This window comes from Lolium rigidum, chromosome 7 (genome assembly GCF_022539505.1).
Source record: "Lolium rigidum isolate FL_2022 chromosome 7, APGP_CSIRO_Lrig_0.1, whole genome shotgun sequence".
NCBI classification, from domain to species: Eukaryota; Viridiplantae; Streptophyta; class Magnoliopsida; order Poales; family Poaceae; genus Lolium; species Lolium rigidum.
Window position 1 is genome coordinate 296,258,707 of NC_061514.1, and position 70,894 is coordinate 296,329,600.

A 70,894-nucleotide genomic window follows, 5' to 3' on the forward strand; every position below is an offset into this window, starting at 1 on the left:
TTGCCGTGTGCCACACCGTGAGAAGAGCACGGCGAAGAAACGGCAGGGCGCACCCCTTTCCCTGCTTTGCCGTGTGCCACCGACGAGGGAACACGGCAAAGGTCCTCCCTCTTTGCCGTGTGCCACCAAACTAGGGAGCACGGCAAAGTCCGTTTGGCCTGACCAAATGGTCGCCCCTGGTGCACAGGCTGCTGCCACGTGTGCTCTTTGCCGTGTGCATGCACACGGCAAAAGGGCACACCCAGTTTTTTTGTTATTGTTTCCTTTTAATCCCTGCATAGAAAGCAATAAATATACATATAACAGTTTAAAACTCACAAATATCATCATATATCACCATATATTCCCATATCATCATAGCCGGTGTCATCATATCATTATAACCACATAAATAACAACAAAATAGATCATCAAATGTCCATAGAAGTCACATAGTTCATCAAATGTTCATACAAGTCACATAGTTCATCAAATGTCCATACAAGTCACATAGTCCATCAAATCCATCAAATGTTCAAAGAAGTCATATAGTCCATAGTGGTTACATATCCATAGTGCAAAGTACATAAACACCATTAGATAAGGCAAAGCTAGCCACATGTCCACCGCAAACACATAAAAACCTTGATGATCAAGGGCTTTACATGTTGGCCACGCCGGTGATGATCAAGGGGCATCATGTTGCGCATCGTACAAGTTTCAAATCAAGAGGGCATTGTGAGATTGGCACATCATATATTTTTTACAAGTTGCAAATTTGACAAGTTTGGACAATAAAGTGAGATTGACAAGTCATATATGTTTGAGAAGTTGCAATTTTGATGAGTTTGAAGACTACAGCGAGTGAGGCTAAACTTAGAAGCGTGTGAGTCACCAATTTAGGAGAACTAATCTGGAACAACACGCGTTGGTTCCCAATGTTCGTGCTTTGCTGAGCTGACGTACGAGGCATCGGCGTGATTTCCAATTCACCTTGAGCCGCATGGTCGGAGCCGCCAACCGAACTCTGTGACTACAACAACAAATGGTGAGCATTATTTAACAATATACGCAAAGACAGCAAAATGGCATAAAATGGCATATGTACTGACTACTTACCCAAGGGAAGGTGAAAGGAGGAGGAGGAGGAGGAGGAGGAGCATGAGGACCAGTCCCGCCAGTCGGCATCAAGGACCTAGGCACGAGAGGTGGAAAGGCCTTACCATCAAGTTCTAGTAGTTGGCATTGTGCTGAATCCTGAACTGGTTGATACTAGTGCGCTTCTGTAAACTGCACCACTCCGCAGGTCTACCGTGTAGTCTAGTCACTAGACGATTGTGCTCCTAGCAAACAAAGAAAAAAACTAGAGTCCTGTAATGATACACTGACATTTAGAAACATTTTGGAAAAGGTACTGGTATGAACCTACAAGCTTTTTTCGAGAATGCAACCTAGAAGCTTCGATATCCAGAAATACTCTGCTTACTTTTGGAATAGAAATCAAATTAGCTATCAGTTGGCAATTTCACTAATTTGGTAGTGTCCTATTGCTGTCACTGGCCATTCGAGATTCAACTCGTGAACCTCTGAGATTACTTGTGCATCTGACTAGCACAACAAGGAGGAGGAGCACGTGATGGAGCATTGAGCATACCTCAAGATTGCGAGGATCCGACTAAGTTCTGACCGCAGAACATGGCCGTCGTGGGAGAGCGAGGCATCAGGTTATCCGGTGGGCAGAAGCAGAGGGTCGCCGGAGCAGCAGCAGCGCGCAGCCAGAGCAGCACCACGGAGCAGCAGCACCGGCCGGGCGGCGGGCTCGCAGCAGCAGCTCCGGGCGGAGGCCTCGCAGAAGGCAGCGGGCTCGCAGCAGCAGCTCCGGGCGATTTGCAATATCAAAAGTAGTGTGCTCATTCAAATCATGATCACTAATGTATGTAAAGGGCATAGGAAGATCATTGTATTCAGATTCATTATCATAATAATCATTAGGAGCAACATACTTACGGTTACCTAGCGTTATCTCATTCACGCGGGGATATGCCGTTACCTCTTTCTTTTTATTCCCCTTCTTCTTCTTCTTCTTTTTCTTCTTCGTTCCCTTCTTCTTCTTCTTCTTCTTCTCTTCCTTCTCCTCGTTCCCTTCTTTAGGAGGAAGAGGCTTGAAGGGTGGCTTGTCCGCATAACCTGATTTACTTTCAGAAACAATAGAAGAAACTTGGGAGGATTCCTCCTTTTCATAAATTAGTTCAAAACACAACATCGGTCCTATCATATTTTGGCAAGGTGTCATCTTCTAAAATATTTTGTATGTAAGTATTTGTATGACTATTATCAATGCAATAAGAAAAACACCCATGCAGGACATCATCAATATCAAGATCATTAATATCTAACAAAGAAATTTTCCTTGATAACTCTTCACACCACAAAAATAAAGTGAGTTCATCATGCTGATTAGGAGTAATTTCATCATCACAATACAAATTTGCAGCACTCATTGGGTTCAAATTATCATTGGAGGAGCATTGAAAATTAAAATGACCCACTTCATGGCAAACTTCACAAATAAAAGGATAGAGGGCACAAACTTTTTTACCAAGATCATCTAGAGTCCTAGCCCACTTTCTAGTTTTTTCATTAATATGATGGATACAATATTCATTTTTGATTTGATTAATTTCACAAGGTCTATGCATTCCACAAAAATTAACATGCTTATAGGAAATAGCATTCTTAGGAGTTTGAGCATGCTTATTGCAATAATTAACAACAATTTCATTCTTCATGCAAGCCTCTTTAAAAGGTTCATGATACTTATCAAAATTCATCTTAGGCAATTCAAAATGAGAAGCAAAGGCTTTATAAAGATTTGCAGCAACTTGAGAGTCAAGACCATAAGTAGCACTCATATTTCGAAATTTATCAGTATCCATAAAAACTTCAATGCATTCATAATCATAATTTATACCTGACTCTTCACCTTTGTTGTTCTCCCATCCTTCAACGTTCTCCTCAATCCGATCAAGAAGATCCCACCTAGCTTCAACCTCCTTGCTTGTGAAAGATCCCCCCGAACAGGCATCCAGATAGTCCTTGTGTTGTCCTGAAAGCCTCGCATAAAAATTGTTAACAATAACATTACGGGGGAGCTCATGAATGGGACATTTGAGCAATAGTGACTTCAATCTCCCCCATGCTTGAGAAATACTCTCTCCATCACGAGGATAAAAGTTATAAATATAATTCCTATCAATATGCACTTCATGAGGAGGATAAAATTTAGAATAAAAGAGAGGTACAATTTCCTCCCAACCAAGAGAATGACTATTCTTCAATAATTTATACCAATACGCCGCTTTACCAGACAGCGAAACAGAGAATAGCTTCTTCCTCACTTCATCCATAGAGATACATGCACACTTGAATAACCCGCATAATTCATGCAAAAACAGTAAATGATCTCCAGGATGGACAGTTCCATCCCCTTCATAGCGGTTATCCATAACACGTTCAATAATTTTCATAGGTATTTTATACGGAATACTTTCAGCAAGTGGATTTAAAATATCAGAAGCATCATTAGAGTTATCACATATGGGAGATAAAGCATTATCGGAGCAAAATATTTCTTCCAAAGCTCGAAGAGCAAAAAAGATTATTTTTATATAAACTAGCTTCCCCAAGCTTAGACTTATCCATAGCATTAGCAGTGATTGCGTTCATACTAATAACATTGCTACTAGCATGCAATTGAGGCTCCATAGGTTCTTTAATTTTCGCATCACACAATTCATGTCTTAACTTAGGAAATAAAATAAGAAGCTCATTGTTTTCCATTATGCCAAACTAGTGTAAACAAGAAACAAAAAGATGCAATTGTAGGATCTAAAGGAAATAGCTTCGAGCACACACACAATGGCGCCAGAAAAGTACTGTTACCTCGAACCGGAGTATGAGTGCCTTTTACCTTTCCTCCCCGGCAACGGCGCCAGAAAAGTGCTTGATGTCTACGGGAGCTTCTATTCTTGTAGACAGTGTTGGGCCTCCAAGAGCGAGAGGGTTGTAGAACAGCAGCAAGTTTCCCTTAAGTGGATCACCCAAGGTTTATCGATCTCAGGGAGGAAGAGGTCAAAGATATCCCTCTCAAGCAACCCTGCGATCACAATGCAAGAAGTCTCTTGTGTCCCCAACACACCTAATACACTTATCAGATGTATATGTGCACTAGTTCGGCGAAGAGATAGTGAGATGCAAGTAATATGGATGAGTATGAGTGGTAATAGCAATCTGAATAAAATATGGCAGCGAGTAAACATGCAACAAAACAGTAAACAAACGGAGATTCGATGCTTGGAAGCAAGGCCTAGGGATCCTGCTTTCACTAGTGGACACTCTCAACAATGATCACATAATAGGACTACTCTACACCCTCTTGTTGGATGATGAACACCACTAATTGTGTAGGATTACACGAACCCTCAATGTCGGAGTTAACAAGCTCCACAATATTCAATGTTCATATTTAAATAACCTTAGAGTGCAAGATAGATCAACACAACCAAACCAAGTACTATCATAGCATGCACACTACTACCATCACACTATGAAAGGAGGAATATATCACATCAATACCATCATAGTAATAGTTAACTTCATAATCCACAAGAGATCACAATCATAGCATATACCAAGTACTTCATGATGCACACACTGCCAACATTACATCATGGAGGAGAAATAGACTACTTTAATAACATCACTAGAGTAGCACATAGATGATATTCAACTAGATCACATAAAGAGAGAGATGAACCGCATAGCTACAGCGGAGCCCTCAGCCTCGGGGGGGGGGGGGGGATTACTCCCTCCTCATCATGGAGACAGCGATGGCGGTGAAGATGGCGGTGGAGACGGCGGTGGAGATGACTCCGGGGGCAATTCCACGTCCCGGCAGGGTGCCAGAACAGAGACTTCTGTCCCCCGAATTGGAGTTTCGCGATGGCGGCGGCGTCCCTGGAGTCTTTCTGGAGTTTCGTCAATCGGTGTCGAAGTTTTAGGTCACGACGGCTTAAATAGGCGAAGAGTCGGAGTCGGAAGAGTCCTGAGGGGCCCACCTCATAGGGTGGGGTGACCACCCTCCAGGCCGCGCCGGCCTATTGGGAGGAGGCCCTGGGCCTCCCCCTGGCTTGCCCTTCTGGCTCCGTGAGTCTTCCGACGAAATAGAATTTCTGTAATTTTTCTGGATTTTTCCGAGCACTTTGGTTTTTGGGCCTTTTCTGCAATAAACAGATATAATAAACAGAAACTGGCACTGTGGCATCTTGTTAATAGGTTAGTCCAATAAATGCCATGATATGATATAAATTGCAAGCAAAACATGTAGGTATTGTCATAAAACAAGCATGGAACATCAGAAATTATAGATACGTTGGAGACGTATCAGCATCCCCAAGCTTAGTTCCTACTCGTCCTCGAGTAGGTAAACGATAAAAGATAATTTCTGAAGTGACATGCTACCAACATAATCTTGATCATACTATTGTAAAGCATCGCGAAGGGCGAGGAGAGTCTGATGGCGGAAGCAAAAGGTCGGATCGGCCCCCTCGCAGGTCTCCCTCGCCACCACCTAGCGGTGGAGGCGGAGGTGGAGGCGGAGGCGGTGGCCGGAGATCTCGCTCACGCTCAAAATCCCCCCGCAACGGCTCGCGTGATGCGCGGGAACGCCTCAACGAATACAGAATAGACTACATCGGCCCAAAGTGCTTTGGCAGGATGATTCGAGAGGAACCAAAGCCAAGGATGAACCTCAAGCTACCCGGAATTCTGAAGCATTATGATGGCACGGAAAGGCCGGATACCTGGATCGAAGATTACTACAATGCAGTGACCTTTGCCGTAGGAACCCCTAACATCGCCTGCCGCATGCTTCAGCTGTACCTTGTAGGTCCAGCCCGGATCTGGCTCAGCGACCTCAAGAGGAACCAAAGCACCGCCCATGCGGCAAAGGCGGCACACGCATGTGCCGAATCTGGGATTGTTCCGACAAACTATGCGTGTTCGGAGGGCAATACCTAACTCTTTTGCCCTAAAAGGCATATAACTCCGGACATGATAGCTCATTTTGTGAAGGGTTTTTCAGAAGAACATCTGTATCCCACATCCGTTTTTTGTTCTCGCTACTAGGTCACATAAAACGATGCCCCGCAACGTCTCGCATATTTCTGACTTTGTTCCGATACGTTTCTACCCAAAATGGGACCCACATGAAATGACGAACCGCTAGAACCGCCGGTCGGGGTTCACCAGGTTGGGAACGCGCGAAACCGAGGTTACCTTTACACATAAAAAAAGTGTCCCGGTTGTAAAAATGATTTTTCCAAAAATTTTGGGGCGACAGAAAGTGGACGCTTAATTCAAATCCGGATCGTTTCCAGCGGAATCGGCAGGACACCGCACAGAGCCGCATGTCTACCTAGAAAGCTAGCCCGCGCGGTAGGCATGTGATCTGTGGTATATATGCGTTCCTCTATCAACGTGCAGAGGTGCTACTGAATTATTGAATGCGCCATCTATAGCTGCTTTACAAAAATAGCCTGCTTCGACACTCGGGAAATGATAAACGGGTTTTTCGTTGCACCGAAAGGGAAAAACTGCATACGGTGTTGCTTCCCGTCCCAAGGCACACGCACTTGCCCGATCTGGGCTCGTTCCGACAAACTATGCATGTCCGAAGGGCAATACCTAGCTCTTTTGCCCTAAAAGCCATATAACTCCGGACATGATAGCTCATTTCGTGGAGGGTTTGGGGGAGAATTGGTTGCCGGTGCTAGAGAGGAGAAGTGTTGGTGGGTGTGGAGGAGAAATGCCCGAGACATGCGTATATATAGGGAGGGCGAGTGCAGAAATGGCGGGAAAGAAGAGAGAAATGGCGGAAAAGAAGAGAGAAATGGCGGGGAAGAAGAGGGAAGTTGACCTTTGCCGTGTGCCTTTTACAATTAAACACGGCAAAGCCATCTTTGCCGTGTTCTTTTTGTTCTGGCACACGGCAAAGCCATCTTTGTCGTGTTCTTTTTGTTCTGGCACACGGCAAAAACACCTTTGCCGTGTTCCTTCCTCTTTTGCACACGGCGAAGGGTTCGTGCTAAAATGCTGCCAACATACTACTTCGCGCGGGAAAAGTTGGCGGGAAGGGAGGGGTGTGCGTGGGAGAAGGACCTTTGCCGTGTTCTTTTTTATCTGACACACGGCAAAGCCACGTCGTTATGACGGCGCCGTCTTGAGAACTCCCTCAGGACACGTGGCGCAACCTTTGCCGTGCCGCAGACCTTTGCCGTGTGTCCTGGCCGAAGTTCGCCGTGTTCAACTCTTTGCCGTGTTCTTTTTCGGACCTTTGCCGTGGTTGTTTGTTTGCCGTGTTCTTTTTCCAGATGTTGCCGTGTTTTAAATCTTTGCCGTGTTCTTTTTCCGTGGAACACGGCAAAGCTAGTAATTGCCGTGTTCCGAGGCGCTTGACACACGGCAAAGGTTGGGCAACACGGCAACTATAATTTTTCCCGTAGTGCTAGTTGGCTTTTTTTTTCTTTGCATTTATGTACTCGTTTTTGCGTGGATACTGGATTCATAAACGGTTGTGCGCATCTTAGCTATGCAGAGACTGTGTGTAATGATTGATTCTTCGAGTAATAAAGCATCCTTTATCGAATTTTTTTCCATTTGAAACTTGGCTTGCAACTGAAAAATCCCAGTTGTAACGGAAAAATCTGAGTTGTAACTTCATTTACAACTGAAAACTTAGTTGTAACTCCACTTGCAATCCAATCACTATGCAAATCTTTTGGTTGTGAATTTGACTAAGCAGTAAGTTAATTTTCAGCTTTCGAATTAGCCATTCCGGTCTTATATAGAAATCTATGATACAAACCGTTTGATTGCACCACACGACTTTCCTCTACGACATTATTAGGTTGCATAGCACAGTTGTGATAGAAATAGAAACAACATGCAGGAGTTAACATCCATCAACTAGTGCTAGCTAGAAAGATCCGGTTGCAAATTAGCTAGTGATGGTAGGAGCCAGAATCGCTTACAAAGATGACGGCGCTGATGATCGCCGGCGTCAGAGAGAAACTGAGGGCGTCTTCCTTGTGCAGCCTCAGGAGCACGTCCAGCAGGTCCTCGTCGTCTCTAGCAGCAGTAGCAGCAGAGTCGGCGTTTGGTTTCTTCTCCTGTCTCTCTCGGATGATGTCTCCCAGGATGCGCTGCACCCGGGCATGGCTCCTCCTGACGTTGCCGGCGGCGCTGCTCAGCCACCGCACCAGCCGCGACGACGGGAAGAGGTCAACGAGGCTGAACCCTCCCACCAGCGTCGACATCCTGGCGAGCTCCCGGAGGTACGCTTCCTGCTGCCGGCACTCCCCGCCGAACGCCGCCCTGGCAATGACGTTGTTGGTCAGCCTGGCCAGCCGCTCGCCGACGTCGACGGAGGCGGCTGGCGAGGCAGCCGACGCGGCGGCGACCGACTCCAAGAGGCGCGCGACCTCGTCTTGCTTGATGGACTCGATGCGCCGCACCTGTCTTGCGCTGAGGACCTCCACGACGCAGACCTTGCGCATCTGCCGCCAGTGCTCGCCGTAGGGCGCGAAGACGAGGCCTCTGCCGCCGCTGCTGACGATGTCCATCGTGGGGCCGCTAGGGCGGGTCGCGAAGGTGAGGTCGTTGGTCTTGAGCACCTCCATCGCCGCCTCCGGGCTGGACACGATGACTTTGGGCACCTCGCCGAGCCTGACCAGCATGAGCGGGCCGTGCCGGCGCGACAGGCGGAGCAACGCACGGTGCGGCGGCAGCCTCGTGCCGATGACGAGGTGGTGGAGGCTGCCGATGATGGGTAAGTTCCATGGGCCTGGAGGATGCTTGGCTCCTGTGTCCTTACCTCCGCCGAGAGCCTGCCTCAGAACAAACCATAAGAGAATCGTGGTGGCTACGGCCAACGAAAACAAGCTTCCGGGAGAGAGTTGATCCATCTCCATGTCCGCGCGTGGCCACTACTGGAGCTGCCAATCGAGCTTAATTGGTCTCCAGTCCAATTACCATCTGGATCGACGTTGGCAAGCCATTTAGTTAATACGTACTGAGGGGATTTACGGTGTACTGCAGATCGATGGAAAGTCATGCAAGAAAACAAAAATGACAACAATGTTTCCTTGTCCTACTTACAGATTTTTATCGCATGCTAGGCTGGTGTGGAATTTTAAGTCGTTTTCAAGCGTGTGTTAGATATGGAATACACGTGTCAAAGCGTGACAAGTGCAGGTTATTTTTATCTCCCAAAATATACACTCTCACCGTCCTAGCGAAAGTGTCTCAATTTTGACAAAATTTAGATGTATCTGTAGGTACATCCAAATTTTAACAAAAGATGAGACACTTTTGGTGGGTCCAAGGGAGTGTAATATAGACACACAAACATTTACATACAGGGAAAGACTTGGGTAGGATCACCTTTTAGATAGGATCTATGGAAACAATTTTTTTAAAGAGACAAAACATGTTTAAATATTACGAAAAAATGGCAACGCGCATCTATGTTACATATGCAAAACCAAGTTTTTGCAGCTTCAAATTCGACATATACTTAGAGAACCAAACAAGATAAATTTAGGGGTGAATAGTGTGAACTACTATTCAATCAGATCAGACACTATTAATAGTTGGATTTGTCTTTTTTGTTACTTCAAGTGTAGATTAAATTTTGAGCTTAATTTTTTTTGAGTTGTAGATACAATCTATAGGTATGTTGTATATTATTTTCAGATTTTTTTGCATGATAAAAATATGTTTTATGTGAGTTGATCCTATGATTTTACCTAATAGATGGATCCTATATAAGTCTCTCCCTTCACATACATGCACAATCTATACTTCTTATAAAACAAAACCCCACTAAGTGCAATTAATATTTGTCTATCTCAACATGTAAGCTATCCACATCACATATTCCATTAGCCAATCATTTGTCCACCTCATCCCACTAATAGTCCTTATTTATTATCTATATATCTCCACATGCAAGATATTTATATTACCTATTTTTAACCATTAAACTAGCAATGCCATCTTTTTTTTCGGTTGATTGGTAATATCGCACCCTCCTGATATATCATTACATAGTTAAGTTATGTGCAACTTGAACACCGAAATAATTTGACAACCAAATGAACTCTTTGCGAATTAAAATCAATGTTAATTATGTGCTCTTATATGTAGCCACATATGACATTTTTAAAAACATGCGGCAATGTGCATGCATTTTTCATGCAAGCCATCAATATCATTTGATTCTTTACATTATCTAAATCAATCACGCCCATCTTTAAATTTTCGAATACCTATCCATTTCATGGCTATGGCCAACTAAATATTGCATATTCTATAAACCAAGTTTTATGTGTTTTATTAGATTTCTTAAAGAGATATCCGTTGCAACGCGCGGGGTATCGTTCTAGTTAAACATACACTAATGACAAAAAGTAGGAAAGATTTTGCATGCATCAAGTTATTTTACATGGTACTCACTCGTTTCATATGTGATCGACTATGGACGACAACACGCGATTCTATAGGCTGTGACCACTTGGAGACGGTAGGTTAGACTTATTTCAAACAATATGGTTGGCGGTCCAATAATAGGACTGATATCACATGAGTTGTAACGATAATTCTATTGCATATTTGATTAGCTTCATTATGTATATGATAACTGCAAGAACACAGATCAATTGTAGCTAGTTTCAAAATAAGAGTATCGAACCACGAGGAGCTACTGGTTAGGATCTTAATGCCTCTTGCTTATTATCTAGGGGGTACTTGTAAGTTATTCTAATTCCAAGATAAAGTGTATAAAAGTTGTTTGTGTTGATAGCTAAAGTAAATAAGAACAAAGAAATAAACTAATGTAAACAAGAGCTAGAGAGTGTTGAAAGTGTGCTTGTGGTATGGTTGAGGGGTTCTCAAGGAGTGTAGGTTCCACCACTAGTATTGCTATTACTTATGATTAGAATGAACTACATCTTTGCCAGGCTATGTGTGGGAAGAGCTCCATAATAAGATGCGTCCAGAAAGCCGTCGGTCGTCGCATCTCTAAATAACCACATCAGCTAGTCTTCTGCAAGCCACATATTGACTATTGCTATTAAGGGTTTTACCACATGGTTATCGATAAGAGCTTAGTGAATCACTCCGTATCCCCCTCATCCAGGTGTTAGAGCGCCGATACGGTAATGTCACTTCCCTCCGTTCACTCTACCACACTTCAAAGAGTAGTTCCCTCTTTGTCCATTAAGCAAATATTATGTGGTGCACTTCACATAACATATGAAGAAGAGAACTGACACACATTCATAGATCAAAGGTATAAAACATTTTTATTTCACATCATAATATTACGAGGGTTTCTCCATATCTGCCCAATAACAACCGAACTACTCATACATGAAGGGGATCAACATCATGGCAATATGAATATGAATGTACAATTGCATACAAGTGTAAATCCTAATAGAGTTCAGATCACAACCAAGTAGACAAAGGGGATCGGTGATGGAGACGTTGATGATGATGATGATGATGATGGAAATCGATGTGTTGCCCTTCAAGATCCTAGCGTCATCCTCCTCTTTTGTGTTGGTGGAGATGGTGATGGAAGCGGAGGCTATGGAAACGGCGGATGATGACGTGGTGCCTCTCCTTGCCCCTCCCCTCTTTATATAGGCATTGGATGTCGGTTTTTCACAAACCGGGGGAGCCTGGGGCCAAATATGCCCATAGGACCTTCACAAATATTGTTCCATTTGAAGAAACGGACCCAACGGAGTCCGGTAAGGGCGGACGGTACGGGCGGGGTTTGCCCGTACCGATGGTCGTTAAACTTGGAGATGCTTTCGTATTTTGCTCGCCATTTCTTCATCCGGACTCCGATTGAGGTGTTATTCGGCTCGTTGAACTCGTATGGACGAGGGCTACAACACCATGGCCTTACAACTTAAATATAAGATGCTGGAAAAAATCACTTTTCCTACACCTTATATGGCTAAGTCTGGTGCCTGTAATTCTCCCATCTTGTACCCTCTTGGTCCTTTTTTCTCCCTTTTTCCATGATCACCAATAACCCCTAAACACATATCAAAGACAAGGGAAACAGAATAAAATCCTACTAAAACTACTAAATATGTGAAGTTCATATGAAAATAAATAAGAACTCGTAAGTATGCAAAATAGGTATAGGTGTATCTAGTTGGAGCATGAAATGAGTGACAATATGAGTAATAGTATACTTAAAAATCTCAGTAAAATAGTGCTAAATTTCGAGCTATCAGTATACAATTATTTTTCTTCTTGTACTGAACTAGACTTTGCAATAAAACATAGGCAGCATTCATCAACCGTTTCGGGGACCGGAATTTCCCTTTCTAAAAATTCATGGCTTTTTCAAAAAGTAAAATAATAACTGGTTATTCCCCTTCACTGCGGAGGGGAAAGTTGAAATATCCCGTCTCTTTTTCCAGAGATGAAACAATCAATCATTGTCTAACTTGGTGGTGTTATACCAAGGGGATTTATGGGATGTAGCATAGGTAGAAGTCAAGTCATGCAAGAAAACATTTTTTAACAGAGAAAGGCCTCTCGAGGCCTAGAAGCTGCAATAATAAGCGGCAGGGGAAAAGTTACAAAGAGGCCCACTAACTTTTCTTTCCCTGAGAAACCTAGAATTTGAAGATAAGGCCTCTAACTTTACAAAACCCTAGCATAGAAAAATTTGAAGCAATCGGGTGCTTGGGGTTCTTCTCCGCCGCACGTCGGCAACCTCCAGGCGCTAGCCACGCCGAGATCCGAGAGGAAGGAGCTCGTAGTTTTCTCCTTGCCGACGCCAAGCCAAGATCGCTGGCCATCTCCACACCTAGCGGGACGAGCCACTTGGAAGTGCAGCGACAACAATCTCCGGCGATTGACCAATAAAGGCCTCTAGATGGAGGTTGAACTCCTGGATGAGAGCCGCCATTTGTCCATGATATGCAGGGGCAAGGCATCAAGGCCAACATCAGTCCCTGGTAAGGAACTCTCCAGAGAGTAGCCGCAGCCGCATTTCTCCATCATCTTCCTGCTCCAGAGAGAGAGACACCAGAACGCCTCTCCCCTCGCCACCAAGGTCCAAGGCCGGCCATATGAAGCCATCCCGCGCCTGAGCTCCACATAAGGACATGGCACTAGACCACGACTTTATTGAAAAGAGTGGTGTCCATCACTTCATCCTGCAGCTTCAACCAGAGAAGCAATGAGGCAAGAAGAATGAACCCTAAGAACCAGGACAAGATCTAGCCGAACAGATCGAGCGCTCCGATCCAAACTAATGTCATAATGCCAGTATCCACTTGGGTAAACAACCTACGACTACTACTATGCACCGAACGAGGCCAGTTGTAGTGTAGATGGATGATAAGTCATGCAAGAAAGCAAAATTGACAACAATGTTTCCTTGTCCAACTAACAGACTTTGACCACATGACTAGCTAGGCTGGAGTGTGGAATTTTAAGTCTTCTACAACCATGTGTTGATATATATGGAATCAACATGCCAGACCGCGCTGAGTGCACGTACACCTTCAAAAGCACGCACAATTGCACTTTTTTTTTGATATGGGAGATCCCCGGCGTCTGCATCAATAGATGCACACAACTGTTTTATTTATTGCATAGTTCAAAATATTCAAATCAATCACAATCATGTATCAGCTAAAGTTGAGACAAATATCAACCAAAGAAAAATTGGAAAGATTTTGCATTCACCAAGTTCTCTACATGGTTACTCACTCTGGTCCATATGCCGCACAGTGGATGAGGATGAGGAGCAGCCCCTACCCAACACGTATTTGATCCCACCTGGAACCGTCCCGATTATACTTACAATTTTTCTTAAGTTACATGACGTCGTCCGAGCACTAAGGATGCGTTTGGTTGGATGGCTATCCCTCAAGTGGCTATGGGTAGTCATCTTTTATGTGGCTAGCACCTGTTTGGTTAGTGGTGTAGGGTGGTTGAGGGTAGCCAAATTTTCCTCAAAAGCTGATTGAGGCCAACCACCAGAAAAGTGGTGGTTGAGGCACCCTTGGGCGAGCCACTGGAGTAACCCGCGAGACGTTTTCTCCTCCCTCACCTCCCCCTACCATGGAGTTCTTCGCGGCGGTGACCAGATCGAACTCAATCCCAACGTGCGAGATGAGTTTTGAGAACTTCGGTGGCCAGTGAAGACCTGACCGAGGTAATCTGACACCCTCCCTTTTCTGGCGGTCCTCCTCGTCTCTATCGTCGTGCTCGTGGTGGTTGCAGGGCATGGGGTTGCAGATCGCGCGCAGCTCCAGGAGGATGGGCACGCGCGGCAATTCGCAAGCGGCGCCGGGCGGCAAGGCACGCGGCGGCAGGTCGTAAGCGGTCGTGAGCGGCAGGGCGCGTGGGGGCAGGCGGCGGTCGTCGACAAGGGGCTAATCGATTGGTACACACAGAGCTAGCTAGGCACTCATACTCGTTGTTGTGCAGTGCTGGTCAGATGCTAATCGATTGGTTACACACCGAGCTAGCTAGCTAGATTATGTACCTAATCTTGTACTACATACAAATCTGCTAGTTGTTGTTATGATTAGAAGTTATATATTGTGTAATTTTGCATTGTAGATGGAAAAAACAAGACAAAGTTTTAAATTTATACTGTAAACATGGAAATGAGTGTAATTGCCTATGTCTTGTTTGACTCATGGTTATGATGTCAACCAAAACATTGAACTCACCATCTTAAATAAGAGATGATCATATCACCCCAGCCATGTTTCACACCCGAAACCAAACACAAATGTGGTTATGGTTAACCACTTCTCCAACCAACTCAACCAAACATAAAAAGTGGTTAACCCTAGCCATGTGGTTGGGGTACCCATAGCCACTTTTTCATGCCCACAAACCAAACACACCCTAAGTTACGGACCTTTGGAGAACTTACAGGGTTCTTTCAGAATATTTATTTTAAACTTGTCATTTTTCCATAGTTTACATATTCTCGATTTCGGTTTGTACTTTAGCATACACATACACACGTACGTCTTCTACGTGCAAACATTTTTTTTCAGATTTCTGGAGACACAAAAAAATACCCTGCAGTGGAACGGGATCAGGAGTACACCTACGCCCCTACCCAACACGCATTTGCGGATATGTGATCGGTCCTTACTAGACTTTGCGGCAGCATGCAGCATGTGACCTCTTGGAAACAGTAAATCAGGTTTATTTCAACCAATCTGGTTAGCGGCCTAATAATAGAACTGGTATCGCGTAAATTGTAATGATAATTCTATTGCATATTTGGTGGTCTTCATCCTGTATACGAATATTTTTCTTCTTGTACTGAACTGGACTATGCGATAAAACATACGAAGCATTCATAAACGATTAGGAGAATGGCCGGAGTTCACATTTCCAAAAAAAAAACCTTTTAAAACAACATGGTTTTCCGAAAAAGTAACGTAATAACTGGTTATTCTCCTTCGCGGCGGAGGGGAAAGTGGAAAATCCTGCCTCTTTTTCCAAAGGTGGAACAATCAATTATCGTGTTTTCTCCGGTCGAACATGGTGTTGTTGTACTATACCAAGGGGATTTATGGGATGTAGGTAGAAGTCAAGTCATGGAAGAAAACGTAATTGATAACAACGTACAAGAAGGGACTCAAATAATCCTTTATTCTTGTCAAGGGGACCTAAATATTCCAACCAACAGAACAGATTTGCAACCACGTGACAAGGCTGGTTTCTTTCTTCAAGCGTTAAATTGATATGAAATAAATATGTCCGTATAGCGCGGCAGGTGCAGATTATTTTTCTAGGAGGAGTACAATATATATAGACACACAACCTAGCATACACGCAATTACACATAGAGCGCACCAATGACCAAAAGAATTGAAATTGTTTGCACGCCATGTTATCTAGATGGCTACCCACTTGATCCATACGTGGTCGATCGGTCGGTCCTTACGGGAAGACCGGCTGCCGCAGTTTCCGCCCGGCCGCCCGAGCAGGTTCGATCGTGGGAGAGAGAACCGGTGGACAGAGAAAATTTAATTAGAGAGATGAGAGTATGCGGAGATCAGAGGCTGATCTGTGGGACCATGGGCTGCCACTGTAGAAATTGTTGTGTCCGGAGCCCCACCGCATTCCTTAGAGCATCCCCACTCGTCTCCCCGACTTGGCCCCCGAGCGCCGTTTTTCTCATCCGGACGGCGAATTTCGGTCCAGTCGCGCCCCTGATTCCTCGTTTTTCTCCGAATTTGGGCCTAAATACATCCGGCGATCCCACACCATCCCCGGTCCCCCGAGGCGCGCTCGGGGACTCCGGACGAAGCGAAAGCGCGCGAAACGCCGAGATTTCTCTCCCGCGCTTTCGCTTCGGCTTCCGCGCGAGAGATGGACCCGGCCGGTCAGCGACAGACGCATCGTCTTCCGCGCGCAGTAACGCCGGTCAGCTCGCCGCGGGCGCGCAGCATCCACGCGGCATTAAATCTCCGGCTCCAGCCCCGCCTAAATACCCCGCTCGCCGCGACGCGTCGCACCACCCTTCCTCTTCCTCTTCCTCTTCCTTCCCTCGACTCTCGACGAGATCCATGGCGTTCAACGACGAAGACGGCGCGGCCAACAACGGCTTCCCCCGCCGGTCGCTCCACGCGTGGGAGGGGCACCTCCTCCACCAGGGGGGGTACCCCTGCCCGCCGGACACGAGGCCTCCCGGCGGCGGGTGGCGGCTAAGTGCGGGCGGCGTGCCAATCCCGCCGCCGCCCCAGGGACGCGCCCTCGAAGCCGCCATCGAGGAGGTCCGACTAACATTGTCGGACCAGGACCGCGCCGAGCCACGCTACCACCCCGACAACCTGACGGCGTGGAACTCCTACTTCCTTCGCCGGTGGGAGCAGGAGCTCGCCGCGTACGACGGCCCGCCGCCTCCGCCTCCGCGCAACAACACCGCCGGACGCAAGCGGTGGTGGAGCGTGCCGGGCCGGACGCTCGAGGCCGTCCTCGAGCACATCGAGGGCGGCAACTTCCCCCTTCTGACGATGCCCTCGCTGTCGAGGGCATCGGCCAGCCGCCGCCGTGTAAGCAGCTGGCAGCCACGGCGCATGGCTGCCAGTTCCTCGTCGTCCGGTTCGGCGTCGAGGTCGATCTCCAGGTCGGCGCCATCTTCGGCGCCGGTGAAAAAGGAACCGTCTTCCCCGCCGAGCACCCGCGCGCGCGGCAGCGGCGGGATCGTCATCCGCGAGCCCTCGACGGCACAAGGACGGCTCCGCCCCAAGCGCGAACCCGACACCTCCGGCGAGCGGAAGCGCAAGCCGGCGAAGGTGAAGGTGGAGGAGGCCGAAAGCACCGAGGACGCCGCCATCCTCGAGGCCGTCATGGCGAGGTCCCTCCAGGACCTCGTCCCCGCCGAGAACGCCATGCCCCTCGACCAGGCCTGCGCCTGGTCGAGGGAGCAGTGGGAGAAGGAGGAGGCGGAGCGGCAGGCGAGGCTCCTCGAGGATGTCGCTCGCTACCGCCGGCCTGCGACTCCTCCATCCGGCGTCGCCGTCCCCGTCATCGACCTCGAGGAGTCCGACGACGACTGGTACAAGCCGTCGCCGCCTCGCACCAGTGGCCGGTGGGGATACGCCAGCCAAGGCAGCAGCCAGGCGGCATCGGCGCCGCCGCAGTTCGACGACGACGGCTCCGACGATGATGGCGCCGGCGGCGACGGCGACTACACGGTGTTCTACCGCCATTTCGGCATGTAGAGCGCCGTGTTTTAATATTTAGAGTTGTATTCCCCCGGCCGAATTCGAAATATAGTCGAATTCGGCCCCTATGTATGAACTTCGCCCTCTATATAGTAAATATCATTAAAGTTAGTCTAAATTCAATCGTTTTTTGCCGTATTTTGTCAACTTTCCGTTTTTCAAATTTATATCGGCGTCTTCGCCTGAGATCGCGGCTGGGAAACTAGTCCTCCCCACGCCAAATTTACGTCCAATCCGGACGTAAATTTCCCCGGATTTTGGCGTGGGGAGGGCAAACGAGTGGAGATGCTCTTATACACTCGAGTTGTATGATCTTGGAGGATCTTGGAGGACGCGGTGGCCCATCGAGCTCTAGCGAGCGCGCAGCGGAGGGAGCGAGGGGAGGCGACGGCGGAGAAGCGGAGGAGGGACGAAGGCATCGACGGGGCGTGGCTGTCAAGCGCCCCGAGGGACGACAAGTAGGCTAGAGGCGATCACCTAGCCTTTTTCATTCAAAGTTTTATATAATCAAATTTGAATGAAAAACTTTTATTTCGTATTATTTACATATTTTGGAGCCTCGTTTGGGGGCTGCGGCTGGAAGCAGACGCACCCCAAAAGCGGCACCACGTGTCAGCCTCTCTCAACGCTTGATCCGACGCTTTATCCGGACTCTCTTTGGGGGGGCGTGATTGGAGATGCTCTTAGAGCATGTGGGTGGGAAGTACTTTTTCTCCTGTGCGCCCTAAAATACTTTGAAGATCCCTTTAAAACATACGACTGGGATGCACTAAGTTTTTTAAAAGCGACGTCTCCAAAAAGAAAATAGTGCACAAGCGCTATTGTCGTCCAATCAAAGATATTATGCTTTCACCTGAAAAAAGTTCCCGCCTCCAAAAAAATGCTTTCAACAAGGCTATTGACAGACACCACCAATTAAGGTCTAACCTTGAATTTTCACCCCAAAAGGTAGAACATTGAATTTTTACCCCGAAAGGCCGGCAGAACATTGAATTTCTCATGTGTTGATATCTCCACTCGCATAGTGTTGCTACGAAGCCCGAAAGGCCAATCAAGTTCACTATCCGCGCGAAGCCTCGGACCACCAGCACTAGCCCTCGAAACTCTGCGGCGAGACCTCTTGGAGACAGTAACTCCAGTTTTGTTCAAACAGTATGGCTGACAGTCTATTAATAGGACTGATTATAGCACGAGCCATACTGTTACTTCTACTACATGTTTGGTTGGCTACGGCGTCCATATAATTTTCTTCTTCTTGTATTGAACTGGACGTTGCAATAAACATAGGCAACATTCATCATCCGATTCTGAGACAACGAAATCCCCTTACGATTGTTTTTCATGGTTTTGCAAATAAAATACAGTACTAGCATAATTACTAGGGTATTCTTTTATGGTGAAGCGGAAAGCAAAAAATATCCTGCCATTTTTTTCCAAATGTGAAATAATCAATTGTTCCTTTTTTTTTCTCCAGTCCAACTTTTGGTTCTGTTATACCAAGTGTGGAATTTTAAGTCTTTCTTCAAGCATGATGTTGATATGGAATCAACATAACTAGAACGCCAATCTCAAGATTTTTTATTTCAAGAGAGAGAAAAAAACACAATACAGATGGAAAAGAGTCACACCGAACGCATGAGCCAGCAGATACAAAAAATGCAAGCACCTGTGGCAAAATTTATTTCTTACTTGCATGCAGATACCGTTAAAATTGGAAGTTCCTAATATTTATGAGTGACCTATAGGCTAGGGCCACAACTTTTTGATTCCAGAAATATGGAAGATTTTGGGACATGAAAAACATTAACTACAGAAGTTTCTTATTCACAGGGCATGTAAATGATAAAAAGAAAACTTAGCATTTTTTGTGGCAAGGATGAAACAAATAAACAATGACTCGAGGACTTCAAAATTTCCACATATGGCAAGTAGGGGGGTGTAGATGGAAGACAAGTCATGCAATAAAGCAGAAATGACAACAACGTACAGGCAGGGACATATATATACAATCCAACACGCACATTCTCTTCTTTTCCTACAAACAAATTGTAACCACATGACTATGCTGGTGTGGAATTTGAACTCTTTTCTCAAGTATGATGTTGATATGGAGTCGTGGTATCGGCCAAGTGCAGATTATTTACTCGATCTCTCGAGGAATAAAATACAGTACAGAAGCAGACGTACATATATACGCAGGTTTGGGAATCTGAAAAAATATGAGAAAATTCAAGGTTTTGCAAAAGAGCATAATAACTAGGCCGAGGGGAATCTGAAAGTCCTGCCTGTTTCCTGGCAAAGATGAACAACCGTTTGTCGTTTTTTTTCCAGTCCAACCAGCTGCTGTTATACCGAGAGGATTTATTGGGTGTAGTGTAGAAATGCAGAAGTCAAGTCATGCAAGAAAGCAGAAATGACAATGACATATAAGCTGGGACCTAAATTTTGTTTTGCATAAGGGGCCTAAATAATCCAGCACGCACATATTTCCTTGTCCTGTTAACAGACTTGTAAGAACATGACTAGGCTAGGCTGGAATTTTAAGCATTTCTCCAAGCATGATGTTGATATGGAATGAGCGTGTCTATAGCGCCAAAAGCAGACTTTTTCATCTCCCGAGAAATACAATACAGTAGGCACATACACGCACACATACTCAACAACGGATCTCCACAATAATTATAAAATGCAAAAGAATTTCCAACGTGTCGACCGCTAGCCACTCTGTTATTGACAGCCTGAGCAAACGTTTTTAGACGGTTGCACCCAAAATTCATATACACTCGCTGTTACTCCAGGATAAGGTAGAACTACTCGTGTATCCAATACGTAGACAACATTGCCGGTGACATGCTATGTCTTGAATTTCTCTTTGACATTTTGTTGTTGGAGAAACAAAATATACTGATATCAATATATTACCGTTCGCTAAATAATGAGTACCACACGAGTACGTTGGCTGGCAGGCGTACAATTGGAAGTTTTCTTTGGAAACAAGAAGTTGATACGGAACCGACTAAGACCAGCAAATCCCATCATATCTATTGATTTTTCAACAAGTACAGCTTACAAGTAACCTATGTGGCTATGCCCTTGACTGATTCTGGAAAAAAAAATGATTTTGGTGGTATTTGATCCAATCAAAATCCTGCATTGCAGGACTTCGAAAATTCCACATGCTACATGTAAGGTGCTGGGATACTTGGTTGGACTGAACTCACCGTTGTTTACCTGTCCACACATGCATGACAAGTCAAATGATATTCTTGACAATTCTTTTGTAGTGCCTACGAGTCAAAAGATGCGACTGAATGGGGCCGGTACCATTGAAGGAATGGTACACACATTTCATTGGGATACGGCTTTATACATCTATAAAATGCATCGATCCAACTTGCAAAGGTAGCTCCAATAAAACCATTTCAGTTCGAGTTGTCTCTAATTGATCTAAGTTTCACATCCCGTGATCGCATCAACGGCATTTGTTATTGAGCATAAAGAAGTGTAAGATTCCTCTCTTTCTCTCTCTTTCTCTGACATTTTTTTGTAACTATCGTCTAGTGGCCCTCATCATCTTTCACGTGTTTGAAGCATTTAAAAAACAAAGGAAATTCATAATTTGTTAACTTATTATAGTATTCTATGTCATATTACCAATACATGGAGTTATAATGTGGTTGGCGCCCTTTCTACATATTAGATGCATGCACTCCTATGAAATTATATTACGTTGAGATTAAGGATCCGGGTGTAGCGGAGCAATGACGTGGTGAGATCTCGAGTACAGTTACGAAGATCTATCAGCTGAATCAGATAAATAGTTGAATGATGTTTATGTGCAGTTATTAGGATAATAAAGGTCGGATAATATTTAGTACCGGCCAAAATTTCTTCTTGTGGTGTAAAACATTAGCTGATCAAGTCTCTTCTTGTCTAGGAGATCTACGTTCTCTTAGTCTATAATAATAATAAATGTAAGTTTCTATTTATATTTGGACACAAATTCATATTTGTCCAGTATTTTGTATGTGAATATGATTTGTTTAGCCTCCATATTATGTTTATGTATCGAGAGAGTAAGTTAGAGAGTTGTATACACCCTTTAGTATGGCAGCTATTTCTTAACCGATGCATTGTATTACATTTATATTTTTATCTCTTGCTCTCTCAATGATACTCCGCAACATTTATTCAAACATTTTTATGTCACGTGACATGACCGCCAATTTGATGGCGTAATCCAATAAGTTTTTGTTTCATAGCAACCAGTTGGCAGTACAATTAGTTAATTGATTTTACTATGCGTCAACCAAATACAACGGCAAGACCCAAGGGAGATTAGTTATTCCACTTGATTAAAACAAGAGATAATAAATAAGTTAGATTCGATCAGTTCCAAAATAGCTGACGTACTAAGTACTATCTTGATACTGTTGTACGTGGTATCATCATCATTTATTTTGCAATTTTATGCCTAATTGCCGACCACCGAGCCTCCATGGATCTCCTATTTTTCTCTTGTGTCATGCCTTAAGTTTTTTGCCAAATTAAGCTATTATGTCTTGTTTGAAGTATATAATATTGTATAACATACTCCCTCCGTTCACAATTGTCCAGCGTTCTAGGTTTAGTTAAAATTAAACTTTACAAAGTTTGAAAAAATATTAATATCTAAAATATAAAATTAGTACTATTAGAATCATCTTAAAATGTATGTTTATATTATATAAATTTACAATTATGGATGTTTATATTTTTTGTTACATGTTTGGTTAATTTTTTTTTACTTTAACTAAAGCCATAACACAGGGTAAATAAAAACGAAGGGAGTAATAGAAAAATATGTGTAATTGACGATGTTAGACTTAATTATCTTCACGCTCGCAAAGTTAACTAACACTTTTTTGTTATCAGCACATGGATCGGCTTACAATCTACACTGCAGCCTTCTTCACCATAACATTTATGTTTCTCACAACAATTATCTCCAAGATCATTGCAAGAATCAGAACCGTTCTACCTAGTCGCAGAGAAAATAGATCACCATCTCGGCCAACACAAGTGGTGAGTGGAGCTCCTCTACTGGTGGCTCTGCTCACACTTGTGACGCCCAAAAAGGGTTTACATGCTGCAATCCATTACCTACACATGAAGATGGGCAGTGTGTTCACGGTGAACCTTCTAGGGCTGAAGAAGGTTAGCTTAACTGATCCTGTATATGCTGACCGATAGATCTAATTAACTTTAAGATAATTATATTGTACTTTTTAATTAATCCTATTCATATATGATTTTGAAGGTGACGTTCTTGGTTGGGCCAGAGGTCACTCCTCATTTCTTCAGAGCGTCACCCTCTGAGATCGACTTCGGTGTTACGGCTAAGATCATTGTGCCCGTCCTTGGTCCTGGAGTTCTCTTTGGCGTGGACTTGGCTACAAGGAATGAGCAGATCCGATTTTGTATCAAGGCGATAAAGCCGGCCAGGTTACAAAGAGATGTGCATTCCATGGTTCGTGAACTGGAGGTAATTTTTTTCTTAGATGATAGATTATATATCCACGGCATTTACATCGTGAGATCCACACAACCTGAATATTGATGCCAAGCTCCTCCCTTCTATTTATATGATGTATTTAGTTACCCCGGTGCGCCGCTTTATGATTATAGGTTGGTGGTGTTTTTGTTTATACACATATATTCTTGCATGCAGTGCTACTTTTCAAAATGGGAACAACATGGGATTGTTGATCTAAAGCACGAGTTGGGGCAGCTGATCGTGGTGATCGCAAATAGATTCTTACTTGGCAACGAGATCAAAGACAAGAACTTGGGAGAAGTGTCCACACTCCTCCATGAAATATTTGAAAACAGCTTCCACATGATTAACTTCTTCTTCCCACACCTCCCAATACAGTCACACCGTCGACGTGATGAAGCACGTGCAAGGCTTGGAGAAATACTCGGAGACATAGTCAGATCACGGAGAAGAATTATCTCAGCCCGAGTCGGGGACGACCATGAAGAAGATGGCGATGTGCTGCAAAGTTTCATCGACTCCAAATACAGCGACGGCCGATCCATGACCGATAGAGAGATTGTCGGGCTACTCATCGGAATATTGTTCGCAGGGCAACACACGAGCATGAGCACCAGCACTTGGACGGGAGCTTGCCTTCTGACCCATGAAAAATACTTGGCAGCTGCAGTGGAAGAGCAGAGGAAAATCATTGCGCAAAATGGGGAACTCATGGACTACACCATCTTGTCAAAGATGGGCACCTTGCATTGTTGCATCAGAGAGGCACTGAGGCTCTACTCCCCAACGCCAATGCTAGTCCGACAGTCACACAAGAGCTTCACCGTGAAAACTAGAGAAGGCATTGATTATGAGATCCCCAAAGGGCACACATTGGCGTGTTCCATAGCGCTTAGCAACAAGCTGCCTTACATCTACAAGAACCCTGATGTGTATGATCCGTGTCGGTTTGGTCCAGGAAGGGCCGAGGACAAAGCTGGCGGCAAGTTCTCAGACTTGTCGTTTGGTGCCGGGAGGTACTCCTGCTTGGGAGAGGACTATGCTTTCATGCAAATCAAGGTGATATGGAGCTTTTTGCTAAGGAACTTTGAGCTGAAGTTGATATCCCCTTTCCCCGAGCAAGAGCATGAGAAAATATTGCCAGGCCCTAGAGGAAGAGTAATGGTTACTTATAGGAGAAGATCACTAGTGACTTAGCAGGCAACTAAATTAATTAATTATGTAACAAAAGGTGTGGTAATATGTACTCAGTTCATAAATAAGTGTACTTTTAGGTTTTTTCCTAAGTTAAACTTTATTAAGTTTTACCAAATTTATAGAAAATTGTTGTAATATTTAATATTGGTGTGGTACCACAGTAAATAATGAGAGCTAAGTTATAAGTTATAACTTAGCTAATATACATTCTTGCACAACATCACCTCGCGTCGTCCGCTCTAGGCGACTGCGCCTTCGTCAGGTCTTCCAGTGGATTCAACGTCCCATTGATGAAGATATTGAGTATGCTGGTGATTCTATTAGACTAAATATTTATATAATAGCATAGTTACATAAAACGGGGCTAAAGTATTACAAATGGATATATTGTTGCATGAGTACAAACAGTGGCAGGGCCAGGTTGGCTCCATAGTCCAGGCAAACTACAAAAGCTCTTGATTGATGGCTGTTTCCTCGTGAGAACAATTGGTTAATGTGTTAATTTCTGCTGCAACCTCAACGAAGGACCCTGGGCAGCTGCCCAGGCATGTCAGGCTGAAGCTCCGCCAGGCGCCACTGAGTACAAAGACAAGAACAAATAGGCGATGCAACTGTTACATGATTCACATAACACAGTGCGTGATAACAGAGATGCCTCAGGAAGAAACTAAGAGTTTTCAAAAGAGCTATTAGTTCACCATAGTTCCAATGATAATAGTCTTATGTATGCAAAATCACTTTTAGATAAGAAACACATGGCAGAATAGTCAGGAGGAAACACACCTACCAGATTTTTCATTACCAACCACAACCTTCTTTTAATTACATGAAAAGTGTGAAAGTATAGTCATTTAGTATGCTATCAACAGACAAAATTACATTTATTATGTATGCATGCCTGGCCAGTCTATGGCCAAACAATGATGGATGCCTGGCTAGTTGATACATCATTGTGTATCCTATAGTATTGACCTATTGTAATATATGCCACATTATGATAAGATGTGTGATCCACCTTAGCGCAATCTTGCAATTAGCTGGCACTTGCAATTATCTCCTATCTTTCATGAGCCCCTGGATACATAAACAACTGACAATTAGATCCTCTCGTTGCTCAACCAAAGTGTACAAAATATAATAATCCAGCATTTAACGGGACAAAGCTAACTTATTTCTCTGTACAGAGAGCCACTCCACTATTGAAATTATTAAGATAGCAAATGGACAAAACAATGCTCTAAGAAAACAGAGAAACTATAAAATGCAGAAAGGCCTGCATGAAAAAAACACACCTATTAGCCGAAATGGGCACCTTGCAACCTAGGAGAGCTCATTAAAATTGATGTGTACAATACCTTCATAAACTTCATCGGCAGCAGAAGACCCAAACTATCTCCAGCTGAACGAAACTTTAAATCCATGAATTGGATCAAACATTCAGATTAGGACAGGAGATGCATACTTATATGAAGAGTTGCTGCACCAAGAAACACATGAATATAGTCAAGTTACAGCTACCTCATACCCTGTATCTATAGAAAATGTTATCTTGAGAAGCTGAACTACAATAATGTTACTTCTGATAAATTGTGGGGCTCGGCCATGACTATAACATACTAAGTTTAGATTCTCGTATATGTTCTAGCTTCATCGGTAAAACATCAAAAAATTAAATCAAACCTCCATATTCAAATGAACCGATATTATCTTTCAGATGGTGGGAGAGTGTGCACGAAAGCTAAATAAAATGCGAGGAGTAGCATAGCTACTTAAGGCAAAAAAGAAATGATGATGCACCTCCCTGAGTAAATGGAATTTTAAAGAAACAAAAATGAAAACCCATGAGGTAATTATGAATTAGAATGTTATTAATCTCCTTTCTACACACGAATTGCGAAACTACAAAAGCTAGCCAGAATACTCAGCTTACTATCGTTGGTTCAAGCTAAATCCAGAAAAACTAATATTATGTGGATGACAGCATAAACATTACACATGAATTGCGGAAGCTATGAAGACTACCCGACTTGTTATGATTGACATAAATAAACTTTCGAAGTTCTCTAGCCACTTGGCAAATCAATATGGTAGGACACTGAATTAACACTTATTGTTCATCTAAGGTTGAGAATGAAAGAAAAAGGACGATGACTAGCCACAGATGCATTTATAGGTTCCTCCAGCGAGACTAAAGTAAAAGCTAGAAAGATCCGATGGCCATAGACACACAAAAAATGATATATTTCTCTCAGGATTTTAAGAAAATGGATCAAATCGAAAGAACAGTTTGGTATTATGGTATACACTACAGTTTCAGGTTTCTAATTGGAGCCAACTTCAAAAGGGCAAAGCCAATGTATTAACTGATTGAATTTTGTCTTCCTAGTCAGCACTGCAAGAAAATCTGAGCGCAAACGTTTGAAGTAATCACAGCCCATAGACCAAAGTAGCATCCAGAAATCTTGGGTGCTATCGGTTCGAATTGCTGTTCAAAACAATTCGCCGTTCTGTAGAGAATTGATTTTCTCTTTTGTCTTATGCAGAAAGTAAATATCATAACGTGATTGTTGGAAAAGCCCACATGAATAAGTTGATTAATTATCTATATGAAATAATACATTTACCCAAAGATGAACTTTTTCATAGAATTAGGTAATAAATCTAAAAGATTTATTTAAGGCAAAAGGGGTGAGCTCTGAAATAATTCAGCAAGGTACAATTGTTATCTGTCTTATGTTTGGTTTCACATGTTACTTACCTGATTTTATTTTTTTTGTATAAATTATATCTCATTTTAATGTGTTCATTTCTAAAATGTATCTAAATTCGAAGTGAGTGTGACATATTTTAGCTACCAAATTTCTGTCCAATTGAGTAAATAATAAGACCATTGTTCAAACAAGGAATTTCTGTTCCAGATTTTAGAAATGTAGTATTTCTTGTCCTGGTGGTTTAACTTTTGTTTTTGTTGCAGGTAACAATTGTCAGAACTATCCAGTGAACTTTCTATTTTGTTCAGATAGCCATATGGTGGTCTTCAGTTCAGTTGTTCGCATTTTGGTTTAGAAGTACATAGTTACAAGCATAACTTTCGTTTAGGTGGATAGAGATGCTAGATTATGTTTTCGCTAAATAAATCATTTAATAAACTATATAATATTGCAGTCGCATGACATGGTGAATTCATTCCTGGTGGAGGCAAAGTGGCACCACAGTAACCACATACCAACACTCCATAAGTACCTCGACAATGTATCAGTTTCTTCCTCTGCACCTCTGCTGCAACATGCATTTCCCCTGCTCAACATGAAAGAAAAACTCACCTCAGAGTCTCTTGCTAAAGTTGGAAGCTACCCAAGATTAGTTCACTCAGCATGCCTAATTCTTCGCCTCTGCAACCAATCCGCTACGCACTCCGTAAGGAAAATCAATTTGTTTTCCTTTTTGTTCCTTGTTTCATGACCAAAACTGAATTTTCTCTAAGATATCTCATGAAAGTGCATATCCGAGTACTAAAAGTTCGTAAAGTGGGTCACCTCAGGTCCTATCTGGGTCTAACTGGCCACGTGGCGCATTGACTGGTGTCACGTAGGCAGTATTTTTCACATAACTCACCAAATAATTCTCCATTCAAATCACATGGTCCCTGACAGAATTTGATAGAAGCTTACCACACACGACACACAGATGCATGGAGTTTGCTGTGGCATCAACTATGTGACTGGATGTGGTGATGAAGAGAAAGGAATCGGTCGAGGGTGCTCCTATCTATTGCCTCCTTCTGTTGTTGGTGCTGCTGGCCGCCAGTAGTGGCTTTGTCCTTTCCTCTAGCAATTGTTGGCTGCTGATGATACAGGAGCTACTCGTAGACCACCTGTTGTATGGACAGTGCCTGAAAGACGTCAAGGTAGGCTCCATCAGAGGCTCCGAGCTGCCGCTCCCGAGCAACAATGACCTCCCTTGGCAGTGAAGGCCCATCGATGACTACAGTTACCCAAGCGGCGGGAGCAACATCGACAACATGAGATCTACTTCGGAGGACGCGCCTCCGAAGCCACAGCGCAGAAACCGCCCAGATTGCACCTGCTCCTGGAGTAAGAACGTGGCAGGAAACTTGGCGCACAGGACCTCCAATGTATTTTACTCTATTTATTGACATGTGTATTGTGGAAAAATATGTGTATCAGGCTGAGTTGGAGAGAGGGGATACATCATCTTCCATAGCTATCCACATGTCATAGGACCGCTCTGATGAGCAAGAGTCAGCGGGGATGGTTTTGGGGCACCCGATGGTCAAAAGAAAAGGCAAATCAGAGAGTTGCTCTTGGAGCCTTTCATGAGTGAGAAACAATAAACGATGTCAGTCCTAAAGAAGTACTGATAGGTGTCTAATTTACTTGAAAGCATATAAGATATGTAATATTTCATCTTGGAAAAATGTTGTATCAGGGTAATTAGTTGTAGGCATTGCTTTTGTTTAATTTGAGTAAGTGGTTGCTCAAGATCCAATTAGTGTGACCATGTGTTAACTCAAACCAATGTATCTCTCCTAAGTTTGCAGTTAAATCTACTCTGCAGAAAAGTTAAATTTGGATTTCCTAGATATCATGCTTGGAGAATATACAAATTAAAGGCACTCACGGAGAATGGATTTACCCATCATGGATAATATTTCAGCTATATACCCATAATGGCTGATCGGGATGGCCATGACATGCTCATATTTTGGTCGAATGAGTGCCTCCACAGAGCAACGGTGGACTGAAGTAGGACCGGTGTTGAAGCCAAATCTCTAACAGCTGACATTGTTGGCACCTGTGGATGGAAACAAACCAGCAGGTTTTTTCTGCCGATTCAAAGCACGGAAGCCTAGCTCCTCTAGCACATTCAGCAAGACCTGTAGCTTCGTAAGATTTGTGAGGCTTGGCTGCGCTTAGATCAGCCTTCTAGGGACACTGTTGATGAGCCAGCATGGCGCCTGATAGACAAGAGTAGTCCTTTTTCCCCTTTATGCTGGCCAGGCCAGTTTTACTCTTGTAATTAAACTTTTTTTATCCTGAAATGCGGAGGCAGTATATCTTGATACCTTCTTCCAGCCTCTAGGCACCATACAACCATTGCCGAATCCCTGCCTCTGCTGCATCTACCCTGAAAACGAATTAGGATAGACTGAGAATGATGGAACAAACTATTACAGGAATCTGAAAAGAAATGTTTAGCAGAAAATAACATCCTAATATATGCTCTTTATCGAAAAAAGAACATCCCTAATTCTTGAATTCTTTACAGAGATCCACTCTGGAATAAACTATTGCAGTAATCTCAGTTGCTCTTCAACTGCCCCTATAAATTTGTAGTTTAACATCAGGATTTACATGGCAGAGAACAGTTGAAGACAAAATAGAAGATAGACAGCACAGCTCACACTTTACATCGTAAACATCATTTTTAAATTTCAACATGACATTATAACAAAGGCAGTAGGCCTTTCTTGCATTCATGTTCCACAATTGGTTACAGATTTCAAATTTTTTACAGCATTCAAACTGTGATGAAGTGCTAAAATACATTCCGGGAGTATCCAAAAAAGTTCCTTCCGAACTGATCATAATTGAAATTAGTCATTAGTTCCCCTTTTTTTGACATGCTAAATAGTAAGAAAGGAAAACTTGACTCAAGAGTTCAGCCACATACAGCACATCATTTATGTAAAGAGAGAGCCACATACAATGGATATACACGCTGTGAATGAAATAGATAACATAATCAGCCGTTAAAATTGTCAAGCTACACATGTAAACCATTGAGTCAAGAGTTGTGTCCGAACTTGGAACAGAAGTGAAGACAACTTCTAGCCTCTAGGCACAAACGTGCACTATGATACTGCTACATTTCTAAACAAGGTGCACAAATTTTGTGCTTCACCCTACTCGACACCCTGCAACCTTTGTCGAATCTCTGACTGGCTTAGTGATGTATCGATGCTGAAAATAAACAAATACAAATTAGATTTGTGATGGTGGAAGAGGATAGCTGTTAAGTAAAAACATTTATGCATCAGAGGGTAAATGCTCACCAGCAGAGGACATCTCCACTTAATGCAGCCTTCTCGGAGATCCACTCTGGAATAAACTCTTGCAGCAATCTCAGTTGCTCTTCAATCTCACCTGTAGATTTAGTAGTTGAACAACATCAGGATTAGCATTGCAGACAGCAGTTGAAGCAAAAAAAAAAGACCAAAAGCAAAGCAAAGGTCACACTTACCCTTGTCAACAATCTTTGGGCTACGGTCAATTATCCTGTCGACGAGCTCATGCTTTGCCAGTACAGAGCGCTGCCTCGACTGATAGATAAGAAAGATAATATCAAAGGTGTTCGACAGGGACGATATAAGCTTCTGCCTTTGCACCTGATCAGCAAATCCTGTTTCCTTCTCCGCTAAAGCTCTCTTCTCCTTCTGCTTTACCTGCAAGCAACACATGGGTTATCATTTGTGCATATAGCAAAACTGAGAATATCATAGTCACAATCAACAATAACTTACGGATTGCAAGAGGGACTTTGGAAGGAAACTGAGCAGCTCATCATCGGCATCGATGGTAGACGTGCTTGTGCTTTGGATCTCCTCTTGCGTAGTGCTTGCATCCTTTGTGGGTGTCATGAACAATTTGGCCCTGGCTGATCGCTTGACCGTCTGCAGCTGTGGCGTATCGCACATGGTACCAGAGGTTGGCCTCTTTGGGGTGTCAAGGCCTGGTGTGGCTGCCATTAATCTGACCGGTGTAGAGACGAACTTGGCAGGAGTTCCTTCTGAAGCACCAAACCTGGGCGCAACATCCTTGCCACCTTTCTCTGTGCCACCAGAAACAGAACTGAGCACCGACTTTCTGCTCAATGGAGATGAAGCGGCAGACTCAGCGTTTGCCAGTGGACTTGTTGTGCTGGCAGTTCCAAGGCTGTTTAAAGATCTCTGCGAGAACCTCCTCTTGAAGGAGTGTGACATGTGTGACATCCCAACAGGCTGCTGTTCAACCAGAGACGGTGTTGGCACAGCAGATACAGCTTCAGGAACGGGTCGAGGTGTGATCTGAGCTACGCTTGGTTTTGTTTGAGTAAACGGATGCGGCAGCGCATGCTCTGGAATATCATCTCCCTGAAAGATGAATTAAAGAGACACCATGAATATTTAATATCAACAACACATACACCAACAACATCTGTTTCAGCTAGTACTGAACATACAGCTACCAATCGGTTTAAATTTTGACTATAAACATGCACAAGGACGTATTTTCATCTCCCTGAAAGATAAATTACAGAGGTGAATACTTCATATCAAGTGCACGTAGACCAACCTGAATACATGATCGTTTTTGATCTTCAGCTAATGCTAGGCATGCAGTTCCTAATCGTTTTGCATTTGACTATAAACTTGCACAGGGGCATCGTCAGCTAATGCTAGAAACGCAGTTCCTAATTGTTTTGCATTTGACCATAAACTTGCACAGGGGCATGTTATCAAGCCAGAATACATGATTATCACACATGATAAATTTAAGAGACACCATGAGTACGTAATACCAAATATGCATACACAAACCCTTAAACAGTTGTCGTACAGTTACTGAAGTGTTATCTACTGTTACAAGATCATTATCTCATACCTCGGGATGGTTCCTGAAGAAATCCACCAGCCTCTGCCTGAAGATCCTCCTGAGGGCCGCGTAGCGGGTCTCCCCCTTGTGCAGCACACTGCCCTCGACCGCATCAGCCAGCAGGTTCACCTGAAGATCAGGCTTCATACAGCAGGTCCTCTCATCGCGCAGAAGGATCTTATTGATGACAATCGCCTCGGGCATTATGTACTTGAGCTGCGCAAGATTGCCGTAGGTAAACCTCCTGCACAGCACAGAGAATTATGGTAGTTATAAATAGGATTCTGGCAACAAAAACATAGAGCAATGGTCAGACTGGTTTATCGGAAGAGGCTGGTAGTGTACCTGTCGGCCAGGTTCTGAACGCTGGCGCAGATGTTGGGGAAGGTGGCCTTGGACCCCTTCATGCGGAGCAGCCGGGTGGAGCTCTCGAAGCAGTTGAAGAACTCGCAGAGCGTCTCGTAGCTGTGACCAAGGGCACGGGCAAAATTGGGAATTAGCACTGGCGTGGTCGAAATCATCAGTCGTTTCTTTGCATCCAGGGAGTGCTTTTCAGTTGTGGGCGCAGCACTTAGCATCACAGAAAGGAAATCGCATCGCATACTAGGGTCTGTTATTAGTATTGATGATGGTCTGTAAGTAAGTAGACAGATCCAATTTCTGTGGTGTCGAGAAATCCAACAGGGTGGAGATCTAACTGACGAAAAATATTGGGCAGAGTTTTTTTTTTTTGCTGCATCCAGAGTACGGTTCCAATTCTGGGCAGGGCAGAGTAACTGGCATCGCGCAAACGAGATTGGCATGATGCCGTGGTTGGTTCTTACTAGACTAGTGATGGTCTGACACAAAGTACATCGAGGAATCGAAGTAGACGGAGCTCTGATCGGGGATCTAGGCAGGATAAAGATACCTTTGGGGCAGCTTGACCTCGGGCCTGCGCTTGACGGGGCTGCGTCCGGCGCCGGCGCCGACGCCGAGCTCCCTTGCGACGGACTCGAGCGCGTCCTCCTCCTCGGCCACAGCAGGGCCCTTGTCGGCGCGCCGCAGCTGGAGCGCGGCCCGCCGGACCTCCTTGACGGAGAGCGCGACGGCGCCCTTGCCCGCCGCCCTCCGCAGCAGCGGCCGCCGCTCCGTCTTGTCCGGCGTCGCGGCCTGGCCGGGAACTGGGAGCAAGGCGCTGGCCGCGGGCGCGTTCTTGGGTTTGCGCGGCGTGCCGGCGACGGAAGCCGCCGAGGTCCTGGGTCTCTTGGATGGGGCGGCGGCGGCGGCGGCGTCCATGTGGTGCAAGATTTGGTGGTGGTGGACTGGAGGAAGTGGGGGAAGGGATTAGCTGCGGAAGATCCCAGATTTGGGAGGCGTTTATAAGCGGTTAGGCGGATCTGGCCTCTGTTTTTTTTTGGCGGGAGGCAACGGGGCAGAATGGCGGGAGGCAACGGGTCTCCCTTGGCGCCAACTCCGGAGGATGATCTTCGCGCCACTTTCGAGAGTGTGTCGTCGATGGGGGGCCCACGTGTGAATTCCGTCTCGGCCCAACGGCCCATCGTTGCGAAAATGCGCCACTTTATTTTCAAGCTCTGAATCCTATAGGATGACAATAGGAGTGCATTTCTTGTTTCCGTGTGTGACGTTTCTCCCCCAAACCATGCTTGCAGATTCTCAAAAGAAGATACTGTGCCACTTGGCCATAACGTGTGGTGCTGTGGAAAATGCAGAATGAGCAGATGTTTTGTAATTGTGTGCTACTGGTTACTGCTTGTGCATTTGCCCTCTGTTCGATGGGTGTTAATCAATTACTCAAAATTTTCACTTCTAAAATCTGCTATGTGTAATCAACCGATGCTGACTAGTTGAGTCAATCTAGAACTAGAGTCTACGGTCTCCAAAAAAAAAAAAAAAGAACTAGAGTCTACGGTAAAATTTATAAGCGGAAGTGGGGGAAGGGATTAGCTGCGGAAGATCCCAGATTTGGGAGGCGTTTATAAGCGGTTAGGCAAGGGGGCGGATCTGGGAGGCGTTAATAGCCATGGCGCCGAGGTGTTTTTTGGCGGGAGGCAACGGGGCAGAATGGCGGGAGGCAACGGGTCTGATCTTGGCGCCAACTCCGGAGGCTGTTCTTCGCGCCGCGCGCCCGCCGAGTTCTCGTTCGAGTGTGTGTCGTCGATGGGGGCCCACGTGTGAATTCCGTCTTGGCCCAAGGCCGTTGGGAACGTGTGGCTCTTAGTTCATGGGCCTGGTCCATTAGTTCGGTTGTTTCAAAGTTTCCTAAATTCGAAATTTCTTTAGATTTGAAATTTGCTTAGAATTGAAATTTTCTCATATTCGAAAACTGCTTTGATTTCAAATTTGCCCAGATTCGAAATTTTCTTAGATTCAAAATTGCCCAGATTCAAAATTTGATCGGATTAAAAATTTGCTTACTTTGAAATTTTGTTTGAATTTAAAATTTGTTAAAACAGAGAAAAGAAAAAATCGAAGAAAAATCAAAGAAAACCGAAACCCAAGAAAAACAAGAAAAAAACTCGACAAAAATCGGAAAAACCCGAGGCCTACTGCTCCCTGCCTGTTGATGGGCTGCGGCCCAAACTCACCACCACGCGGGCAATGGTTTGTACCCATCACCCGCGGGTGATGAATAGGATTCCGCGTTCCTATAACTACAAGAGGCGCGGTACAGACCAGCCCAGCTAAGCGGTACGTGCAGGGTTTTCTTCTTTTTTCAATCATGTTTTTCTTTTCCGTTTCTTTTCTTATAAGATTTGAAAAAAGTTTATGATATAAGAAATAGTAAATTTTTAGAAAGGCGCAGATTTAAAAATATTTAAATTTTATAATAGTTCAAATTTGGAAAATGTTCAAAACTGAAAATATTTAATTTTTAAAAAATGTTTAAATTAAAAATATCCAAATGGAAATTTATATATTTATGAAAACATTTAAATTTTAAAATATTCAGATTTTAAAATATTAAATTTAAAAAATAGTTGAGATCTAAAAGCTGTTAGAAATTTTGAAACAATATGTATTTAAAAATTTATTTTTAAAAAAGTAAACAAAAATGAAACAACAAAAAATAATAAAATAAATATAGGGCCGCATCCCACTAAACCACCGACGGGTTGGGGGGTGTGCGGCTCGCCGTACGTACCGACTCGGTCGCTGTATAGGGGCGCCCTCTTAGGCTTCATATCGTCGACATGTAAATCTAGGCCTGGTGGATCGGCCGCACACAATAAGGCCCCAATGCACCGAGTATTAAACGTGTATGGCCATGTTGCTCTAGGGAATCTAGGACAAAGGGAATAGAGATTGCTACTCTTCAAATATTGATTTGTGAAAGAGATCGCTTTCATTTACTTGAGAAAGCTCTGAAGCCTATAGGAAACAATAGGAGTGCATTTCTTGTGTGTGTAAAAGACTAAGTAAAAGATCTCCGCAAGCTAGGAGAGATACAATGGTTGGAGTTAGCATATCACAACCAACAAATATTTAGACCTTTTTTTTTTAGAAATGGGGAAAAAACCTCGGCCTCTGCATCTAAAGGATGCACACAGCCTTTTATTGCATCATCAAAGGAGAGTAAATATTTAGACCTATACAACATCTTTCTAAGAGCAAATACTATGTTCTATATGTTTATGGTTCCGTGTATGGTTTCACGCTCATGAAAGGCTCCAAGAATAACTCTCTGATTTGCCTTTTCTTCTGACCATCTGGTGCCCCAACACCATCTCCACCTAGGTATACACAGTGCGAGATCCGGGCCAGATTAACGCATGCTTTGGCAAAAGGTCGAGGAAATTCGCAATGTTTGAATGCGTCTTCATTAATTGACTTCCAAGTGTCCATGGTAAGGTCTTCCATGGCTTTGCGAGACTCCTTCTCACGGGATCTGTTCTCCGACATGTGGATAGCTATGGAAGATGGTGCATCCCCTCTCTCCAGCTCGTCCTGTTACACATATGTTCGCACAATACATACATTAGATGGCTCAAAGATTGATTTATTTTTTGGTGGTGAAACATCAAAGAGACTAGAAGAAAACAAATTGGTTATACTTACGGAATGTGTTGCGGAGTCGTTGCAGAGCCTAAAAATTAGAGATGATGACTGAACTAATCTTGGGTAGCTTCCAACTTTACCAAGAGACTCTGAGGTGAGTTCTTCTTCCATACTAAGGAGGGGAAAAGCATGTTGCAACAGCAGGGGTGCAGACGATGAAACTGATCCATTTTTCAGGTACTCATGGAGTGTTGGTCTATGATTTCCATGGTGCCACTTCGCCTCCACCAGGAATGACTTCGCCATGTCATGCCACTATAGTGTTATGTATTTTGTTAAATAAATAGTTCGGTGAAAACTACATATACCAGATTACGAAGTTATGTAGAATATATTAAGGCCTTTTAGTGAAAAGTATCCATATTCTATTAGGAAGTTGATTATATATGAGAACTTACTGCTTTCTGAAGGAGAGAACGTGTGTCACAACCATGCTGTTTCATTATACTTTCAGCCACCTCGCCTGATGTGTTGTACATGACACAGTAGAGTGCTTGCATGTATTCCGGAAGCATTTCGCTTGGACTTTCTTCCCATCTGACAACATTTATTTGAGCAAATTTTAAATGATGAAAAGCTTTATTCTAGATGAAACTATCATACCTATGTATTTTTCACACATGCTAGTACATGGAAAGAAGATTATGTGAATTATGAGCATAGCAATATTTGCTGCACATAGTTACCTTCCGATGGCCTCAGTGAACAGGACTAGTTCATCAATAGTTCCATAAACATCATAGACATCATCCAATTGAACTATAAGATTAGCGACTTTTGCAAGCACTTCACGACAATCTCCATGGTTTGGCTCCCACACGATTCCATTCGAGTAATGGAAGCACTCCATTAGACGGTCCCTCGCGAACCCCAGTTTCCCAACAAGGGAAGTCTCCTTCCACCACCTACGATTAATCCAAATTCAATATCTTAAAGTAACTTAGGCAAGGATATATCAGTGAGGTACAAAGAACTTTTAGACAATATAAGTTATATATGTCATCGAAACTTCATCTTAATATATACACATCCCAACAGGTAAGTATGTGAAGTACTAATTAGGGAGGGTTAATTCAATTGTATGTTTCTTCAAGCTCCATTACGTACCTGGCAAGTCTCGCAAGCTCTTGCTGATGCACACCTTGCACATTGTTGAAGTCCATCACCGCGAATCGGAGGAGCAACGGGTCAGAATTGCTGGTGTCCCTAGCATAATGATCTATGAACCATCTTGCCTCTAGTCTAGTAGACCTCCAGTGCAATGGAAGGTTCAAAGCATGAACCACACCGCGTCGTGAGTGTGGATCAATGGTAGGTAACATTTTTCTAAGAGCTTTAGCACAAAATGCTCTTGCCTCGTCCAATGTTTCCTCGCCTCCAAAGGCAAGGTATGAAGCCTCATACAATGAGAGGAGTGCCTTGACATCATCCTTTACGAGTGCAGATGTTTGGTAGCTCTTTGATACGTGCCTGAGATTTTCCAGAGATTCTACATCACGTTGATAGCATGAAACATTGTCAGCTAAGTATAAACCACATTATACGCAAAAGTCAAAGTACAAATAAATCCATGTTTATATGCATGGATATTAAGTTCATAGAATACATATGTAGACAATTCATATATTTTTCCGAAATGGAGGCGTAGCCTCAACTTTTCATACAAAGGTTAAAAGTTAGTAATCATCCTATGCGCATGGAATTCTTGTGCACTTGGTCCTGGTGCACCCAATGTCAAATCCATACTAAAAGTTCGGTAATGATACACCTACGGAAGAAAGAAACATACGGAAAGAGCTTACGGACTGACGTGGCAAACCAACGTGGATAACTATTCTGTGCAGACGTGCGTCATGCGTGTAAGCGCGCTCCGATATCACCGTGCCTTATACCATCGTCGTTTCAGCAGCAGCTCTCTCGCATGGAGAGTCCCCCCGTCCGTCTTGGTTGAGCCCTCGGGTGTCTGCGCATGCATCGCCCATGCCGCCGCCGCCGCTGTGCTCGCATATCCAGCCTTCCAGGAGCAAGGGTGGCTGATGGTGCTTCGTCGCCGGTGTGGACGACGTCCAACTCGACAACGCCGGCCTTTTGCTGTAGCCCGGGGATGCATCCAGTCCTCCAGCCAACTCAGATACCGAACGGTAGTTCAGGTTGCTCTCGTTCTTTTCATGGCTAGAGCACCGCTTACTTCTTTTCATCTCGTGGATGGCAGAATCTGGCCGCGCAACAGCTCAATCCAACGTCGCCTACGTCTAGCAATTCGCCGCAACGCTGCTGCCAACAAGAACTCTCCACCGCGCCCCTGCGACGAAGAGTGATCACCCCTGCGTGCAAGAGCTCGCCGTGACGCCGCCTGCGACGGAAGAACCTGCCGCTGCCGACGATGGGAGATGGCCAGATGGGATCGGGATTTACGCAGAAACTGCTGGTGCAGGATTTTTGTTTCTTCATGCGGGATTTTTGTTTCGTTCCTTTCCTTTTTTTTTTCGAGGGAGTGGGGCTATTTGTATTCCACGCTGGCTCCACGTTGGGAGACTCGTCAGCGCGTAGGCTCTTCCGTGACCCCTTCCGTCCGTAGATGTAGCATTATCGCTAAAAGTTTGTTACAAATTGGACTCACGCCTTGGGGTAAACAAAAAGACAAATCGTGCTGGACCATGACCACGATTATTGCATCTCCGGAGGAATGCCGTACGAGGTAGTACGATCCAATATGATGCTGGCAGTAGCTCAAGTTTCCATTCTTACATCGTCTAAGAGGGTGTGTTTGTATTCCGTACCTTTGTGGAAGGCTACTGGGAAACCACTCTTCCTGAGCAGCCTGAACCTCAAGGCCTCGGAACCAACATCGTCACCGTTGCACCGGTGAGGTTTGCGGTGGATTGAGCTGAGGATTGCGGTGATCTCCTCCTCGAAGTGGTAGGCGACGCCGAGCCGTTGCACCGTGTCGACGAGCCTGAGCTTCGCAGCTTGGTCGGCGACGCCTCGGCTCGCTGCTGCCAGCCGCTCCCCCACACCAGCCTTGAGCTTGTCAAAGTTCCCATCTGGTCCGACCTGTAGATGCCATGCATGCAAATATAAAGATTTTCATAAGTATCTTTCTCTGCTTTCAGTAATAAAACTGTTTAGCTGATGTCTACTTGATGATCCATAAGAATTTCAATCTACTACACACATGTCGAGCTTATATATGTCTGATCTAGTCGTACCTTGTTGGCATGGCCGCGATTGTTGAGCGACAGCATGAGGAGGGAGTCGTAGTCCCAGGAGCTGGGAGCGTAGTTGGCCGACCGCCGGACCGGCGGAGGAGGAGACGACGAGGAGCAGCGCACGGTTGCCGCAGGCGACGACGATGTCCGGAAGCATGTGCTTGTGGTTGCCATCGTTGGCTGTAATTGCCACGCCATTGTGCTGCGCGCTGCTAATCTAGGAAGCTTTTGCTTTGCTTGGCAAAACTGGCTCGTTAAGCAAGTGCTGGTTTGTTGTTTGAGACTTTGAGAGTAGCCACCAGGATACTTGCCTATTTATAAGCGAGCTAGCTTAGAGATTGATCAGCAAAGAACCTAACTTTACTGATCCAACCTGCGTGGAAATTGAGGGACATGACCACGTGCCAGTCGAGCATAAGTTTCCTGCTACTAGAGTCGCCGCCCTCCCCTTGACCCTAGCCGCCGCCCTCCCCATCTCCCTTCCCGCTGCCGGATTCTAGCCTGGCAAAGCCCGTGCGGGAGGATGATGGCGGCAACGGGGCGTCCCACCGCTGCTGCTCGGAGGCGTGGCTTCGGCAATGGGTCTTAAGAGGGCGCCTTGGGACGACGTGTGTGTGTGTGGCCATGGCGCCGCTCACGTAGCGATGTGGCTTCCTCCACCGTTGGTTGTGTCTTCACCGTCGGTGCAAAGGGATCTGGTCAGTGGTGGTGCTGCCTCACGCCGGCTTCACGACAACAGGTCACTTGGCCCGTGGGGAGTGGCGGTCCATGGAGGGGAGGAGACGGTGGTCCAGTTGCTGAAGCGAATGAGGATGCCGCCATCGACGGTGGCGCCCGTGGGTGCCGTATTCCTCGTTGGAGGTTATCGTGGGGACGTCTCTCGCTTCATTGTTTTCAAGGTAAACCTCGGATCTAGGGGAGGCTATGCCCCAACCTCTCGATTTTCACTCATTGCCGGGTGTGTGGCTGTTACGTGGTGGCTTTAGGTTTTTTAATACATGATCTTCATTAGACCTTTATTGAATAAAATAATAAAAAAAAGATGTATGCATCTATCGATAGAGAGGTTGGGGCATAGCTTCCATTTGGAAAAAAAAAGTTCCCTTTTTTATCAAATGGAAACTGCCTAGAATTGCAGTCGCGGTTGCAGTCAGACTAAAAAAAGTTCCTTAGTTAGACTTGTGTGGGTTTGCAGTCACGGTTACAAAATTAAGTTCAGTACAGAGCGTTTGTGTGGAGTTCAAAGGCTAATAGTTTCCCAACATTAAGTTGGACACCATTTTCTTTTTTTGTTTGCACTAAAGCTTAAGCTTAGCGATGTGCAACTTTAGGTGACTTAGAAGCCAAAATATTCTTATGTGACACAAAATGGTCAATTCCGAAAGAGAAAAGCTCGGAGTTTTAACAAGATGCACGCACGTACACGTTTCACGAGAAAATCATGTATAGAACTCCCGATACAGGCTTTGGGTGGCCGGTGGCTGCCTGTCAATCTGTCGATCTCCCGATACAGGGTGAAAGATGACCATTCTGTGTTTGACCAGGCACTTGTTTTGTCGTTACCTTCCTATTCCTAAGGGTGTTCATTTTGTTTACAAACACTTTTCGTGGATCATGTGTTGTCCGGGCCGTGTTTGATGTCGCTGTTAGTTATTGTGGCTCTTAGAAGCATCTCCGGCCGCGTCCCCAAAACGGCGCCGGATCGAACCGTTTCGGGGACGTGTTTCGTTCGTGCCGCGTTTGGGGGACGTCGCTCCCCAGCCGCATCTCCCAAACGCCGTCCCTAAATAGAAATTTAAATAGTTCACATTCAAAAGAGATCGTTTCCACCGAAGTCGTCGCGATCGAAGTAGCCGCGATCAAAGTACTGGACGCGCGATCATATTACAGACCGGTGGTGCAACATAAATTAGAAGAAGGGGTTCGGCGACGCCGACAGCGCATCCTGAGTCGACGTAGGCCCGTCGATCACGATGACCTCCTCGTGCTCTGCTCGGTGCGCCTGCTCCGTCGCCGACGCCGAGGCATTCGCCAATGCAGATGCTGATGCCGCTGACACAGGTGTACTAGCAGACGCTGTCGCAGACGCGTCTGCTGGTGCCGGCTCTTGCTCCGGGGGTGGGGTTGCCGCCGCTGCCTCGGCCGCCGCCATTTTGGCTTCGATGTCGTCGAGGATCATGCCTTTGTAGAAGTTGTGCGCCGCCCGCGTCCGGGGAGACATTCCAGCTGTCGACGCGGTCAGCAGGGACATGTCCTCCTTGCGTTTCTTGAGCTCCATCTTCTCCTCTTGCCTCTTGAGCAGCGCCGCCCACCTTTCGTCGGTCTTTTTGTCGCGGGAGAGCAGGGTCGACGAGACCTCGGCGAGACACTGTGTGATCGACGCCTGCGTCTTCTCGGCCGACGCTGCATCGGCCAAGGCGGTATTGGCAGCCTTGTTGCCGATAGGGCGCCCTGCCGATGTTGCGAGCGGCGCATCCAGATCAATGGTGTCTTTCCCCTTCGACAACAAATGATGCATCCCCCGCCATTTCTCGTTCATTTTCAGCTTGCTATAGCAATGCATCATCGCGAAAGACTTATTCCTTTTCGAGTGCTTCCGGTACATCGAACATGGCCTTGTCGAACTAATCAAAGGAAGCGCAATCAGATCGTAAAAACTAGGCGCTAAATTTTTTCATAGAAAGAGGCGTACCACGTCGCTGATGTTCGCGCCGCTGTCGCCTCTGGTCTCGGCCTCGGTATGGTACCCATGGAACATGTTCACCGACGCTTGGATGATGGCCCAGCGCGTCGACATTGCCTTCTGGCTCCTCTTCATTGTCACTTTGTTGTAATCCTTGTGGACTAGCTTGCGCTCATCGAACTCCGTCTTGATTCTCGCCCAATACTTCCCGTACTTTTGGTTGGCACCGATGACCGAGTCATGGCTCACCGTCGCCCACGACTCGCAGAGACATTCATCCTCCAGAACCGTCCACTTGGGGCCTCGTGTGCCCGAGGCCTTCTTCTTCCTCTTCTTCCTCACGCCGGTCGCGTCAACCTCCACGAGATCCTCTGCATCCTCCGCGGCACCCTCGTCCTCGTCGTCGCCGCCCTCTTCATCCTCGTCCTCCTCGTCCTCCACCCCCTCCTCGTCCTCCCCCTCCTCCTCCTCCTCCTCCTCCTCATCCTCCTCACCACCACCGGCGCACTCGAATTCGAGCGGGCCCCTGCGGCCAGTGAACGGGGCTCCGTCCGCACCGGGGCCTGGCTCGCGATGGGGCGCTTGGTCGTACGCCGGGGAGTAGAACACGGCGTTGGGGTTGAAGCCGCCATGCGGCAGCGTATCCTCGTACCGCGGCGATAAGTTGGGTGTCACGCACCCAGGAGTGGCATAGGGGCCGTCGTTGTAGAAGGCAGGTGCCGACGGGGACAGCACTCCCGGAATGTACGCTGGCCCCGACGTACTCCATGGGCATGCGTTGGTGGCCGCGATACACGCGGCCAGCGCGTGCTGGTGCGTACGCGCCGCCACCGACTTCTTCTCCAGCTGCGCCGCCCGCCGTCCCCTCCGATCCGTTGTCGACAGTTTGCGGCGCAGGCAGTCTTGGTCCCACTGATTGTCGGTCCAGCCTTCCGGCTTCTTCTTCGCAGCCGGCGCCTTCCGCGGCTTCGCGAAGGGCGCGTTTGGCCCTTTTGCCCCATTGCCCGGCGGCTTGGTGGCTGCTTTCTTGGCCATTTTTTGGGGCCTGTCGGCGGCGCCATGGAGGGAGAAATGAATCGGCGGGATAGGCGGTGAAATCTGTTGGGAGGGCAGAAATGCGCGGCGGGAGAGGCGCGATGTGGCGGGAGAGGGGGTCGAAAACTAGAATTTGCCGCTGATGTGTCAGTCCCGCATCTCCTCGCCTCGCTTTTCGTTGTGTCCGGCGTGGCCGGAGCGTCCCCTGTGGAGCGGAGACGGGCTCGGGGCGCCGGACACCGTATTGGACCGCGCCGGACGGAAGGAGGCTTTGGGGGACGCGGCTGGAAACGAAAATTTGTCCGACGCGCCCCAAATCCCTTTGGGGGACGCTTTGGGGGACGCGGCTGGAGATGCTCTTACGCTAGTAGAAAACAGGCCTTTTGTCCAAAGCCACCCGAAGCTCTAGTCCCAGTCGCAATATGAACCGGGACTAATGATAGTATTAGTCCCGGTTCGAGAAGCGAGAACGCGTGTGGGGCCACGGCAACCCTTTAGTCTCGGTTGGTGTTAAAGGGTTGGCGGAGGAGCGCGCCAGACCCTGAGGCCTTTTAGTCCCGGTTGAGAAGGTGATAGATGACTATCGAAGACCGGGCTCATATATTCTCATTCCGGTGAGGTGGAGAACGGGGCAGGGGAGGCGTCAACGGCCAGGGCCCTACGGAGATCACAAGTGCACTCGCTGCAGCTCCTCCGCCTCAGATAGCCAAGCCCCATGAGGAGGAGGACTTGAATGATGAATGTGACTCCACATCGCTCTGTAATTTGTGCTAGGTAATTTCTCGATTCTTCTCTTTCTGTTGCAATCTTTATTAGGAGAATGCACAATTGACATGGTTTTATCATCCACAGGATGATCCAATCATGTACTTACATAGTAGAGGTGAATGTTTGTGGCAGTGTCACTGGGAATTCCACATTCAGTTGGGAGATTATTGAGGGTACTAGTACCAATAGGAAGGATTTGTTGGCTTGCATTGCAGGAACTTTCTCTTTTCCTTTGATATCAGAGGAGAAAATATGTCTCGAGTACTTTGACTGCATTAGTGGCAAAATTATTTCTGTGTCAAATGATGAAGAATGCATGAAAATGTATGATTGTTTCCATCAGAATAGAAGTGGTCAGTTGATAATCAAACATTGTGAACCAAATGATTATGTTAATGTTCCATCTATGCCACTGCCTAGTCAATCAAGTAATGTTAATGATGAAGATAGTCTATCTGATGCATATCTAGCCAACCCACATGAAGAATATGAACATGTTGGTGTAGATGAGGAGGACCAATACTCAATTGTAGTACGGATAGCGATGATGAGATTGGAGAAAAACATATGCCAAATAATGAGTATATTTTTTTTGAAATGGAGGCAAAAGCTTTGCCTCATCCATTAATTAAGAAGAGGAGTGCTCAATTTTTAGGAGAAAATCGAGCGAAAACCTACAACAACAGAGCCAAGCCCACGCACACCCAGCCTAACAAAGACCCGAACAACATGGCCGCACTTACTCTAACCAACACAAGGGATCACAAGGCGACACGATCGAACGAACTCCAAACACTACACTCCAACACCGCATCGATAAAGATAGGTCATGGCATTGGGGGGCACCCATCAATCAACTGCGGATTCAGGGTAGGCAGCAGCCAAGGTGGCAAGAAAATCACAAACCTCTCTAGCGACGACAGCGCCGGGCACTGTTGCCAACAGTGCTGACTTAGCAACCCCATCACCAATAGGAACCACATGTCTGTCAGACTCAGACGAGGGAGAGACATTTGCGTCAGCAACACCACTCTTCTCAAAGCAGAGTGCCTGACTTGGCAGAGAGGTCACGGCCGAGATCTCGTGCGAGCCAGACCTCACTTCCCCGACGGAAGGAGGCGTAACCACACCACCACTCAACTCCAGGAGCTCAGACTGTCGAGGGAGCTCCTCGGCAATGCCCACCGTCAGGGGCTTAGGGTTGACTAAATCTTGCAAGTTAGTACGCGACATCGGATACCAAGCGAACATAAGGCGAGATTTACCCAGGTTCGGGGCCCTCGATGAGGTAAAACCCTTACTCATGCTTGTCTGATCTTGATTTATCGATGAAAAAGGTTACAATGGGGCAGCCGATAGACTACGTTGTGGTGAACTCGTCGGATGGCTAGGTTTCTAGGGTTTGGTGTATGCGAGTGTGTGTAGGATGATTTCGATGTCCTCCGGCAGGCCCTCTCCTGGCCTTTATATAGGAGGCCAGGTCTCGAGAGTCATGCTCGGATTCAACTACGTTACAACGAGATCTAATCTATTCTTTCCTTATTCGACGTTTCCTTGCCTTGTCCATCAAGAATCCGTCTCCATCTCTCTTTCCTTTATAGCAGCCGACGTATTGGTCCATCTTAGGCCGCGGTGATCTTCATGGGTCCCTCACTGGGCCAAAGGAGGTAGGCCAATGTTGGGTACCCGAAGGGTAATGCCCACATCAGTAGCCCCTGAGTGACTGGCCGAAGCGAAGCTTCGGGCAGGGACTAAAAGGTGTCTTCATCCGAATGTCTTGATCAGTTTAAGAATATTGAGTCTTGTGCTTGATGTAAGCTTGAAATCGCCTGCTATTGGGTGCGCGAACAGCGCTCCCGATGGGAGTAGCCCCAGAGTCTATGGACGGATGCTTGCAACCGTGCGTAGACTCAAGTTGTACTACTCAAAGATCTTGCTTTCGATGTGTTTGAACTTTCTTCTTCATCCGATGTCTTTTGAATGTATCAGGTCCTTAAGGAATGCAGACTTCGAGAGAAGCCGAATAATTGATCGTACGTAAGGGATAAGAGTAACGAGCCCAGTTTTGCTCGGCGGACCAAGACTGATTAATTGCCAAAGCAAAGCAGTTTTACCCTACACAGGTTCAAGTCCCCGGGCTCGAACCTGGAATGTTAGAACCTTCGGGTCCGTTCTTCATTGAATTCTTTTTTGTAGCTATCGTTTTATCGGGTGCGCGACCAGCGCTCCCGATGGGAGTAGCCCCCGAGTATGTGGATGACTGCGAAGTAGTCGTGCGTAGGCTAAAAGTTATTGAGTTGAATATCATAGATTTCTTCGAGTTCCGATAACATTCGGGTGCTCCAATACAGAGTAGCCGATGATCTTGATGATGTCATTAGTGACGTGGAAACTGCTGCGGTGTGATTGACGGGACATGACCTAGTGGGCCCATGCTCTGCCTGCACAATCAGTTTGGAATTGACCGAACCTTGCGCTTTTACCAAAGTGTTTCCTCGATCTTCGCGTGCAGTGGAGGTAATGGGTCGCCGGTTTGCATCTTTCTGCAACACGTGTATAGCCAGATCTTCGTCCATTTTCAACGATGTGCATCTGACAATCCAAATCCAAAGTAATTTTGCTTTATAAAGAGGATCCATGGTTTAATTTGTTTCACCCGTGCCTCCTTGTTCATCTTCTTCCTTGCTTTCTGCTCTCCATTGCTGCCGCGCCCGAGCTTCCCAAACTCGAAGGGAAAACCTCAAGCACTATGGGTAGGAAAAATGTCGTCGCATCCTCCAGCGCCACTGCGAGCGCCGCCGGCCTCAAGGTAACTGGTGCCGCGCCGAAGTCCGCCGCCGCCGCCACAGATCGGCAATGCGATTGGGCGGCGTACACCATCACTAAGCGTGATGAAAAGAAGATGAGGAGTCTAGGGCTGATCTCTAGCGACGCAGGAGACATCCAATTTCCAGGTCCACACTCGCGCCCTAATCCTCCCGCCGGATTCGTCTTCATGTTTTCTGCATTCTTGTACCGTGGGCTATCCCTTCCAGCCCACGAATTTCTTCATTGTCTTTTGTTCTCCTACATCATAGGGTCCTCGGCAATGCCCACCATGAGGGGCTTAGGGTTGACGGAATCCTGCAATTTAGTACGCGACATCGGATACCAAACGAACAGAAGGCGAGATTTACCCAGGTTCGGGGCCCTCGATGAGGTAAAACCCTTACTCCTGCTTATCTGATCTTGATTTATCGATGAAAACGGTTACAATGGGGCAGCCGATAGACTGTGTTGTGGTGAACTCGCTGGATGGCTAGGTTTCTAGGGTTTGGTGTATGCGGGTGTGTGTAGGATGATTTCGATGTCCTCCGGCAGGACCTCTCCTGGCCTTTATATAGGAGGCCAGGTCTCGAGAGTCTTGCTCGGATTCAACTACGTTACAATGAGATCTAATCTATTCTTTCCTTATTCGACGTTTCCTTGCCTTGTCCATCAAGAATCCATCTCCTTCTCTTTTTCCTTTATAGCAACCGATGTATTGGTCCATCTTGGGCCGCGGTGATCTTCATGGGTCCCTCGCTGGGCCAAAGTAGCTAGGCCAATGTTGGGTACCCGCAGGGTAATGCCCACATCACAGACACCACCGAAAAATCCCCACGTAGCTCATGTATCTCTGGCGTGATCTCAACCACCGATGACTTCGGCTCAGCGGAGTCAAGCGAACACAAAGCCTGCACGGTGGCAAGCTCCTGTCCACCAGAAGAACATGCCTCAGTCGGCTCCAAAGATACACCAATGCGTGCCAACAGAAGCTTGAGCCTTGCCACCTCTTCATGAAGGGGGCGAGAACCTCCTCGACGCGGTTAGCAACAAACTGAGGGAACTCCATGCGCATCAAGGCAAACTGACACCGAAGGTGAGAGTCGAAACATGCATTGACATTGGACTCCTCGTAACACCTTGGAGAGGGCCTTGACGGCAGTGTTGCAGGCGGCGACAAGCGGCACACGACCTCAGCCCAACTCCGAGGCGCCGATGGACGACGAGGCAGTGCGGACGGAGAGCGGCTCCGCCGACAATGGGCATGTGCGTCCGGAGAACGAGCACGAGCGTCCGGAGAGCGAGAACGAGCGGCGGGAAAGTGCGCATGGTAGATACGCCCCCGATGACTAGGACGTCGACAATGGATGCATCTGAAGGGCTCACGGCGTGTGCTGACCTGGTGGTCACGCTCGAGGCACCGACAGCATCTCCCACGAGACCAACGCTTGAAGGAGAAACTACGCTCGGGACCTTCCTTCTGAAGCAAAGACGATGGCTTGCGGCTGGGGCGGCCGCCTCGACCCACCTGTACCCAATCAGCCTCGCCTCCATCAGCGGCAGCAGCAGAGAGGCCATCATAGGGCTCCATTGGCGCCTCCTCATCATGGCGCTCATCAACGATGTCGCGAACCAAGCCGGAAACAACGCCTTTGGAGGAGGCCAACGGCGACCGCGGAGCCAACTCTTCATCGTCTTCGTCCTCATCGGAGTCCAAAGAAGCAACCCAAAGCAAGCCCGGGTTCGGCAGAGCATCACCGGCCGGAAAGGGCACTTCGGTCGGGCCACCCAAGGAGGATAGCAGCGATGATGAGGAGTGTGTTGCGGAAGATGCTCGACCGGATGCTATTATAGAAATAGTTTATGATAAAGAAAACCCACCGATGCATGTTGGCGCAAAGTACCCCAATACTCGAAGCAAAAAAATGTTGAAACTACGAAATTCTCTACTGGCTATTAGTTACATATGGCATATGGTGTTAACAACCAACTATCGATTGTGGTCTTTTGGCTACATATGACGTGAACTGGAGTTAGCTTGTGTATGACCGAGTATGGTGTTTGCTAGATGGTTCTTGATAATTTGAACTTCGATTCGTATTATTTTGTTGCTGAAGTACATGTTAGGGAAATATGCTTGTTGTATTACCAGGGGGCCAAAGGCCGAAGCCGAAGGAGGCGCATCAGAACTAGGAGGAGGAGGAGAAGGGACAGCAGGGGGTGTATCCGGAAAAAGAAGAAAAGAGATATCATCCACCGGATAAGTACCCGAGGTGGGACGAGGATAGAAGGGACGCGTCTCATCAAACGCGACATCACGAGAGATGCGCATCCGACGACCAACAGGGTCCCAACAGCGATAGCCCTTATGCTCATCACTGTATCCGAGAAAAACACACTCAACAGACTGAGCGGTCAGCTTGGTGCGTTCGCGAGGAGGGAGAAGAACATAGCAAACGCAACCAAATAAGCAAAGAGTCGAGTAATCGGGAGAGCGACCAGAAAGACGCTCGAGAGGAATGCCACCTTGAAGGGCAGCAGAAGGCTGAATGTTAATGAGGTAAGTCGACGTAGCGACAGCCTCAGCCCAGAAATGCGGCGGAAGAGAGGAAGCAATCATCATAGCACGGGTAGTCTCAAGAATATGACGATGCTTACGCTCGGCGACACCATTTTGAGCGTGGGCGCCGGGACACGAGAACTGAGCAAGAGTGCCCTGCTCAGCAAGAACACCACGCAGGTGCTGGGAGATATACTCTCCTGCAGAATCAGCACGAAACACACGAATAGGCGTGGAATACTGAGTACGAACAATGGATGCAAAGCGCTGATAAATAGAGAGCACCTCACTGCGAGAGTGCATAAGAAACAACCAGGTGTACCGCGAAAAATCATCAATAAACAAAATATAGTATCGATGACCCCCTTTCGAAGGAAAGGGAGCCGGACCCCAAACATCTTAATGAACTAAATCAAAAGGTCGCTAAGATACAGACGCACTAGTAGGATAGGGAAGCTGAATCTGTTTGCCTAACCTACAACCCTGACACGAATGCAAAGACACGTCTCCTGAGACAGACCCCAGAAGACCACTACGAACTAATGACAATAAACGGGAGCCACAGAGGTGACCCAGCCGATGATGCCACTGCTGAAAAGATCCATCGACAGAAGTAGCAACCGCAGGAGAACTGGCAGATGAAGTGTCAGCAGGAGGAACGCGAAACCAGTCTAACTCCCAGAGCCCTGGGGACTCAAGGCTGCGACGGCCAGCTCCAACCAGGGCCCGTGTATGTCGGTCCTGAACAGCACAAGAATCAGCGTCAAGAATGACGCGACAACCAGAATCAGTAAGCTGACTAGCAGAAAACAGGTTCATCTTAAGACTAGGAACATGAGAAACATCAGGAACAGAGAAAGAAGAATTAGAAATGGTGCCTCGACTGGAAACAGGAAGAGAGGTACCATCAGCCGTGATAACACGGACATGAGAAACAAGAGAGCGAAGAGCAGAGAGAATAGAAGACGTAGAAGTCATATGAAAAGAAGCTCCAGAATCCAGATACCACGGGGATGACGTACCTGACTGTGTAGAAGGTGGTGGTCGCGCAGTGCCGTAAGAGCCAGCACGTAACCAACAGCATCCCGTCGAGGAAGAGCCTGTAGCAGCGAGTAGACCACGAAGACCACGGATAATGTCCTGATCAGATAGCGCAACAGCAGAAGATCCTGAAGAACCACCCTGCCGACGAGTATAGTGCCGCTGACGTAAGCTGGGATCCCTCTGCCAGCAGCTAGAGACAGTGTGGCCAGACCTGCCACAGTAGGTGCAGGGAGGTGCTGTCGTACCACGAGGCTGCTGAGGCTGACTCTGGCCCTGGACTGGAGGAGTAGAGAGTATCGGCGGTGCTGGAGACCGCATCGAAGCCGGCGGCGTAGGAGGTCCACGAGCAGACGACACAGGAGGGCCATGGGCAGCAAGTACAGAGGGAACCTCAAGAAGACCAGCACCACGAAGACGAGTCTCCTCAGCACGAAGCTCAGCCAGAACCTCAGAGAGTGGAACACGACCACGGGCAAGCAGCTGTGCACGGCGCGGCTCAAACTCCTTGCGGAGCCGCGACAAGAACTCAAAAACACGCTGAAACTCCAGATCCGCGCGCACATCGTGACAAGCAGGGACAGGTAGCACACACAGACCGTACGAAGAGAATCAAGCCGACGCCAAATAGCAGCACTCGAGTGTAGAACTCATCAATAGTAGAATCACCCTGCTGAAGGGCAAGCTCCCGGCGGACCACGGACATGTAAAGAGCATCCCCGCACGGCCGATAGCGCCGAGGAAGAAAAGCCCACCGAGCAAGCAGCAGTGGGAAGACCCATGAACTCAGCGAAGATACCGAGGCGTAACACCGGAGGTGAGAACAGCAGCAGCACGAGCATCCTCATCGATCCACTGAGTGTAGTCAGTCAGATCTAGCCGGTAAGTCGCAACGGCAGTAGAGTGGTCCTGGACCTTTCGGTCATAATCAGCCAGAGATGTATCATCAGCACTCTTGGCTGCATCCTTATCCGCCTGAGTAGCATCAGGGGCAAGGGCAACAGGTGACATAGGCATCCCCAATGGGCCTGACAAAGATAGTACCCGGGGTTTTTTGAAGGCCCATGACTCGAAGAATATGAAGTTTGGAAGCCCAAAATAGAATTAAGGAAAGTTAGAGTTGTATTAGGAAATATAAATTTGTAATCTTGCGGGACGGGTTAGAAACCCTCCCGGACTCCAGTAACTTGTGTATCACGAATCCCTCGGCTCCGCCTCCTATATAAGGGGGAGTCGAGGGACAAAGAGAGGATCGAATCATTGTCTCACGCAACCCTAGTTTTCGTATTCGTCGAGCACTTTTCGGCTGAAACCTTCGAGATCTACTTGCCCTCTACTTCCAACTAAACCCTAGTCTACAATCTGTAGGCATTGACAAGTTAGAACCTTGTCAATTGGCGCCGTCTGTGGGAATTAGAGGTGTCAAGAAGCCGATCTCGATGGCACGTTCAGGATCATCGATTTCATCAACTGCAAGCAAAGCGATGGATAGAGGTAAACAGATCGAAACTGCTCTAGTCAATTTTATGCCTCACCCGCCCTCCCGTTTGGATGCATATGCGTATCTGGAGGAGCCCATGGAGATGACGTTCGGAAGGTTCCACTTTCGCGTCGAGAAGGAAGGAGCGTATCGTCTCGAAATTCCGATCTCGTCGGGATTATCAGCGGCCAATCCCGATTTTTCGAGCTCGACATCATCAGTCGAGTTAGGCGACGAAGAAATCTCCTCGCCACGCTTCATCAGCACCAGGGCAAGTGAAAAACTCGCCAAGATCTTCAGCGACATGTCCTTCGAGTCGTCTGCGGACCCCAATATAAGCAGTGACTCTGACAGTGTCGACAGTCTCGACTTCATCAACAAATCCATTGCTATGAGAAAGGTCTTCGCCAGTCTACGCGACGGTGTCACCAATCTCGACAAAATAGAAAAAATAAAATATCATCAGATCTATGCGATCGGAGAAACAAGTCGACCTCAAGAAGAGACATCAGAGAACTTCGACGAGGCGGGAAATCCGTTCGTCGATCCTGCGGATCTCACGCGAGGCCTAGGGACAAAATACATCGGCACGACGACGCGAGAGATGGTGCGATTTCCGCAGGCAGTATGGGATCGAGTGGAAAGAGCTATCAATGGCACAGAGCCGATGACCGTAACAGCGACACCAGAGGAGTTACAAGCATATCAATATAGGCTCGCGCGTACCAGGCGAGAACTTGAAAAACAGAAGATCGCGCTAGACAGGAGGCAAGAAGCAGCATCAGCATCAAGTAGGCGAAGAGCGGAGTTGAGTCGACAGTCAGGTACTCCGGGAAGCAGTCACAGAGAAGCTCGCAACATGGCAAGATCTCGTTTAAACAACATACCCGAAGCTGAGAGGGAGAATCTGGTCCAAAATCTCGACATGTCCTTTATGTCGATAGACACGAGGGGGAACATTATTCCTAAGACACCAGAAGCGGGGTATATGGCGACGCAAGCTTTTATCCTCGCGTCCAAACCACCTGCCGGAGATCCAAGAGAGGCACTGTACAATATGGCTATGGCAGGAGTTGGAGCCATGGGAGCGGCATTCGTAAATTCACCCCCCGAAGGATCAGCAAGGCAAAATAGTCCACGACCTGCTGTCGCAACACCAGTTCCCGAGAGAACAAGCGGGGCAAGAGACACGGAAATTCAAGCAAGAGTAGACAGGGCACGACAAAATAGGAGGGAGCATCGGCATTCTCCAGACATAGCTGAAGAAGATATGTGTGGGCTACCATGTTTTACGAGGAGGGTCCGAAAAACTCGGGTGCCTTCAGGGTTTAAGTTACCCGATAATTTCAAGAAATTCGACGGCTTGCAAGATCCCGAGGATTGGCTGGTCGATTATCTCGAGACGGTGAAACTGATAGGCGGAACAAGGGCAACGGCCATGCAGAGCATTCAAGTGCACCTAAGTGGAGCTGCAAGGTCTTGGATAAAGAAGCTTCCTCCGGGTTCCATCGACAGTTGGGATGATTTCGAGGACATATTCGTGAAAAACTTCAGATCCACCTGCAAGAAGCCTGCATCACTAGAGGAGCTGAGGTCGTGTCGACAAAAGCATGACGAATCTATGAGAAAATATATCCAGAGGTGGAACATCATTAAAAACTCGGCAGAGAACATATCTGACGAGAGGGCAATAGATGCGTTTGTGGCAGGAATCCGGCAAGGTGATTTCGTCGAGGACTTGGGAAGAACCAACCCAAAGACAGTATCAGCACTGATGGAGATCGCAAACAGGTGGGCGGATGGAGAAGACACTGTTCATAATAAGCGACATAGGTCACCAGAGGAGGACCGTGGTCGAAATTTTCAAAATAGACGACGTTTTCCTCGACAGTTCTCTAGTTACGATGCTCCTGGCCAAATATCGGCTGGTTTTCGAGGAAACAGTGGAGGAAGCAATAGAGATGACCATCAAAGAAGCAATGAGCAACGAGGCGACAATAGAGATGATTCCCGATATAACAGGCAAAATAGTGGACCAAGATTCCAGAGACCATATATATCTCCTGAGGATATGATGAACGGGCCATGTCAGATGCATTTCTATCTCGACAATAACGGGAAGAGGCAGTCAGGACACCTGCAGAAGGATTGTCGAAATTTTCAAGCAATGTTAAGGTTCGCAGGGCAAGCCAATGCTCAGGCAGCAAGTAGACATCCTCAGGGACCAAGGAGTGAGATCCACCTACCACCTCCTCCCGCAATTACGGACGAAAATCGACACCAGCTCAGAATAGCGGCAGCACCACACCCACCTCCGTATGTCGACCCCAACTCCAACGGTGCGGTCTCGATGATTCAGAAAGCTAGGCCGTCTAATAGGGCTCAGAAAGTAATCTCGCGACAAGTGTTCATGGCAGAGAAGATGCCTCCACCAACGATTGAGTACCTAAATTGGTCGGGACAGGATATTGGCTTCACAATAGCGGATCACCCGCAGCAAGTTCCTCGACCAGGGCAGTCAGCACTTATCTTACCAGCAGTGATCGCAGGATTCGACGTATCTCGAGTATTCATAGATGGAGGCAGTAGTCTGAACCTTATGTATGCAGATACACTAAGGAAGATGAACATATCCCTGGCAAACCTAAAACCCACGGATACACGTTTCCATGGTATCACACCAGAGAAACCGAGTTATCTACTAGGGAAGATCAATCTCGACGTACAGTTTGGAACCCGAGAAAATTACAGAATAGAAAGGCTGGAGTTCGAAGTTGTGGATTTCCCGTCGCAATACCACGCCTTGTTGGGACGACCGGCATATGCCAGGTTTATGGCGGTACCACATTACACGTACCTGTTATGGAGGTTGCCTGGACCTAATGGACCAATTACAGTCAAGGGCAGTTTCGCGTTAGCTGACAAATGCGACAAGGATTTTCATCGATTGTCAGAAACTTTCGGGATGCAAGCAGAATATATGGCGTCAAAGCTCATGACTGATTATGATGTATTGCCAGATGTAGGGAGACCTCTCAGGGAGCCAACCTTTAACACTACTAAAGATTCCAAGGAGGTGCAGATTCACCCGACAGATCCAAAGAAAACGACGTCCATTGCCACTAACATGGACCTCGCATAGGAAAGCGCGCTCGTCGAGTTCCTCCGTGAGCACTGGAAAATCTTCGCATGGTGTCCAGCTGACATGCCAGGAGTACCCAGGGAACTTGCCGAGCACCACCTAAATGTGGATCCAATTGCGAGACCAATCAAACAACCTTTGCGGCGTTTCTCGGAACCAAACCGCAAAGCTATGTTGTCGGAAATTGATCGACTCAGAGAAGCTGGTTTCATCAAAGAATTACATACAGAAGCCACGTGGGTAGCTAACCCAGTGTTGGTGCCGAAGAAAAACACGAAAGTCCTTCGCATGTGCGTCGACTTCACGTGTCTCAATAAGCATTGTCCAAAGGATCACTTTCCCCTCCCAAGGATCGATCAGATTATCGACTCCACGACAGGTTGCGAACGTCTTTCCTTCCTGGATGCATATTCTGGTTATAACCAGATCAGATTAAAAGAAGAAGATGAAGTCAAGACAGCGTTCATAACACCTTATGGAGTGTTTTGCTATAAAACAATGCCTTTTGGTCTAAAAAACGCGGGAGCAACATATCAGCGGATGATGCAGAAATGCCTGTCAACACAGATTGGGAAAAACGTACAAGTATACATTGACGATGTCGTCATAACAACAAAGAAAGGGTCCACGCTGATCGAGGACCTAAAGGAAACTTTCGACAACCTCGACAAGTTCTGCCTCAAGCTGAACCCGATAAAGTGCTCTTTCGGCGTCCCGGCAGGAGAACTTCTCGGGTTCCTAGTTTCAGCAAGAGGGATTGAAGCTAATCCAGAAAAAATACAAGCTATAGTAACAATGAGGAAGCCAACAAAGTTAAAAGAAATACAGCAACTAACTGGGCGAGTCGCAGCTTTGAGCAGATTCGTCGCCAGGTTAGGAGAAAAGGCGTTGCCGTTCTACGCCTTGATCAAGCAGGGAGAGAAGTTCCAATGGAACGGAGAGGCAGACAGAGCTTTCGAGGACCTCAAGCGCACAATTTCGACACCACCAATCTTGGTGGCGCCTAAGGAAAAAGAACCTTTGCTGTTATACATTGCGGCCACACCTCAGGTGGTAAGCACAGCACTTGTTGTCGAGAGAGAGGAAGAAGGAAAAATTCATGGAGTACAGAGGCCAGTGTACTTCATCAGCGAAGTTTTATCACCTTCAAAACAGCGGTATCCTCAGTACCAAAAGCTAGCATATGGAGTGTTTACAACCGCAAGATAATTGCGGCACTATTTTTCGGCACACCCGATAATAGTGGTCAACGAGGCGCCCTTGTCCAATATATTAAACAACCCAGAAGCTACGGGTCGTGTCTCCCTTTGGGGAATAGAGCTTTCCCCTCGGGACATCATGTATGAAAAAAGAAAAGCAATAAAGTCACAAATTCTACCAGACTTCATTGCAGAGTGGATGGAGTTACAAAATACAGGACCACCGGATTTATCGAGAACTTGGACTATGAACTTCGACGGGTCCAAGAGATTAGAAGGAGCTGGAGCAGGCGTAATACTAATATCACCTGAGGGCGACAAGTTGAAGTATGTCTTGAGGATGACGTTGCCAAACGCATCTAACAATGAGGCAGAATACGAAGCCCTCATACACGGGATGAAGATGGCAAAAGCTTGTGGCGCAACTCGACTAAAAATATTCGGCGACTCGCAATTAGTGGCTCAGCAAGTCATGAATCAATGTGATGCAGTCAATGATAGTATGATAGCATACAAAGAAGTGTACAACGAGCTAGAGAAGCTGTTTGATGGATGCGAGGTAAATCACATCAGCAGGCTGAGCAACGATGAAGCCGACGTTCTTGCAAATATCGGGTCGCAGTGTCTTGCGATTCCACCAGGTGTATTCTGGGAGGAGATAGCCGAGAGATCTACAAAGTCGAAAAAGACAAAAAAGAAGGAGAAGGACAAGAAACCCTCGGGGGCTGCAAAAGAAGCACCAGAAGAAGAAGAGGATGACGTGGTTTTGGCACGGCATATGCCATAGGGTGGCTTATGAGAGTGGTTCCTTGTATGTTCTACGGCGGATCCGGATACGGGTATGGGTAAGAGCACACGAGGTCGTACCCAGGTTCGAGGCCCTCCTGTGGAGGTAACACCTCTACTCCTGCAATGAGTGTATAAGTGGTATCACAGTACAATGGTGCTCCTTGAGCTGTATCCGGCTGGCCTGAGAGGCTAAGGTAGACGAAGGTCTCTCTCACAGGGCAGCTCTAAGAGTGAATGAATGGAAGGATTGATCGTCCCCCTACACGAGAGGGGTTGCTCAGCTTATATAGGCGCTGGCAATGTACAAAGAGGTCCCTATGACGTGGTGGCCGGTATGGCCGGCTCCGGCTTCCCGCTGCTTCCCGAGGCGCCGATGTCCAGGTGCGGCGTTGAGGCCCTGTCTCGTCTCCTGTCGAAGTCAGCGGTATGGAGGTCCCATCGATAGCCTGTAGCCGGTACGGCCCGGCGTCAGCATGAGGACGTGTCCGGCAGGGGCACTATTGCTCCATAGTGCCCCGTACTTTACGGTGATGGGATCAAACCGACCTACGGCAGCCGGATCACCTTTCCAGTTCCTTCTTCTGCAAGGCTCACCAGAGCGAAGCCGGTCAGGGGAGAGACAGACGAAGCCGGATATGACAAGTTGAAGCCGGCCCAGCCATAGCGCAGCCGGCTATGGCCAGACAAGCGTGGACTTTGAATCAGCCGGCTCCCAAGGCAGCCGGCCACGGCTCCAGCCGGCTGCTCCTCAGCCGGCCTTTGCCGCGGGCCAGCCGGCCTGAGCCAGCTGTTCTCAGTCCTTTGCCCTACCCGGGGTCTTCCCCCCGACATTAGCCCCTGAAGCTGGCGAGGTCCTGCACAAAGAAGGACCTGGGCAGGTTTTCCTGACCGTTAGTCGGATCCCACAGATTGTGTTTTGACAAGCACTCGAGGGCCGGCTGAGAATTTTCGTTCAGCCGGCTGCGCCCCCATTCGGCTTGCTTCATCCGACTGCTCTCGAGCCGGACGCTGCTTCGTTATGCAGGTTTTTACATTTCTCAAGTGTTGGAGGCTTCTCCGCCTGTCTCGGAGAATTTGAGCCGAATTGGAGAGGGACGTCCGGCTGCGACTGGGCGCGCGCCGGGGTCTCCGCCGCCTCGGGTCTTGCGCCCGACTTGACGGCTCTGACGGTTACTGCTGTGGCCGTTGCGTCTGGTCATATCGCCGTTTCCTCCGGATCTTATGCGGTAGTGGGCGACGTGGTGTGGCCGTTTCTGGTAACCGTAGCGGTCGTGGGGGGAGTTATGGCGCAATGAATCCGCATCGTGGGCCACGCCCCCCACTTGGGCCACGTCCCACGCGTGGCAGGCGCCTATAAAAGCCGGCGGGGCGGTGCCGAGGCAATCTTCCTCGCACTCTTCACCGCGTCTTCTTCCTCGCGCCCACACTCCGCTTCTCCTCTGTTCGAGCGATTCCTCGCGCCCAGGCGATCTCACCGGCGGCCCCCTGGCGGACACCGGCGAACAACCGCGGCCAAGCTCCTCCACCGAGCCGCAGCTTTTTCCGCCTCGATCCGGCGCGACGGGTCCCCGTATTTCTACGGTACGTCCTCCGCCGCCGCCGCGCTCGCCGCCGTCGGGCGGTTCCTCGTCGCCCTTCGCCCTTTCCCTTTCCTGGTCTTCTTCGTCTTCTTCTTCTTCGATGGCTCTCCCGACTGGCTCGTGGGAGGGCTCGTATATGAAGGATGACGACATCGCCCGCCTCGTCCGGCTGCGCCGGATCCCGCCGGAGGTGATCACGCGAGCTCCGGGGGAGGAGGTGGCGCCGGACCCGCAGCCTGGCGAGCGCGTCGTCTTCGGGGCGCACTTCGACCGGGGGCTGGGCCTGCCGGCTTCGCCCTTCCTCCGCCAGTTTCTGGATTTCTTCGGCCTGCAGCCGCACCACCTGCCGGCCAATGCGTTCGTTACGCTGAGCTGCTACGTGGCCTTCATGGAGGGCTACGCCGGCTTGTGGCCCGACGTAGAGTTCTGGAGCCGGCTCTTCTATTTGAAGACGCAGACCGCCGACGGCCACATGCGAACCTGTGGCGCCGCCTCGATCTACCCCCGCACGGCCACGCCCTTCCCGAAGATCCCGACTGTGGACTCGGTGAAGAAGTGGCAGATGTCATTCTTCTACGTGAGGAATGACAACCCAATGTTCGATTGGGTCAACCTGCCGGAGTACAACCCGGCGCCGCCGACTGCTCGGCTCAACTGGGGCGTCAACCACAAGTCGGCGAACCCGGACGCAGAGGTGAACATGCTCTGGGACTTCCTCCAGGAGTGCGTCACCGAAGGCGGGCTGTGCGCAGCCGACTTGCTTTGCTGCTACGCCTCCCGCCGGGTGCTGCCTTTGCAGGCACGCGCCCACAAGATCTGTCACATGTCCGGTCGGTTCGATCCGACCCGGACATCCAAACTGGAGCTCACCCCCGCCCAAGTCGCCAAGCGGGTGAACTTCGTCTCCCAGGCGAAGTTGCCCGACAATTGGAACTGGGGGATGGAGCCCTACAGCCGGGCGGAGCCGCCGGCCGTGGTAAGTCTCTTTTTCTGGCCGGATGCCGGCTTGCGACTGCATGGCCGGCTTTTGTCTGACGTTTTCTTGTGTGCAGCTTTTCGCCCGGCAGCCGGTTGAAGACGGCGACCTGGAGAATAAGCTTTGGACGCCGGATCACGTTGATCCGGCTGACCAAGCCGGCGATGACGAGAGCCCGGAGGCGGCAGAGCAGGCCGCCCAGGGGCCACACGATCCGCCGCCGTCTCCGCACCAGCAGGGGGGAGAGCCGGAGCAGGCGCCGTCCGCCTCCGCGCCGATTCGCGCGGTGCCTCTGTCGGTGAGGCCGCCTGCGACTTCGGCGACTTCCTCGTCCGCGCCCAAGGGGCGGAAGCGGGCCAGCGATCGGACCACCGCCCAGCTGGAGGCGAAGCTGAAGAAGCAGCGCCAGGCGGGGCCCAAGAAGGTTCCGGAGGCGGCCGGGTGAGTCTTTTGCCTTTACCATTTGATTCCTTTTTCTCTTCCTCTTTTGCTTATCCTTTTTCTTGTTCGACCCTCCAGTGCCGCCATCAAGTTTTCCAAGGGCGGCGGCTCCCGGCCGACTCCCAGCGTTGCGTCGCCGCTCCAGCGGCCAAGGAGGGAGCCGACTCCGCAGCCTGCGCCGCGTTCGCGCACGCCGCCCGTCGTCGTGCCGCCTGTCGTCCCGCCGCCTCCTGCGGGGGCGGGTTCGGCTGCGTCTTCGGGGGATGCGCCCGGCTCCGGCTCCCGGAGCGGGCCGGCTCGTCGTACCGGCCAACCCTCCATTGACGACATGTTCCCGCGCCGCGCCCCGCCTGTAAGATCTGCGGCCGGAACCGGTGGGGGCGCGTCCGGCGCGAGCGGAGCCGGCGGGGCAGCGTCCACCGCGGCCGGAGCCGGCGGGCCCAAGCCCAGCGTCGTCGTCTTGGACGCGAGTCCAGACGGGGCGCCGCCTGCGTCAGGGTCTGCCAAACCCACCGGGCCGGCGGGTTCGACCGTGCCGCCTTCGTCTTCGGAGCCGGCGAGGGAGGAGCCGGCGGGGCAGGAGCCGGCGCGCAAGGAGCCGGCGCGTTCGGCCGACGCGGATGCCAGGGCGCTGGTGACGGCGAAGGGTCCAGCGCAGGCGCCCCGGGGTCTTCATGTCTCGTCGGCCGCCTCGATGCTGAACGTGGTGTCCGCCTCCGACTCGAGCTTCGGCTCGGCGGGCACCATGGAGCACGATTGGCACCAGGCGGACACCTGCGAGGTGACCAGCCGAGAGGGGCACAGAGGCGTGGCGCCCAAGGAGCTGTTCTTCTCCGGCCTGCGTGCCAGTGTGAAGGCCCAGGCCGCCGAGGTTGAGGCCCGGCTTGCCCGGCTGGAGAAGGCTGACAAGGTGAGTTTATGTATGCTCTTGTAATTTTGGTATTGTCCTGGTAGCCCTCCGAGGCGTGGGCCGGCTGCTTGGAGCCGGCCCGAGCTTCGTTCGCATGCTCATCTTTTCATTTTCTTAGGCGGTTGAGGCCAAGCGGACCGCCTTGCACAACCGGCTGGTGGCCAGCTATCACAAGGCCAAGAGGGAGCGGGCCGACTTCGCCCGCGAGCTGGAGGTTGCCAAGGGTAAGGTCTTTTTTCTTTGACTTTCTTTTTCTTTGGTTTTATCCGGCTGACGGCTTCTCTTGCCGGCTTGCAGCTGCTGCCGCCCGGGTCCCGCAGCTGGAGGAGGACCTTCGGGCCGCCCGTGCCCAATGCGCCGAGAGCGAGAAGGCGGTCCAGGCCGCAGCTGTCAAGGCGCGGGAGATGGACGGGGAGCTGGCACGGCTGCGCCGACTCGAGGCCAACCACCTCGTCGAACTTGAAGCTGCCAAGCGGGTTGGGCGAGAGGAGGTGGAAAACCTCAAGAAGCGGCTGGAGGAGGTGGACCAGCAGCGCCTGAAGCTTCGGGACGAGGTGACCTCCAAGTCCAACGAGCTGTCGGCCACCGCCAAGCGGTGGGTGTCGGAGATCAGCGCGCTCGACCGTGGGTTGGCGGGTGAGTCCCACCTTTCTTCCCTTTGCCGGCTTTCGGCTGTCGGCTGCCGGCTTAGGTTGGCAGCCGGCAGCGGAAACCGCTTGAACGATTGATCTCCATCTTCAGGCTGGGGGCAGGCGGCATTTCTCGCCGGCTGCCGCCAGTCTTTTTTTTTTCGAAATTTTGCATTTTTCAGCGCTTTCCCCGGCTTGCGGCTGATTGCAGTCGGCGAATGTCTGCCGGCTGTGGTCAGTCGGATCTTCAGGTTTTTTGACATGTTTTGTTCTTGCAGCGGCTTTCCCGGAGGCGCAGGAGGCGGCGCTAGCAGCGGCCGGCCGGGCGCGTGAGGCCCGCCGGCAAGCCACCGGCGAGACGAGCTCTGCGCACTTCTCCATGGATGACTACCTGGCATCCATGGCCGCCCGCGTCGAGCCGATAACCATGCTGGGTTACGAGCTCAGGAAGGCGGCGGAGGAGCTGTTCCAGTTGCTCTGGCCGACGGAGACGCTGCCTGGCGAGCTGTCCAACCTCATCAAGTGGCTGGAGACCGCCCCCGATCGCTTCCTCGACTGGAAGGACTCGGCCGCGCGCGCTGGGGCCGACATGGCGCTGTCCTTCGTGCTCTCCTGGTATGACGAGGTGGACCTCAACCAGCTGGAGACGCGGCGGGCCGACGTGGAGGATAATCTCAGCGCGGAGAACAAGACCGCCCGGCTTGCCCGTGCCTGCGCCATCGCCGACTTCGCCAACAAGGGCACCTTCATCGAGGACCCGAATCCGCCTTCGGAGGATGAGGAGTCCGAAGATGAAGACATGCAGGACGCGCCGGATGCGCCCGAAGCGGACCCGGCGGCCGGCTCGTCGGATGCTCCCCCGGCTGGTCCTCCTCCAGCCGGCGCCTAGATTTTCTTGTTTCTGTTTACACTTTTGTCAAGACAATTCGTTAAATCCCCGGAATGCCGGGTGCATCTGTAAGACAATGTTAATATCTCCTTTTGTATGAAGTCACACTTTAATGTGTGTTTGCCAATTGTGCTCCGGCTTGTTTTCCCCCGATTCGTTTGCTTTTTTTTCATCCGCCCCACTCTTTGGCTTTGCTCTTGCCGATCAACAGCCGAGTTGCGGTCTGCAGCCGGATCAAGAGCGGGCCGCTGGGTGAGGCCGATAATAGTTCAGTCGAACGAGCCGAGTTGAACATGCCGGTGCTTTAGGAAAATTTAGACGAGTCGAGTCGCTTTTGCTCTTTCTCTTAGTCGTTTTTCACGTGTCCGGTTCCTTAAGCATCTACTCCCGCAGTCGGTCAGCCGGGTTGCGGTCTGCTGCTGGTTCGGGAGCTGGCTGTCCGGGAGTCGGATCACGGTACTAATCCGGCTGAGTGAGAGGGTTCAAGCCAATCGGCGAAAGCGGTAAAGCATGTGAAAAAGTTGTTGGCGAACTCGGCACAAACTTTCCTTTAGCATAGATTACAAAAGGGATATAAGGGATACATACGTTCCTCTCCTCAAGTGTAAAATGGGCGGAGCAGGCTGACATTCCAGGGACGTTTAGTCTCCTCGTCAGCCCTGTCCGGCTTGTTTTTCCTGGCCTCTTGGGCGTCTATGAGATAGTAGGAATCGTTTCCCACTGCCTTGCTCACGATGAAGGGACCTTCCCATGGGGATGAAAGCTTATGCTGTCCGGCTGTCCGTTGGATCAGCCGGAGCACTAGGTCTCCTTCTCGGAATGCTAAGGGCTTGACCTTCCGGCTGTGATAGCGTCGGAGGCTTTGTTGGTATATTGTGGATCTGGACACGGCCAGCAGCCGGGCCTCTTCGACCAAGTCGACTCCATCTTCACGAGCTTCTTTGGCTTCGGCTTCAGTGTACAGCTTGATCCTTGGCGCGTCGTGCTCGATATCAGTCGGCAGGACGGCTGCGGCCCCATAAACGAGGAAGAATGGCGTGAAGCCGACGGAGCGGTTTGGCGTGGTGCGCAGGCTCCAAAGTACGGAGGGCAGCTCTTCAATCCAGCAGCCGGCAGCTCGCTCGAGCGGCTCCACCAGCCGGGGCCGGATGCCGGCTAGAATCAAGCCGTTTGCTTTCTCCACTTGTCCGTTGGATTCCGGATGCGCCACGGATGCTAGGTCCATCTGGATCCCCATTTCCTCGCAATAGCGAGAGAAGATGCCTTGGGCGAAGTTGCTGCCGTTGTCGGTGATGATGCTATGGGGGTAGCCGTACCGCACGATTATGTCCTTCAGGAAGGTGACGGCTGTGGAGCCGTCCAGTTTCTTGATCGGCTTGGCCTCGATCCACTTGGTGAATTTGTCAATCATCACCAAGAGGTGTGTCATGCCGCCTCGGGCGGTTCTGAATGGGCCCACCATGTCCAGGCCCCACACGGCAAATGGCCAAGTGATGGGGATGGTTTTCAAGGCGGAAGCCGGCGCGTGCCTTTTCTTTGCAAAGCGCTGGCAACCATTGCATTTTTTCACCATTTCTTCGGCATCTTTGAGCGCAGTCGGCCAGTAGAAACCGTGCCGAAAGGCTTTGCCTACTATGGCTCTGGAGGAGGCGTGATGTCCGCACTCTCCTTGATGGATTTCCCTGAGGAGCTCAATCCCTTCAGCCGGCTCGACACACCGCTGGAACACCCCACTTACGCTGCGTTTGTACAGCTGGTGGTTGATGATTGTGTAGGCCTTGGCCCTTCTCTCAATTTGCCTGGCCTGGACCCGGTTTTCGGGCAATTTGCCATCGGCCAGGTAGGAGAGGAATGCTTGTGCCCATGATGGTACGCATCTTATCTCGAATACGCTTACCAACACGGCCTCCAGCGTGAGAGCTTCCGGGTTCGACTTGATGGTCGCCGGGTTCGGCTGTGGAGCCGGCGGGTTCGGCTGATAAGCCCCCGACTTTGGCTGAGAAGCCCCCGCGTTCGACTGCATGGTCGCCGGGTTCGGCTGTGGAGCCGGCGGGTTCGACTGATAAGCCCCCGAGTCAGCCGGCACGAATATGGAATCCGACTCCGGTGACGGTGTGATGGATGGCTTCTGTAGATGCTGTAGGGCAATGCCCGGTGGAATTGCCTGCCGGGTTGAGCCAATCTTGGACAGAGCGTCAGCCGCTTCGTTGTTGGCCCGTGGCACATGGTGGAATTCGCAGCCGTCGAAGAAGCCGGTTAGCTGCTGGACGAGGAAGCGGTATGACGCCATGTTGGCGTCTCTCGCGTCCCACTCGCCGGATGCTTGCTGTATAACCAAGTCGGAGTCGCCGAAACAAAGGATGCGGCGCACGCCAATTTCCTTGGCCAGCTTGAGCCCATGGATGAGCGCTTCATACTCCGCCACATTATTGGATGCGGCGAAGTGGATCTGCAGGACGTAGTCCAGCCGGTCTCCTTTGGGAGAGGTGATGACGATGCCGGCTCCCAAGCCGGTGCGCATCTTCGAGCCGTCGAAGTGCATCTTCCAGTGTGTGGAGTCAGGTACAGGCGGCAGGTACTGTATCTCGGCCCAATCGACGAAGAAGTCGGCTAGGATCTGCGACTTGATGGCAGTTCTTGGCTCGTAGAGGATGGAGTGGGCCGCCAGCTCCAGGGCCCACTTGGCAACCCGGCCATTGGCGTCCTTGCTGCCAATGATTTCCGCCAGGGGCGCTGTGGCCACCACCTTGATGGGATGCTCTTGGAAATAGTGCTTGAGCTTCTTGGCCGCCATGTACACGCCATAGGTGACCTTCTGGTAGTGGGGGTAGTTTTGCTTCGGCTGGGAAAGCACCTCACTGAGGTAGTAGACTGGGCGCTGAACCGGCTGCTCCCTGCCGGCTTCCTTGCGCTCCACCACCAGGACAACGCTAACCACTCGGTTGGTGGCTGCGATGTACAACAGCATCGGCTCCATTGAAGCCGGCGATGCTAGGACGGGCGCGGTTGAGAGTACGCGCTTCAAGTCGCGGAAGGCTTCATCCGCCTGCGGTGACCAGACGAATTTGTCTGACTTCTTGAGCAACTGGTACAGGGGCAGTGCCTTCTCCCCCAGCCGGCTGACGAAGCGGCTCAAGGAGGCCAAGCAGCCAGTGAACTTTTGGACGTCCTTGAGGCACTGCGGCAGTTCCATCTTTTCTAGGGCACTGATCTTCTCCGGGTTGGCTTCGATTCCTCGCTGAGAGACGAGGTAGCCCAGGAGTTGGCCGGCTGGCACGCCGAACGTGCATTTGGCCGGGTTGAGCTTCATCCGGAATCTTCGCAGGTTGGTGAAGGTTTCTCTCAGATCATCAAGGAGAGTGAGCTTCTCCTTGGTCTTTACAACAACATCGTCCACGTATGCGTGAACATTTCTGCCGATTTGCTCTTGGAGGCATTTTTGCATACACCTTTGGTAGGTGGCGCCTGCATTTTTCAAGCCGAACGGCATAGTTGTGTAGCAATAAGCCCCGTACGGGGTGATGAACGAAGTCTTTATTTGATCATCCGGATTCAAAGGAATCTGGTGGTAGCCTGAATAGGCGTCTAGGAAAGACAACAATTCACAGCCGGCAGTCGAATCTACGACTTGATCTATGCGCGGCAGGGGGAAGGGGTCCTTCGGGCACGCCTTGTTTAGGCTGGTGTAGTCGATACACATGCGCCAGGCGCCGTTCTTCTTCAGGACCAGGACCGGGTTCGCCAACCAGTCCGGGTGCAGCACTTCCATGATGAAGCCGGCTGCGAGCAGCCGGGCGATTTCTTCACCGATGGCCTTCCTTCTTTCTTCGGCGAAGCGGCGAAGGGGTTGCCTCACCGGCTTGGCCCCAGGCCTGACGTGGAGGTGGTGCTCCGCCAACTCCCTCGGCACACCCGGCATGTCCCTTGGAGACCACGCGAAGATGTCCCGATTCTCACGGAGGAAGTCGGTGAGCTCGCTTTCCTATTTGCTGCTCAATCCGGCACCGATGGTGACGAACTTGTCCGGCTGCGCCGGGTCCAGCGGGATCTGCTTGGTGTTGTTGGCCGGCTGGAAGTGAGTCGTCCCAGCCGGGTTGCCTACAGCCGGCATGCCGGCTTGCGCGGCTTTGGCCATGGCGACGGCGTCGTGGATGAGCTGCTTCTCGGTGGCGATGATCAGTGTCTGGGCCGTCTTGGAGCTCTGCATGGCGCAATCCATGGAGCGGCGGTAGTCGCCGGCTATGGTGATGACCCCCTTTGGACCCGGCAGCTTCATCTTCAGGTACCCGTAGTGGGGCAACGCCATGAACTTGGCCAGGGCTGGCCGGCCCAGGAGCGCGTGGTAGGGGCTGACGAGGTCCACCACCTCGAACTCGATCTTCTCAGTGCGGAAGTGGTCCGGCTTCCCGAACATTACCTCCAGCGCGATCCGGCCGATCGGCTGGCAGCAGTGGCCCGGCACGATGCCGTGGAAGACGGTAGGGGTGGGGCGCAACTCGGCCTCCTGAATGCCCAGCTTGCGGGCGGTGTCGCGGTAGAGAATGTTGATGCTGCTGCCCCCGTCGATGAGGACGCGCGAAAAACGCACGCTGCGCCGGCTCGTGCCGACGGTCGGGTCGAGGACCAGGGCATAGCTTCCCGGCTTCGGCAGAACAGCCGGTGTGTCGCGGCGGTCGAAGGTGATGGCCTGCTCTGACCAGTTTAGGTACTGGGGGACCGGCGGTATGACCGCGTTTACCTCGAGGGAACGGCGCTGTTGGCTCGTTTTGTCCTCGAGCTCGGAGGTGAAGACGATGTAGGCGGCGTCCTCAGCGAGGTACCGCCCCTGTTGGACCATGTTGGCCTCGTGCTGCTGCTCGAGGTTGCCGTCCTTGGCGCCGGCTTGGCCTCCAGCCGGCCCGCCGGCTGGAGGTGGCGGCGGCGGGGGTGGCAGGGGCTCACCGCTGTTCAGCCGCTTGGTGAAGTGGCAGTCGCGGGTCGTGTGGTTGGACGGGTTCTTCCCGCTGTGGTATTTGCACGGCGTGTCGAGCATCTGCTCGAACGTGAACTTGGGCCTCCAGGGCCGGTCCCGGTCTTGCCTCTGGCGCCGGCTTCCGCCAGCCGACGCGTTGTCCGCCACGGCTGCCACATGGGTGGAGCCGTACCGGCGATCCGGCTGATCGCTGTGCCTCTTGCCGCGGTAGTTGTCGCGGCGGCTGCCCTGCGTGGCTCCTTCGGCCGGCTTGTGCTCGGCCGGCTTGGCTTGATCGCGCCGAGGCGCGGCTGGCGAGTTGTTGACTATGCCCTGGCCGGCTTCCTCCGCCAAGGCGTATTTGTCCGCGATAGCCATGAGGGCCGCCATGGTCTTGGGGTCGCTGCGACGCAACTTGTGCCACAGCATCGTGTTGGGCCGGCAGCCGGCCATGAAGAAGCTAATGGCCTGGACCTCATGCACACCCTCGCAGGAGTTGCGCATCTCGCACCAGCGCGTCAGGTACGCACGGTCCGTCTCGTCCGGCTCCTGCTTGCACATTTCCAGCTGGCGGGGGCGACCCGGCCGGCGATAGGTGCCGGTGAAGTTGCTGATGAAGGCCTCCTCGAAATCCAGCCAGCCGTTGATGCTGCCGGCTGGCAGGTTGTTGAGCCAGGTGCGGGCGGAGCCGAGCAGCATGAGGGGCGAGTAGCGCACCGCCCAGCGCTTGTTGCCCTTGGCGATGCCGACTGCGGTGGAGTAGTCCAGCAGCCAATCCTCCGGCTTGGCGGTGCCGTCGTACTTAGGGGTGTCCCTGGGGAGCAGGAAACCGTCCATGACCGGCTCGCCCAGGATCCGCGGCCCGAAGCACTTGGGGCCGGCTGGCCCTTCTTCCTCCGCGATGCGGGATTTCGTGAGCCGGTCGAGGCGGTCTCTGGCGTCAACCGGCTCGACGCGCGGGCCCAGGCGGGAGTGGGCCGGCTGGCGAGCGCCGCTTGCTTCTGGAGCCGGCTGTGGTGGCCGCCTTGGCTCTGGTTGCCCGGAGTTGTGCTCCTGGCTTCTGCTTGGTGGCGGGCGGCTGTAGCCGCTTCCGCTGCTCCTCAGGCGGCTCTGCCGGCTTGGGCTGTCGTGCGTGGCCTGGGAGTCCCTGCGCCGGCTTGGCGCGGGGGAGGACGATTCCGCCGTGTCCCTTGGGCCGCCTCCGTGGCGGCCGGCTGCAACGTGAATGTTACCGGCATACCTTGGGTTTTTCTGCTGCTCGGAGGCGATGTGGAGCAACTCCGTTACCCGCTGCGTTTGGCGGCGCAGCTCTTCGCCTTCCAGGCGGCTCAGTTCTTCTGCGGCAGCTTCGGCTGCGCGCATGTTCTTCTCGGGGGTGTTGTAGATGGGCAGCTCCATGGAGGGAGCCGGCGATTCCGCGCCATCGCGGTCAATCTCCGCGCCTAGGTCGCCTCCTCTGCGGCGGATCTGGCCGGCTCGGCTGGGGGCGTTACCGGCTGGAGTGAAGCCGTGGGCGCGGTCGAACTCGCGCCTGGTGATTTGCAGCTGGCGTTGGGCGGCGGCTACCTCTTCCGCCTGCTTTAGGAGGAACTGGCGGTGCGTCTCCAGGTCTGCCTCGATGGTGGTAGGGTCTGCGCCGGCTGTGAGCGGAGTGCTCAGCCTGGCCCTGGCCGCGTCCAACCGGGATGGAGGCGGCGGTGCCTTTGGGCCGGAGCCGGCGGCGCTGCCGTCGGCGTTGCGCTCCAGGTTCGGGCCACGTACGCGCGTGGTACGGGTGGTGTTCTCGTCACCGGTCGTCATGACCTGCACGACGCAGGGGCTGGCGAGGGTGTTGCTGGCGCCGGCTCCTGGGGGAGGGCTTGCACAGCGCAGCACTTGCTGCGGGTAGCGCGGTGGCGCGATGGCCGCGACGTAGACGTCGTGCTGGCCGAAGGAGATGATGCTGCCGCCGGCGGGGAAGGGCCTGTCGGCGAAGCAGCCAGCGTTGTCGCTGACGCAGTCGAGGGAGCCGAATCTCCAGACTAAGCCTGAAGCGACTCGCTCGCCAGTGGCGGTGGTGAGGCCCGTCCGGAAGAAGACACCGGCCGTAGACGCACAGCGCCCCACGGTGGGCGCCAAATGACGTGGTTTTGGCACGGCATATGCCATAGGGTGGCTTATGAGAGTGGTTCCTTGTATGTTCTACGGCGGATCCGGATGCGGGTATGGGTAAGAGCACACGAGGTCGTACCCAGGTTCGAGGCCCTCCTGTGGAGGTAACACCTCTACTCCTGCAATGAGTGTATAAGTGGTATCACAGTACAATGGTGCTCCTTGAGCTGTATCCGGCTGGCCTGAGAGGCTAAGGTAGACGAAGGTCTCTCTCACAGGGCAGCTCTAAGAGTGAATGAATGGAAGGATTGATCGTCCCCCTACACGAGAGGGGTTGCTCAGCTTATATAGGCGCTGGCAATGTACAAAGAGGTCCCTATGACGTGGTGGCCGGTATGGCCGGCTCCGGCTTCCGCTCGCTCCCGAGGCGCCGATGTCCGAGTGCGGCGTTGAGGCCCTGTCTCGTCTCCTGTCGAAGTCAGCGGTATGGAGGTCCCATCGATAGCCTGTAGCCGGTACGGCCCGGCGTCAGCATGAGGACGTGTCCGGCAGGGGCACTATTGCTCCATAATGCCCCGTACTTTACGGTGATGGGATCAAACCGACCTACGGCAGCCGGATCACCTTTCCAGTTCCTTCTCCTGCAAGGCTCACCAGAGCGAAGCCGGTCAGGGGAGAGACAGACGAAGCCGGATATGACAAGTTGAAGCCGGCCCAGCCATAGCGCAGCCGGCTATGGCCAGACAAGCGTGGACTTTGAATCAGCCGGCTCCCAAGGCAGCCGGCCACGGCTCCAGCCGGCTGCTCCTCAGCCGGCCTTTGCCGCGGGCCAGCCGGCCTGAGCCAGCTGTTCTCAGTCCTTTGCCCTACCCGGGGTCTTCCCCCCGACAGAGGAACAGGACCTAGTAATGATGGTGCAAATTCCATGGATGCAAGCGTTCATATCATACATCCTGAGAAAACAAATACCCGATGATCCAGTTGAAGCAAGGCGAGTTATCAGGCGTTCTAAAGCCTTTACTGTGGTCAAAGGGGAGTTATACAAACGAAGTATTTCGGGAATGTTACAAATGTGCGTCACACCTGAAGAAGGAAGGATAATCTTGAAGGATGTACACGAAGGAATATGTGGTCATCATGCAAGCAGTCGAGCTATAGCAGCCAAGGTTTTCAGAGCAGGATTTTATTGGTTGACAGCAATCGAGGACGCGAAAGAAATAGTTCGTACTTGTGACGCATGCCAGAGATTTGCCGCAAAACCTCACTCTCCGGCAGCAGAGTTGATGCCAATACCGCTGTCGTGGCCCTTTGCTCAGTGGGGTCTCGATATGGTGGGAAAATTACACAAAGCTTCGCCAGGAGGATACGAGTACATGCTCGTCGCTGTCGACAAATTCACAAAGTGGATAGAAGCAAAGCCGATAAATTC

The 70,894-nt window shown here is 49.5% G+C and overlaps 4 protein-coding genes across 4 annotated transcripts in view; 1 reads left to right on the forward strand and 3 right to left on the reverse strand.

The window, feature by feature from the left end:
- Window positions 1–9,045, reverse strand: part of LOC124679113 (zealexin A1 synthase-like) — a 10,326-nt gene extending 1,281 nt beyond the window's left edge. The window contains exon 1 of the mRNA XM_047214934.1: window positions 8,070–9,045. Coding sequence (XP_047070890.1) covers window positions 8,070–9,008 — 939 coding nt within the window. The 5' untranslated portion in view covers window positions 9,009–9,045. The remainder of the gene's footprint in view (window positions 1–8,069) is intronic.
- Window positions 9,046–22,757: 13,712 nt separating this feature from the next.
- On the forward strand, window positions 22,758–24,573 carry LOC124673024 (obtusifoliol 14-alpha demethylase-like). The gene is made up of 3 exons (XM_047209159.1): window positions 22,758–23,036; window positions 23,140–23,364; window positions 23,551–24,573. The coding sequence occupies exons 1-3, from the start codon at window positions 22,758–22,760 to the stop codon at window positions 24,571–24,573; spliced, it is 1,527 nt and encodes a 508-aa protein (XP_047065115.1).
- Window positions 24,574–30,299: 5,726 nt separating this feature from the next.
- On the reverse strand, window positions 30,300–33,506 carry LOC124673025 (CDT1-like protein a, chloroplastic). Its single transcript, XM_047209160.1, has 7 exons — window positions 33,139–33,506; window positions 32,574–32,693; window positions 32,238–32,472; window positions 31,118–31,726; window positions 30,838–31,039; window positions 30,650–30,740; window positions 30,300–30,557 (listed from the first exon to the last, which is right to left on the reverse strand). Exons 1-7 carry the CDS (start codon window positions 33,504–33,506, stop codon window positions 30,500–30,502), a joined length of 1,683 nt encoding a protein of 560 aa, XP_047065116.1. The 3' UTR covers window positions 30,300–30,499.
- A 2,276-nt stretch (window positions 33,507–35,782) lies between these two features.
- On the reverse strand, window positions 35,783–39,749 carry LOC124677820 (alpha-terpineol synthase, chloroplastic-like). The gene is made up of 7 exons (XM_047213774.1): window positions 39,497–39,749; window positions 39,068–39,341; window positions 37,395–37,776; window positions 36,974–37,192; window positions 36,686–36,824; window positions 36,288–36,542; window positions 35,783–36,176 (listed from the first exon to the last, which is right to left on the reverse strand). Exons 1-7 carry the CDS (start codon window positions 39,692–39,694, stop codon window positions 35,862–35,864), a joined length of 1,782 nt encoding a protein of 593 aa, XP_047069730.1. The 5' UTR covers window positions 39,695–39,749; the 3' UTR covers window positions 35,783–35,861.
- Window positions 39,750–70,894: the final 31,145 nt, after the last annotated feature.

Excerpts from the sequence above, each read along its gene's own strand:
- LOC124673024 (XM_047209159.1), top strand. The coding sequence starts at position 22,758 with ATGGATCGGCTTACAATCTACACTGCAGCCTTCTTCACCATAACATTT. Across the intron at positions 23,037-23,139 it reads ACCTTCTAGGGCTGAAGAAG|GTGACGTTCTTGGTTGGGCC; the intron begins GTTAGCTTAACT and ends ATGATTTTGAAG. Across the intron at positions 23,365-23,550 it reads CCATGGTTCGTGAACTGGAG|TGCTACTTTTCAAAATGGGA; the intron begins GTAATTTTTTTC and ends TCTTGCATGCAG.
- LOC124673025 (XM_047209160.1), bottom strand. The coding sequence starts at position 33,506 with ATGGACGCCGCCGCCGCCGCCGCCCCATCCAAGAGACCCAGGACCTCG. Across the intron at positions 32,694-33,138 it reads GAGGTCAAGCTGCCCCAAAG|CTACGAGACGCTCTGCGAGT; the intron begins GTATCTTTATCC and ends CCTTGGTCACAG. Across the intron at positions 31,040-31,117 it reads CAAAGTCCCTCTTGCAATCC|GTAAAGCAGAAGGAGAAGAG; the intron begins GTAAGTTATTGT and ends TGTTGCTTGCAG.
- LOC124677820 (XM_047213774.1), bottom strand. The coding sequence starts at position 39,694 with ATGGCGTGGCAATTACAGCCAACGATGGCAACCACAAGCACATGCTTC. Across the intron at positions 39,342-39,496 it reads ATCGCGGCCATGCCAACAAG|GTCGGACCAGATGGGAACTT; the intron begins GTACGACTAGAT and ends TGGCATCTACAG. Across the intron at positions 36,177-36,287 it reads ACGACTCCGCAACACATTCC|GACGAGCTGGAGAGAGGGGA; the intron begins GTAAGTATAACC and ends TATGTGTAACAG.